General features: G+C 35.4%; 1 protein-coding gene and 1 long non-coding RNA gene across 10 annotated transcripts; one reads left to right on the plus strand and one right to left on the minus strand.

Moving 5' to 3' along the window:
• The first annotated feature begins 6517 nt into the window (after window positions 1-6517).
• On the plus strand, window positions 6518-42846 carry LOC135195606 (transformer-2 protein homolog alpha-like). 9 transcript variants are annotated; one of them, XR_010310191.1, is made up of 11 exons: window positions 6520-6736; window positions 22020-22114; window positions 22850-23011; window positions 23377-23494; window positions 23655-23717; window positions 24304-24479; window positions 26962-27155; window positions 34113-34563; window positions 35011-38544; window positions 39925-40024; window positions 42604-42846. XR_010310191.1 is itself a non-coding variant. In XM_064221932.1 (8 exons), exons 2-8 carry the CDS (start codon window positions 22026-22028, stop codon window positions 29425-29427), a joined length of 846 nt encoding a protein of 281 aa, XP_064078002.1. In that variant the 5' UTR covers window positions 6518-6736; window positions 22020-22025; the 3' UTR covers window positions 29428-29613. The 9 variants fall into 9 exon arrangements, 4 of the variants coding, with proteins under 4 accessions (XP_064078002.1, XP_064078004.1, XP_064078001.1 ...); XR_010310192.1 differs by having other exon boundaries at window positions 38364-38544; XR_010310193.1 differs by adding an exon at window positions 31338-31398 and having other exon boundaries at window positions 6521-6736; window positions 34113-38544.
• Window positions 42847-48368: 5522 nt separating this feature from the next.
• LOC135195608 (uncharacterized) lies at window positions 48369-53589 on the minus strand. The gene is made up of 4 exons (XR_010310195.1): window positions 53447-53589; window positions 51852-51905; window positions 49915-50080; window positions 48369-48957 (listed from the first exon to the last, which is right to left on the minus strand). It is a non-coding gene; the product is annotated as an uncharacterized LOC135195608 (long non-coding RNA).
• Between the last annotated feature and the right edge of the window lie 18500 nt (window positions 53590-72089).

The raw sequence follows: 72089 nt of genomic DNA on the forward strand, positions 1-72089 counted from the left end.
AATTATTCCACCACGTGACCTGTCTCCTCAAATTAATTCCCACCTGACCTTGTTCTTCAAAATTATTCCACCACGTGAACCTTGTTCCCTTCAAAATTATTCCACCAAGTGACCTTGTTGTTCTCAAAATTTATTTTCCACCACGTGGACCTTGTCCATTCGAAATTTATTCCACACCCCATGACCTTGTCCCATTCAAAATATTCCACCAAACGACCTTGTCCTCAAAATTATTCCCACACTGACCTTGTTCAACTCAAAAATTATTCCACAAGTGACCTTGTCCTCGAATTAAATTCCACACGTGACTTTTTGTCCTCTAAATTATTCCACACGTGACCTTGTTCTCAAAATTATTCCACACATGACCTTGTCCTCAAAATTATTCCACACGTGAACTTGTCCTCGAAATTATTCCACAAGCGACCTTGTCCTCGAAATTATTCCACACGTGACCTTGTTCTCAAAATTATTCCACACATGACCTTGTCCTCAAAATTATTCCACACATGACCTTGTCCTCAAAATTATTCCACGTGAACCTTGTCCTCGAAATTTATTCCACAACGTTACCTTGTCCCTCAAAAATTTATTCCACAAGGGACCTTTGTTCTCAAAATTATTCCACACGTGACCTTGTCCTCAAAATTATTCCACAAGTGACCTTGTCCTCGAAATTATTCCACACGTGACCTTGTCCTCAAAATTATTCCACAAGTTACCTTGTTCTCAAAATTATTCCACACATGACCTTTTACGTCCGTCAAAATATTCCCAAAACACGTGAACTTGTCCTCGAAAATTATTCCACACTGACCTTGTCCTTCAAAATGATTCCACACGTGACCTTTTGTCCTTCAAAATTATTCCAACCCCACGTGACCCTTGTTCTTTCAAAATTGTTCCTCAAAAATTATTCCACACGGGACCTTGTCTCAAAATTTAGTCCCACGTCACCTTGTTTTCCTCAAAATTATTCCACAAGCACCTTGTCCTCAAATTATTCCACAAGCGAACCTTGTCCTCAAAATTATTCCACAAGCGACCTTGTCCTCAAAATTATTCCACACGTGACCTTGTCCTCAAGATTATTCCACACGTGACCTTGTCCTCAAAATTATTACCTACATTACCTCCTTCGTAGGGTGGTCTCTACGATCAACGCCAGTATTATGTTTTAGTTGTTGGCTACAGAATCTTTTGCCGTGATTGATCCTATGTTGTCATTTCGGCAGTGCTATAGATCAGTGCCGAACCTTGGTTGTGGTGGCGATTGTTTTGTTTATGCTGCCTTGCTCTCTCCTTGCGCGATTTGCCACTGTGTCCAAAGTATTCCTTATCACAACAAGGCTATAGGAAACACCACAATAGGAAAAAGGGTCCAAGATAAAGATGTAAATAGCAAGAAAGATGATGTAGCTATTCTAAACAACATCGCCAGTGATGATTTAAACTCAAAACTAGAAATATAAGATTAGGGGAACTATAAAAATAACATAATACAAATGCGAGGAGAAGAGCGGCGGGGTTTTCTGAAGGAGGCTAGTTTTAAATCCAACCTCCTTTGAACTAGCAGGTTAATTCCAAAATCTGTATCAGCGCCTGCATTTCCTTAATAAATAAAGCATTATATATATATATATATCTATATATATATAATATATATATATTATATATATATATTATATTATACATATATATATTATATATATATATATATATATATGTGTGTGTGTGGTGTGTGTGTGTGTGTGTGTGTGTGTGTGTGTGTGTGTATAATCATCAATAACGTAATTTATTCATTTGAAATACCAATCCATTAAATCGCTAATTATTTACCTCAAATATTATATTAAATGCCAAACGCTACTGGAATTGCAACCATCTGATCAACTGGAAAAAGAGATCTCATATAAATTAACAAAACAAAATACCAAGGTAATAATGTTGAGGATAAGGTCACCTGGGAAGTAACAAGCAGGAGTTTTAAGAAAAAAAAAAATAAACAAGCGGATGGACAGTGGGGGAGATCGTTCCAAACAAAGAAGAAGGATTAAAAACAACCGTGGAGATCATGGAGAATGCAGGAAAACACATGAGCAGCAGTTGAAGTCTTGAAGATCAAAGAGCTTGTGTCACCCAAGGGATTAGGAGAAGGAAACATCAGACGTGCAGCGGTCATTTCCTTAGTGTATCGGTTTGAAGAATCTTTAGTCTATAAACATCCTGTCTTATAAAGCCTGACACGCGTAGTATGTGTGTGTTTTGTAACGCAAAATGTTTTATTTAATGTTTTTTTGTGAAAATTTATATTACATGCACGCTTTGCGTGCTTGGTCAGTTATCCTCTTTTTATTCAATGAATTACAGTCATACCACTCTTCTCCAGCGACCTCCTTTATACGAGAAGTTGATTACATTTTGTCATTGATGTATTCCAAGAAAAGGTTGAAGCCTCGAGCGATTACCTTCACATTGTTTCGTCTAACTTTGTAGATCAGATTCCTAACATTGGGTGAAAATATATTTTCCTTCGTTTTTGCACTCTCCATCTCGATTACAGTCCTCCTGTAATATGGTGGCCAGCTTTGTACCTTTGTACCGCATATTCAAAATGATGCCTCACTGATATGCTGTGTAAAGCATAATGCTCTTATTTGTTGTTTCATTTTGTTGTCGTACTATAGGTATTGATATATCATATAGATTTTCCGTGGTTTTATTTGACTTATTCCAATACAGAATCTAGTTATCCGGGAAGCCGTGCAGTATGAAACTGTTAATTGCTGGTTATACCTTAAGCCTTTAAGAGTTTTTAAGTTTACGTTCAAATATTAGTTGTCGTTTTCTATGAATGTGTAACGTTCTCTGTAGACTCTGTTATGTTTAAAAAGGCGATGATGTATCATGTTTACATCTATGCACTCCTGCAGGTTTTAGCCAGGGCAATGTTTTAGCCCAATTTTATGTTCTTGATTCAATATCAAGTTGCTCTTTCAAGGTCTTCACAAGAAATTGTCTCTACTCCTTTCCAGTGCCTTTGTCTTGCTTGAAATTAGTGCATTATTATTGTTAACGATTCTCCGATTCCAACTGACAGTGCATTATGATCGAGAATAGATATTATTGTTATTATATTGATATAAAAGATGTAGAATTTTCGCCTACATGGGTCTCAGTAAAATCAACAGATTCGGCAGAAAATAGTTTGCAGTAGAGGTTCTCCATGTTTCCAACAATTTTATTATATATTGTTATTTCTTGGAAAGAAGAGCCTCTCGAAGGCAAACTTCGCTAAAAAGACTGACGCCCCACTATGCCGTAAAGCTTATATTTCGCCTTAATGGCATACAGGTATGCAATTCTTTTCAACTATGGCTAAATATAAAGAGTTTTTGTTTTCGGTTGACTTATATTTTGATTTTGCCGTTTATTTTATTTTTTTGGCAGGTTGGAATCAAATATAGATTCAACTTACGAAATGGCATGTTTCTGATCATCCTACATAAAATCTAACATTACATAATCTCTCTTTTCACAAGTTTTTCTTTATAGTCAATTTCTTATTGAGGAAAAAGTATTTTTAGTATTTATAACAGTATATATGCACACACACACACCACACACACATACACACACACACACACACACACACACACACACACACACACATATATATATATATATATATATATATAATATATATATATATATATATATATATATATGCTCAGCAAACCACAAACAATTAAGAATATGAAAATACATGAAGCTTGAGTGACTCGTTAACATGGTGAAATGTACATTTAGTGTGTGCTTTTGTGCCCTTAATCAATACATTTTTTGAAACGACTAATGTTTTACAAGATTGAAATTTATTGAAAGATTCCACGTTTTCCCTAGTTAGCTTATTCCCAATAAAATCCATTGTGACTTGTAAATAAGTTTATTATTATTATTATATTAACCTCCAGAATGCTGACACAACTAACCCTGGTTTAACTGCTTACCATTTCTGAATTGATTTTAATAATTGCGGTATTTTTACTAGAATTAAATATTGGCCATATAATAGGCAATTGGTTTGCGATAATATTTTGAATCAGGAAAATGGCGTCAAGGGTTGTATATTTCAAACTCCAATAATCTGCAAATAACTGTACAGATGCTCTACAACCTCATGGTTTGTTCTCGACAACTAATATCAACAATGCTGGTGGTCCTGCCCCCGCTAAGACGATGCGAAATGAATTAGAAACAAGCTGTGCCGTTTTCAGTTACGTGGAGGCATTTATTTTTGCCCTTTGTGCGTTGTTCACGAGCTCTCATGCTAATCATATTCAACTCTGAATTATCCTTTTTGGTCGTAGCTTCTTTTTAATATATGTGTATATATATATATATATATATATATATATATTCTAATATATATATATATATATATAATATATATATATATATATATACTATATATATATATATATATATATATATTCATTTATCATATTCTGACAAAATATCTTATCATTGTTAACGTGAAGGGATATGAAGTAACTTGAAACCGCTCCTGAAATTATGACAATGAAAATTATGATAATGATTATTGAAAGTTTTTTTTCCTGTATTTCTTACTGACATACATTATCACGTGGACCAATGATTCATGGCCGATTGTCTCAATTAAAGGATTTCTGAGAGTTTTTGTTCTTGAAACATGCTTCTTTTCGTTTATTCATTTTGCATTTTTTCCCCTCTGAAATTTAACAGTAAACATCTACATAGAATGGTATTTTTCATGTAAAATACTTTAGGTTACTGGACCATGAAAAATTTCACAGGAAGAGTGAACTCGACTGTTTACTCGTTGCTTCACTGATTAGAACTACGAGTATAGCATTAGTACTATTTAGTAGTAGATACAATCAGGACCTGTCATTGTGGGTCCTGTGCTGGATACAATTTCGCCACATCTTGGTCATCATCGAATGTATTTGAAAGAGTATGTTGCCGGCGTGTTCCCCAATGGACCGGTTTTTACTTTTTAGAGTACGAGCTGTGGGTTGTCCCTTGAGCCTCGGCACCTATAACGTTATCGCCTTCAGTGACTTCACACTTCCACTATTTATACTTTGGCCTCGTTTCCACCTTCACACTTCCTCTGTTTACACTTTGGCCTCATCCAGTCAGCATGTATATTATTCCTTGTATGCGGTTGTAGAATAAAAGTGTGCATCTAATCACCCAGCATGTTCCAAAATCAGCTTGTGCATTCTAGTATCTCAATGACGGATTATAGTGATCGCTCATCGCTGACGACCAGCTCATTTTTATTTTCTATGTCTGATTCGTCATTTTTGCAACGTCTGACTGCTAGACATATATAAGCCGAGAAGAAATCCTTTTTATTATATTAGCCACTGAGTGAAAGTGGCCGGTTGTTCCTATTTGATGGGAGGGGGGTATTTCACGGTATTTCTGGTGTTACCAGGTGACGACCCATTGTTTGCCGAATGGCCCCACGTGATTCAATGTGTGACGTCATCGCCTCGCTTTATCTACAGTCGTGATTTAAATCTTATGTTGGTTGCGCAGATTCCAAAAGTTCACATCAGAGTTAATGCAAACCAACCACTACCAGCGGAGTATGCCTTGTAAATGCTGCATTTGAATTTTGAGATTTATTGTCCTCGCGTTCGTTGCCACTCCATCTGTGTGCGTTTATGCAATAAAGAAAATTGTGGTCTGCCAAGTATTTATTTTGAACTTCGTGGACCGCTGGTACCCACCCACAACGGCTTAGATACTTATCGGGCAACTATAATATGCATGCGTGTGTGCATGTATATATATACATAAAAAATATACTTATATTAAGAAGGAGAGAGAGTGCTATCTTAATATCGATACAAACAGCATATAGCAAGCAATGGAATCTCGTTTCCGCGGCATCATTCAAAACTAAAATACTATATCAATGTTCTAAGTAGCACAGCGCAGAAAGCATAGAATTGTTCGACGAATTTAAAATTCAGATCAAGCGTATACCCAAACCACACAGTAATTCCGTGCAAGAAAGATTTTTATTGATAATTATCGCGCATTGCTTACGTTTACTCGCATTATTTTCCTCGTGCGTTTTAGCGGGAAAATATGTCTGAAACTACCGACCTTGGGGAGAGGCTCATTTGATTACAATCGGTTTAGTTCTGTTGTCTTTTATTACTTAATATTTAAAGACATTTTCGTGTTACTGCGATATTTTTTAAGGAAAAATGAAAGGAAGCCCATTAAAGGAAGAGAACAACGGTTGCTATAGTTTATAATCAAATAAAAAATTTTATGTAGTCTCACTTAATTTTCTTTGTTGTCCCTCCACAATGCTGTCTAAGCGTAGCCAACGAGAGAATAAATTAATCTAGAGTTGCGTCTGGAATTATTTTCATTCGAAAAATTATAATCTGGCTCTTTTTAGCCGGTGTTTGGCCATTCATAATAATCGTTGGTAGTATTTCCCGCCTTCCAGAACGGACCAAACATGGAGTCTTAGCGCACGCGCACTTCCCTCCTAATACCTGGCCCGGTCTCCCACCATTACCCAAAGTGTAAACAAAGTAGTCGGGACGTTGTCCTTTTCTTCCACTTATATTTCAATCTTGTGTTGCTGAAACCCGATCATTTTGCCTCGTCGTCAAGCCCCAGGTTCTTGCGTTACTGTTGGTGTAGTAGTTGAAAGGAGGTAAGTGCGGGAATTGTGTTTATTCAGTGTTATCAGTTTTGGTTTAATTTATAGCTTGGTGTACCCCCGCCGAGGCTGCGTACCATCGCCACTAAACTTAACACGAGGTAGTATTCCTTCCAAGTTCCAAGCCACGCACTAGGTATTACCAACTTGTTCAATCTTTCAGGCATTAATTGTGTAATTTAACTGCATTCATTTGTGCACAAATTATCAGAACTTGGAGAGAAGTTCACTTCCCGTTGGGGATCAACCCCCCCCCCCCTTATTTCTTACGTAATCGGGTAGCATAGCCTAGACTAACCCAAGGCCAATTCCTTTTTAGGTTCCTTTTGAGGGGCATCAAGCTAAGGACAAGGAGCTAACATTTTAGCATAAGTCCTAGCCTACCGTACCGCGCTATTTATTGTCACCGATAATAGAATGGGTATTTTGCAACTAGCCTGTTTGTCATTGGCCACATCAAAAGCCTACGATTGTGTAGGATTTAGACTTCTTGGTTAATTAAAGTAAGGAAGTGGATTTAGTCCACCTGACTCGAGAATAAGGGGTAAAATTATAGTTTACAGGTCTGCATCTCTGGCTACACACAATATTTTTCTTGCTTGTTATGATGTTTTTTGCATGTTTCATACCATGATTGTTTTCGGAAATGCTTAGTTTTCTGCTTAGGGTAAACAACAGCATGGACTGGCCCAACTCACCGACGGTCACGGATGGCCATCCTCCGAAAAAGTACTAAGGGTAAAAAACGGTATGGTATAGGGGTGGATCATATACGATCAACATGTACAACCCCCCAAAAAAGTACATTATAACGCGTCCTGACATCGCAGATGGTCATCAGTCGCGACTTGTTGGTGAGAAACGGAGCTAAAGACCTGTACTCTTCCTTTCAAAATAAGTATTTTCTCCAAAGTTAGAAATTAAGGCCAAATTTGAAGATTTAAACAGAGGGTAGTGAAATGGTGGTACAAGGCAGTCCAAATCTCATCAAAACGCATTTAACATTTTTACTCAACTCTAAATATACACACTTTGGTCTCAGTTCACTCCACATTGCCATTGCACTTTAAACCCGTTGCTGTTTCTGGTTTCTAAGCAGACGACGACAGACGACAAAACTGCAAAGTTATATTCCCTAAACTGTTTACTTTACTCGTTATTTAGTTTAAATTTACTTTATTTTAAAATTTTGATTTAATTCATGTATATTATCCCTTTTTTGCAACCAAATTACCCCGAAAAATTACAGATATTTCTAAAGTAGATAAAATCAAATGTTTCTAACGTTTTCGTACATCTGGCTGCCGAAAACCATAGAGGAATGAATACGGAAAAGTGCATAGAGGAACGACTACAGAAAAGTGAATTATATACTTTTTTTTTTTTTTTTTTTTTTTTTCCCTAGCACTTTTCATTGATTTCAGTCTTTATTAGTAGGGTAGAATATCACGACAGGCCAACCCTCATCACGGTGGACGGGTCTTATTCACTCTATATTTAATTGGTGAAACATGAATACAATTGCAACTCTAAGCATACCATTTAAGACTGAAGTTTCGTCAACATATTGTGATATATGAAAGCCCCATACGAACTAAAATAAGCATGTGACGCTCTTCGTAAAATATGTTTTCAAGGCAGTTTTGAAATCCAATATGGCGGCTACGTTTTGCATGGACAGTTCTCATCAGTGACGGCCACCATCTTTCCCCAGCCTTCCCAGCACTCATTTGAACAATGTTAGCGTATGTATGTAACGTTTATTGATCTTACTCAAGATTGCAGTTGTAATCAGCACAATAAAACAACATTTTGTTGCCTATATTAGTGAAAGTATGAAACTTGTTATTCCCGGGGTTATGGTTGGAACTGAATTCATTCTTACCTTGTAATCAGTGGTTTTATCCTTACTGCCATCACAACTGAAACTCCACAGTGCTTATTTGATTGTAATTATACACATTTTGGTCTTAATTCACTCCACAGTGCACTCGAACCACATTGCTGTTCTTGTTTCCTAAGCACTCACTCCGTAAACAAAGTTACGAGCAGCAGACGACAACACTGATTATGAGATGCAAAGCTTTAGTTCCCATTAATTAGTTTACTTTACTCAATATTTAGTTTAACTCTTACTTCAAAATGTTTATTTAATTCATGTCCATTATCCCTTTTTGCAACCAAATTAACCCCAAAAATTACAAATGTTTCGTATGTATACTTACGAGCAGACGACGTGAGGAAAAATGGCTCATCGTTGCCAATCTAGTGGAGCGTCACACATACGCCGATGCATTTACAAACTGTTTCGATGAATTCTAGTTGTCATAGTAATGCAGTAATGATAAAATTGCTCTAATATGTATATATACTACAAATAGATACGCTAATTTCACTTATTTCCCCGGTTTTGTGTAAGTCTTATACCTAGTTTGGAGGGTAAACACATACCAATTGACAACACTGATAAACAATTGAAGATCGCAAAACGCCGCAAAGAATGCCGTAGTCCCCTTGAATAAGTACGAATAAGTGCTGGTAAGAGGTGGGTTTACGATTGTTGTGATGAAAGTGCCCCAGCGTCTATGGGTACAAGTGGTGTGCAGATTTAGCACAGGAAATGGGAAGTTTGTTGACACAAGCGACTCCGTAAACATCAAGATAGCGTCAATCTTCGAAACATTTTTAGTTGTAAGTAAAAATTTCTAAAGCGTTTTGGTGAGATTTCCATTGCCGTAGCCACCCATCTCACTACCCTCTGTTTAAATCTTAAAATTTGGCCTTAATTTCTAACTTTGGAGAAAATACTTACTTCGAAAGGAGAGTAGAGGTCTTTAGCTCCGTTTCTCACCAACAACAAGTCGCGACTGATGCCCATCTCCGGTGTCAGGACGCGTTATAATGTACTTTTTCGGAGGGTGGCAAGCGTTGATTGTAGGTGGCCTGTTTGGCCTGCTGTGATGTTTTACCCTATCTTCATTATTTACTTTTTGTATATATGAAATTGTTTTACTGCCGGATTATCGCCGTAGTGTGACGCAATCATTTTCGGTCGATGCGCCTCTGTTTTCGCACCATAAGAAATTATGGGGCCGAATTTGCAATGACCAGAAAGTCGTTAAAAGAGGAAAGTGAGCATTGAGGGGCATATGTTTTGATTGAGAAAAATACAAATTTATTCAATAGCTAGCTTGTAAAAAATACTTGATTACAAAAAACTTGATTGACAACTAAGCAGCATACCTACTATGGGTTTCAGAGACAGTGCAAGCACGTTTTTGGGCAATACCTATTTCTGTAACGAACACTCGTAGCAGAACGAGATTTTGCTATATGCATTACACCCAGTGCCGTAATTTATAAGGGTATCGTGAATCACTAATCGTAAAGAATAACGACACTTGTCCTTGTACCAAGAGACAAAAACAACATTATGCAGAAATGGATACGAACACGTATAAAGCTCCACCTACCCTCTTCCCCCCCTCCACCCGCCAATTTCCTTTGCCTTCCTTTATCTCTCTCTCTCTCTCTCTCTCTCTCTCTCTCTCTCTCATTCGGTATGTGTTGACCCTCCAAACTGGGTATAAGACTACACACAAAACGTTGAAATTGGTGAAATTAGGCTATGTATTGGAAGTATATATACATAAATATTAAAGCAATTTTATCATTATTGCATTACTATGACAACTAGAATTCATGAAAACTGTTTATAATAATGAAACAGCGTATGTGTGAAGCCTCCACTAATGTGGCAACGATGATTTTGCCATTCTTAGCATGCAAACATTAAAGGTTACATTTATTTCTGGCATATGGTTATTAAAGAAATTCAAAATACTAATATAGACTGAAATCTATGAAAAGTGCTAGCAAAAACAGAAAAGCAAAAAATATATATATATAATTCACTTCTCCCTAGTCGTTCCTCTATGCATTTATCCGTAGTCGTTCCTCTATGGTTTTCAGCAGCCAGATGTACGAAAACGTTAGAAACATTGATTGTATCTACCTTAGAAATATCTGTAATTTTTCGGGGTAATTTGGTTGCAAAAAAGGGATAATATACATGAATTAAATTAAAATTTTTAAATAAAGTAAATTTAAACTAAATAATGAGTAAAGTAAACAATTTAGGGAATAAAACTTTGCAGTTTCGTCGTCTGCTGTTTGTAACTGTGTTTGTGGCGCGCACGCTTAGGAACCAGCAACAGCACCGGGTTTAAAGTGCAATGTGGAGTGAATTGAGACCAAAATGTGTATAACAATCAAATAAGCACTGTGGAGTTTCAGTTGTGATGGCATTAAGGATAAAAACCACCGATTACAAGGTAGAATGAATTCTGTTCAAACCATGACCCCAGGAATAAAAAGTTTCATACTTTCAGTAATGTAGGCAACAAAATGTTGTTTTATTGTGCTGATTACAACTGCAAACTTGAGTAAGATCAATAAAAGTTACATACATACATACGCTAATATTGTTCAAATGATTGCTGGGAAAGATGATTTTCGTCACTGTTCAAAACAGGTACATCCCATGGTAGCCGCCATATTGGATTTCAAAACTGCCTTGAAAAAATATTTTACGAAGAGCATCACATGCTTATTTTAGTTCGTATGGGGCTTTCATATATCACATTATGTTGACGAAACTTCAATCTTTTGAATGGTATGCTTGGAGTTGTAATTATATTCTTGTTTCACCATTTAAATAGAGTGAATAAGACCTGTACACCATGATAAGGGTTGGTAGTCGCTGGTGTTTTATCCTATTACAAAAAAACTTGATTGACAACTAAGCAGCATACCTACTATGGGTTTCAGCGACAGTGCAAGCACGTTTTTGGGCAATACCTATTTCTGTAACGAACACTCGTATCGGAACAAGATTTTGCTTTAGTGCATTACACCCAATGCCGTAATTTATAAGGGGATCGTGAATCACTAATCGTAAAGAATAACGATACTTGCCCTTGTACCAAGAGACAAAACTCTCTCTCTCTCTCTCTCTCTCTCATATTAAAGCAATTTTATCATTGCATTACTATGACAACTAGTCCGTCGGGTCGGCGTCGTAACCCTAGAACATGTGTTGTAGACCTGGAAATATAATTTACTGGGGTGTTTTTGGAGGACTTGGAACGGATTAGCCATTTTACATGTAAAATGTGCTCCAAGAACGAAAACCTCATGATACGAAGGGCGCCTCGGAGCGGATTAATTTCGTATATCAAGGTACTACTGTACTAATATAGACTGAAATCAATGATAAGTGCTAGCAAAAACAAAAAAGCAAAAAAATATATATATAATCCACTTATCCGTAGTCGTTCCTCTATGGTTTTCGGCAGCCAGATGTACGAAAACGTTAAAAACATTGAATTGTATCTACTTTAGAAATATCTGTAATTTTTCTGGGTAATTTGGTTGCAAAAAAGGGATAATATACATGAATTAAAATAAAATTTTTAAATAACAAAGTAAAGTTGAACTTAATAACGAGTAAAGTAAACAATTTAGGGAATAAAACTGCAGTTTCGTCGTCTGCTGCTCGTATCTGTGTTTGTGGCGCGCACGCTTAAGAACCAGGAACAGCAACTTGTGTAAAGTGCAATGTGGAGTGAATTGAGACCAAAATGTGTATAATAACAATCAAATAAGCACTGTGTAGTTTCAGTTGTGATGGCAGTAAGGATAAAAACCACCGATTACAAGATAAAAATGAATTCAGTTCAAACCATGACCCCGGGAATAAAAAGTTTCATACTTTCAGTAATATAGGCAACAAAATGTTGTTTTATTGTGCTGATTACAACTGCAATCTTGAGTAAGATCAATAAACGTTATATATATACGCTAACATTGTTCAAATGAGTGCTGGGAAGGCTGGGAAAGATGGTGGTCATCACCGAGCAGAACCTGTACATCCACATGGTAGCCGCCATATTGGATTTCACAACTGCCTTGAAAACATATTTTACGAAGAGCGTCACATGCTTATTTTAGTTCGTATGGGGCTTTCGTATATCACATTATGTTGAGGAAACTTCAATCTTTTGAATGGTATGCTTAGAGTTGTAATTGTATTCTTGTTTCACCAATTAAATATATTATATAGAGTGAATAAGACCCGGGCAGCGTGATGATGGTGGATCGTCCGTGATTGCTTACCCTAGTCTGTCATTTTCCGGAAACTTCCAGTCAGCATAAATTTTTTTTTTTTTTTTTTTTTTTTTTTTTTTTTTTTTTTTTTTTTTTTTTTTTCTGTTGGTATTGTGGTAATTCTGACTGCAAGGAACGGTCTCAAATACGAAAGCCACCAGGGATTGGGGCGTCCAGTTAATTTTGTCGTGTTTAGTAATTACAGTCGATCCCCCAAAAATAACGGTAAATTTTTAATAAGCAACCCAAATAATATAGGAAACTGTAATTTCCAAAGTAATACCTGACTCTTGAGTTATTTCCTAGATCTACAGCTACTTTTTTAACGGTCATTTAAAAAAAATCCGCATTTCTGAAAACAATCATGGTATTAAACATGCAAAACCCATCATAACAAGCAAGAAAAATATCGTGTGTAGCATAATTTGTAATATGAAAAAGAGCTTTTAAAATACCTTCTTATTTGTGTGATGGGCCAGGTGTAGGTTCGCCAAGAGAAGTTTCGTCAGCGTCGGTGTCTTCTTCACTGTTGGTGACGACAGTAGTAGTACTTGTGCAGTCTTCAGACTGTGGCGGATACACAACGGCCGTAAAGCGCCTCGGCGGCGTGGTTAGTATGTTATTAGCGTCCCACCTCGGTGGTCGCGGGTTCTATTCTTGGCCATTCCATTGAGGAGTGAGAGATGTGTATTTCTGGTGATAGAAGTTCACTCTCGATGTGGTTCGGAAGTCACGTAAAGCCGTTGGTCCTGTTGCTGAATAACCACTGGTTCCGTGCAACGTATAAGCACCATACAAACAAAAAAACAAAACGGCAGCAGCTTTGAACAGCTCATGAAGCCTCTCCTCAACTTTTAATTTCCACAGGAACAGATGCAGGGAGAAATACTGGACAAGGTATTCTGTTCTGAGCCCCGGCCTCTTCGTCCACTCCTTTACGTCCTTCCAAAGCCTCTCAATGTTCTGCGTATACCCCTCGTCGCCTAAACTCTTGTAGGCCACCCAGCCACCGACCCGGGGTGGATGTATTTTTTTTTTATAATGGGTATAAGAGTCTTTGCGCTCCTATCCAGAATTTCCTTGTCCTCAATTAAGGGTATTGTTATGAATTGCCCGTTTTCATGCTCCACCTCACCGAACAGCCACACTTGCCTCAACACTCTTCCATGACCGTATTTGGCTCTCACAAAAAATGTCTCCTCAATTTTGACGATGACACCTGTACCCCCAATTGGTGGCTGATTTTCTAGCCATGCACTTGTCACCTCACTGCAGAAACTGCACCAATCCACAGATGTATTTTTGACCAGTGTAGGGAACTTGAAATAGAGGAATGTTCCCAAAACTTTTGACTCCAGTGATTGACAAAACTCAAAATTTACCAAGCAGGAAGGTGTGTACCTTCTAAAAAGGTACCCTTGTAGTCACTTACTACAAAATTGCAGTACTTCCTCTTCTTGCTCTTGCTATAGCTCACATAACGGTCGCACACCCATTGCCTCCTGTCTGCTCTACCTACAAGGTTTTTCACACTGCATAAAACCTGTATGGGCAGTACCCCGTGTCTTCTTAAAAAGTGCACTGCCTTCTCTTCAAAAAAAACTTTAGATGCACAAAAGTAGCTAAGATCACAAGAAACACAATTCAACTATTATTGAATTGAAATTGGAAATATATCTGAAGTACGTGTGGCCCTCGGGTTAGCGGCAAGGGTTCCGTTCCTGGCCTTTGACGCTAAGCGATTTTAAAGCCTACGGCTGCTGCACTCCTCCCTTCGAAACTAGACCAGTCAAAGGCGCCGTAATCCAACATTATAGCATTATAAATACTGTAAAGTGAAAAAAGCCTAGCTTTAATCCTCTGGGTGTCTAGAGTATGTAAAGATATAATAAGGTTTATACAGTGCTGTGTACAGGTAGCTGTAATGTTTAAGTTACGATAATTCGTCTTACAGCCATGAACAACTGAACGAGAAAAGACTTTTCTAAGTACAACCGAATTGGATAACATCCGTTTGGCTTCTATTTCAATCATCGTACTACAGCACACTATTACAGTAGTTGTTATAAATGGTGTTATGTATAGAATAGAACTGAGATATCTTAATGTAATAACTTTATTCGCTATAGATCAAAGATCAATCGGGAAATGTAGTTAAATATAAGCCTAGTTATAACTGAAGCTGAGAAAACTGTTCAAGCTGCTAATGACTTATACATCGGCAACAAGGATGAAACTCCAGTAAACGTATGCCATCAAACACAACCGTAGATTACATTGAGATAAAATCATTTAATCAAAACTACTGTGCTTGAAAGAACACATTTTACTGTTGGTTTCACACCGATATAAGATAGATAACGTAAAGTTTGTATTGCGATGATATAAAGGAGAATTGCGAATGGAATCACATAATTTTTTTTCGTAATAAACTTGCCGCCAACATAATCTGTTAACAAAAAAAAAAGTAGTTCACATTCATGACGAGGCATATTCAATTCATATTTCCACCTAAAAACACATTTTATGAGGAAAAATAACCTTGTCTCATATTAGTCAAGTACAGGCAGTCCCCGGGTTGCGATGGTCTCGACTTACTACGTTCCAAGGTTGACACTTCAATTATATTTATCAGACATTACTTCCAGGGTTACGACGCCTACAACGCTCATCTGGCAGATGAAATATAACACCAAAAATGCAAAATAATCAATATTTGAAGGTATTTTTTATGAAAAATGTCATAAGAATGCAGTTTACATAGTTTTTAATACACCCAAAGCATTAATAGTAGGGTTTTCTAAGGATTTTTGACGATGTTCCGGCTTACGATGCGTCTCAAGAACAGAACCCCTGTCGTAACCTGGGGACCGCCTGTATCTAGATGTTCGTGTATGCTAACTAGAAATAAGAGGATTCGCTCAGAATTGCATTATGGTGAAACAAACTCGTATTTGCCATCAGTTGATTTCAAACCACAACATTGGCCGCTCCGCAGAATACTAGCTTAGATTTGCCATAGTATTTTATAATACAATAATATGAGATTACATACAATATTATTGGATGCAGTGAAGCAATGTACAACTTTTTAAAGGATTTATGGAAAAGACGCATAATTAATAAAATAACCATGCATTTTTCGGAACAGTGGCGGACAAGAACGAACATGAAAAAAACAATGCCTGACAACATGGAGCGTAGTTACATAGGCTGCCTTAATTTGTATCATTTATGTACAAAAATAAAAATACCCTATACGTAATATATGTTCATACACATTTTAAACATGAAAGCATAAACATTTAAAAAATCGACACATCGATCGCTAAATTTGCACTCTTTTTAACTATATTTTCAGAAGAGCGGCAAACAGCGGCTCACAAGAACGAACATGAAAAAAAACATCGTATTTGATATAATGTGAAGGGCAGTTTCAAAAGCTGCCTTTTTACTATATTTCTGCACAGAAATAAAAATACCCTATACGTAATACATTTTCATACACATTTTAAACATAAAAGCATTAACATTTATAAAACAGATTTTTACTAGATTTTCGGAATAGCGGTAGGCGGCGGCTCACAAGAAAGAACATGAAAAAACATCAGATTTGATAACATGAAGGGCAGTTTCAAAAGCTACCTTCGTATCATATTTCATGCAGAAATAAAAATACCCCATATGTAATACATTTTCATACACCTTTTAAACATAAAAGCATGAACATTTATAAATCAACACATCCATAGCTAAATGTGCGCTTATGTAACTATATTTTCGGCATAGAACAGCGTCAGAGGCATGTATTTTACCCTAATACCTATGTAATAACTCTCCATTGCAATTTGTTAATATAATTTGCTTAACCTTTATGGTCTGAATGGCATTTCTACAAATGTATCCGCTAGGCAGCGGCGCTGTTAACTGAAAATTGTGCCGTAAAAATACATTAAAATGCCTTATTTTTTTAATAATTATTTTTGACGACACTTGTAAAACCGATTTGCCGCTGAGCGATTGCGCCGTTAACCGCTGGCCGCCTGTATACCTAAAAATATTTGAAAAGTGAACTTCCATTGGTTATAGAGACTGGGAGGGGCTTCAAAAAACGTGCCTACTGAAGAAATCGAAATAGTTGGATAAATCAAATGCACAGGTAGAGCTTTGATGCACACGCAAAGGGGTTTCTAAAAACGTGGCAACTGGAAGAAATCTAAATAATTGGATAAATCAAATGTGTGGGCGGAACTTCAACCAAATGGTCTTTAATGAACGCACACAAACGAACGAACAGGAGCAGTTTCAGGCAAGGTGAAGATCAACTTGAGACTTAGAAAATTTATTAGGAAATTATGTTTACTGAAGTGAAAAATCTAGTTTTTAGAATAAATAATTATCTAAGTAAATTTTGTTTGCGACTAATACAGAGGCTCATCATGTTTAGTTTTGAGATCTACACAGCTGTATAGGTTATATAGCTCTATCTTATATTGGTAACTTTTCAACATTAATTAATCATATCTCCAAAACGATTTTTCATTGTTGGGTTGCAGATCAGGTGTAAACTATAATAATACCGACAACCGCATTGAGTCCACCTGACTGGAGTATAAGGCCTTTTTCGCTGTATATTTAATTGGTGAAACAATTTTGTTACATCTTTAAGCATACCATTCAAAATATTGAAGTTTCGTCAACATAATGTGATATAGGGGAAACAACTGAGTGGACTACCTGGGCTAGTCTTCCCAGCTCATTGACCCACGTTCCATAAAAAGTACTTTAACACATCCTGACAGTGGAGTTGGACACTAGTCATGAGTCATCAGTTGTGGAAGCAACACCTCGAGACCTCTACTTTCCTCTCGAAATAAAAGTTTTCTCTCAAAGTACAAAATAGGGAAACAACCAAGTGGACCAGCTGATCCAGTCTAGTCCGCTTGTTGATCCACTCTTTGAAGAAGTACTTTTGCTCACTTTGAAACTAGAGTTGAGGTCTCGAGGTGTTGCTCCCACCACTGATGACTCATGACTGGTGCTCATCTCTGGTGTCAGGACATGTTAAAGTACTTTTTCGGAGGGTGGATCGGTAGATCCAAGCCCGTATACCGCGGCGAACTAGACTATGCGACATTTTTCCAGTTTCGCCTCTGAACAAGAATTTAAAGTAATATTTTTTGTCCGGCTGTAATTTACCTTTGAACCCTATCCTACAGTAAGGGGGACCGATGGGAATGGGGGGTTTTGGGTGGGGTAAAACACTTGGGACAATTATGCCTTACAACTCTCTCCTACGGTAAGGGGGACCAATGGGAATGTGGGGTAAAGCACTTGGGGGAAGGTTTTGCCGTGTTATTGTGTTATTTCCTCTTATTTATGACAGTTGAAACACGAAATACAAGCTGAAATAAAGCATTAATTAAACCAATAATGGAGCCTTTACATAGCCAAAATCCACCTATTACTACTGCTATTATGACGTTGAAACACGACATACAAGCTGAAATAAAGCGTTAAATAAACCAATAATGGAGCCGTTACATAGCCAAAATCCACCTATTACTACTGCTATCATGACACCGAATCCTACTACGCATGCGCCATGTTATAAGGGAGCTTTTGTTACAGACACTGACTTCCTAAGTGATATATTATGGGTTGTTTTTTTTTGGGGGGGGGGTACATGTATTTAACCAATCATGTTATTTACATCCCACCCCTTGTTCTGTCATGTAGTCTTCAATGGTAAATTCTGGTTTAATTACAGTCGGCCGAATGAATATTACTATAAATTCTTGTGCAGGAGGTAAAATAACAGGAAAATGTCAACTGCCATAGTCTACTGTACTGCGGAATACGGGCTTAGAATTACCGGTGGATTAACAAGCTGGCAAGACTGGATCAGCTAGTCCACTCAGTTGTTTCCCCTAATGCTATAATTTAAGATTGAACAGAGATTAATGACGGTCTAGCCGTGTGCAGTGCAAACTTGCCTCCATGACCCTTTTGAAAGTTTTACTTAAAACACCTTGCATGTAGAAGATTGACACCACCTCGATGTAGGGGAGTCACTTGTGTCAATAAACATTCCATTTCCTGTGCTAAATCCTTACACCACTCGTACCCATAGATGCTTGGACACTTCATAATCTTAAACGATGATGACGATCACCCTCAAGTCCCAGGAAACTTGTGATTTTTCGGGAGGAAGAAGAAGAGTGCGCTACATAATTTTGAATTAGTTAAAGATCAGTGTAAGGTTATGAATTACATAAATTTATAATGTATTCATGATATTTAATTTGAAAATATTTTGTTGTTGAAATTTTAAATAGATTCCTGACACAAATGTCAACGGTTTTGCTGTGAGCAGTAGCTATGATATTCGTGCTTTCCTATTTTTTATAAAGTGTTGCCAATTAGTATGTTTACTCTCCAAACTGGTAGTATAAGACTTACACAAATAAATGAAGTAAGAGTATCTATTTGTAGCATATATACATAAATATTAGAGCGGTTTTATCATAATTGCATTACTATGACAAATAGGATTCATGGAAACAGATTGTAAATGCATCAGCTTATGTGTGAAGCTCCACTAAATTGGCAATGATTGAATTTTGCCATTCCTAGCATGCAAACATTAAAGGTTAAATTTATTTTAGGCATAGGTACAGGTATTAAAAGAAATTTATTTTAGGCATAGGTACAGGTATTAAAAGTAAAAAAAGTCAAAGTAATAATATAGACTTGAATCAATTGAAAAGTGCTATGAAAAAATTAATTTTTGGCAAGCCAGATGTACATACAGGGTATTCATAAAGTCCCAATACCATTACTTTAAGTATGTATTGCTCAGAAACCATATAACAGTAATGCTTCTCCTTTTTTTCACATTCAGAGCACTTCATTTTTCAAAAAAATGTATTATTCTGTTTTATGGTTTCTGAGCAGTAAATACTTGTAATGGTATACAGGGCCTTTTTGGACACCCTGTACATTAAGACACAGGTTGTTCCCACTATGGCTTTGCTGTTAACAAACTCAACTTACTTTCAAGTACAATTTGGAGTGAATTATGAACAAATTGTGTATAATTACAATCAAATAAGCACTCTTGAGTTTCAGTTGTGATGGCAGTAAGGATAAAACCACTGATTACAAGGTAAAAATGCATTTCAGTTCAAACTATGACCCCGGGAATAAGACTTCTCATACTTTCACTAACATGGGCAACAAAATGTGTTCTATTGTGCTGATTACAACTGCAATCTTGAGTAATATCAATAAATGCTACATATATTATACGCTAATATTGTTCAAATGAACACTGGGAAGGACGTGGTCTCAATGCGGGAGATGAAAAGGACCGTATGCGAGTAGACACCATTTGTATTTAAAAACTGCCTTGAAAACATATTTATGAAGACCTCACATGCTTATTTTAGTTCATGTAGCACTTTAATTTGTGAAACAATACAAATACATCTTTAAGCTTACCATTCAAAAAATTGAAGTTTCATCAACATAATGATATGTGTATATGAAAGTGACACAAACTAAAATAAGCAAGTGAGATCTTAAGTAAAATGTTTTCTAGGCAGTTTTTAAATCCAATAAGGCGTCTCCTCACATCTGGTCCCTTTCATCAACACAATTGGGACCACATCCTTCCCAGTGTTCATTTGAACAATATTTGCGTATATACGTATGTAACGTTTATTGATATTACTCAAGATTGCAGTTGTAATCAGCACAAAAAAACATTTGGTGCATATATTAGTGAAAGTATTAGAAGTCATATTCTTTGGGTCTGTTTTGAACTGAAATTTATTTTTACCTTGTAATCAGTGGTTTTATCCTTACTGCCATCAACTGAAACTCCACAGTCCTTATTTGATTATAATTATACACATTTTGTTCTTAATGCACTCCAAATTACACTTGAAATACATTTGTTTACAGTGAAGCCATGGCAGGAACAATTTTTCCGTCTTGTTGTATAGGGTGTCCATAATGTCCCACTACCATTACAAGTATTTATTGCTCAGAAACCATAGACAGAGTAACTTTTTTTTTTAATGAAGTGCTCTGAATAAACTTGAGGAAATGTAGAACATTCTTCAAATAATTGTGTTGCTCATATGTTATAAGGCTTCTGAACAATACTTGTAATGGTACTGGGACTTTGACACCCTGTACGTACATCTGGCTGCTAAAAGCACTGGCAAGCAGAAGACAGATTAGTCAATTGTTCATGTCAAAGTTGTTGTTGGGTGTTTTTTTTTTTTTTTTAATGGCGCTCTTTTATTCAAGTCTGTCTTCACACACATGCTGATGTATTTACAAACAGTTTCCACGAATTCTAGTTGTCATAGTAATGGAATGAATATAAAATTGCTCTAATATTTATGTAATATATATTTCACTTATTTCCACGGTTTAGCACAAGTTTTATACCCAGTTTGGAGGGTAAACACACCAATTGGCAACAGTGATAAAAAAGATATACAATATATATATATATATATATTATATATATATATATGTGCAAAAAGTACTAGTTTTTGCAGAGTACTGTTGATGAGTAGGTATGTCTTCCTACAGGAATGCAGAAGTTTGCAACACTTAAATTTCTAAAGTTTAAAATGAAATGCAATGATATATGATCAAATGGAGTTGAACATAACATGCAGCCAAATGTTACCCTAAGTATATACAGTATTTTGCCTTTTTGAAGTCTTATTTCTTCCGTCGGATTGGCATCATAAACCTGGAAATAATTTCTGATGAATATAACTGAAAAGTGTCGCAATATTGGAACATTGTAAGCCAAAATTGTCAAAGCTGGGGACTGCGTTCTGTAAATTACCACAAGTATGAGACTTTGAGCAAGTGACGCTACAAAACAAGGTGCTGTATGTGTACAGTACATGAATCCTCTTCCCAATGTTAAAAGTTTTGGAATATAGTGTATACTCCACTAGTCTTTCACCATAAATGTCAATGTCTAGCTGTGTTCTCCCCTTCATAAAGCTTGAGTAGTTTAGTGATGATCATTAGAAATTACTATGGTGTTCAAGTATGTAAATTTCTCATTAAACAGGTAAAGATGAGTCAGTCCCCTCGACGAAGCCTCAATGGGGTTTCACCCTCCCGAGACAGATCTAGGGACAGGGATCCTTCATTTTCAAGGTCAAGGTAAGTTGAGGTTATCTCCCTTTTGTCATTTCTTAAAAAAAAAAATAATAATAATTTTGAACTGAATGAATCTAGTTGTAAGCAGAACATTCATGATTTACTGTGAAATTTAAAATTAATGTAATATCAGCTTAAAATAATGGTAGTGAGCTTAAAATAATGGTAGTGTTTGGATATAGACCAGACTGCCTTTCTTGGGAAGATTGTCTATCTGATATACAGTATACAGGGATTCAAATAAAAAATTATAAAAGCTCATAGTACGGAATTATTGAACTGGGGCAGCAAAATCAGTGAAGCCAAGAGTGAAAGTTAATGTTTTAGATTCCTTCTATACTCCATCCAGTGTATCATTTATTTATGATAACATTCATTTTTTTTCTCTCTAATTTTTGTGCCGTTCTGAAAGTCTCGGCTTTGTTGCCTATAAAGCTTTATTTTCCCTCAGCAAATTTTGCTTTAATGATTTAGATCTTTAGTGTCCCCTGGTTTTACCAATGTGCATATATAGTAATTAGAGGCAGCTGTATAAAAATTATAGAATAAGTTCCTGAGATGCCACTGCCATCCCAGTAGAGCAACACTTATTCCAACAAATGTAGAACAGATCTAAATCGCATTGTTATCACTGGCCTTACTCGAAATATCTTAACCTCCCTTTTTTTTTAACAATTGAAACTTTTTAAACGATTGATGGGTGTCCTTGTAGGGAAAAAATGTTTCTGTTATTTTTAGGTCACGTTCCTCAGACCGCCGTGATAGCTATAAATACTCTTCACGAAGATCTACCTCTCCAAGATACCGTGAAGAACGTTACAGAGATGATAAGTATTCTACATCATCACGACGACGTTACTCCCGGTCACCATCTTATTCCAGGAGCCGCCGTGGCAATAGGTTAGTGATTTTATATATGTATAATTATAATTATGAAGTACTAATTTTTTAAAATTAGGCACTGGTACAAGCATAGTATTTTTAGCTTATCAAGAAAAGTCAAATCTTCCTGGTCGGTTGCATTTATATAACTTTAACATGAAGTAGAAGCTGTCTGTGGTAGGGGAATGAATGTTTTATGGATTGAACTTCCCATTAGTATACAATTTTCTTTAAGAATTCTGGGAGCAAAATCAAGTTATAACATTTTTTATTATATTCTTAAGACTTTAGCACCAGTATTCAGTGGGGTCACCAGTAAGAAGTTAAATTCAGGTTGAATTATAGGGGATCAGGATTGTGTTATGTATTTTTTAAAATTTTAGATCTCGCACAAGATCCCCAATGTCTACTCGCCGCAGACATCATGGAAGCAGAGAGGACCCTAGCCCCAGTACGTGTTTAGGTGTGTTTGGCTTAAGCATCTATACCAGTGAGAGACAGGTATTGTATTTAGAATTGGAAGTTATTTTGATAATATTTTATACCTGAGATACATGTGGTTCACGTAATGAAAATAGAGGTATGCACCTGCTTGGATACATACACATTTTTTTTTTATATGTACTACTATGCATAAACTAATGTGACATTTCTGTTACAGCTTCACCACCTCTTTGGAAAATATGGACCTCTGGCAAAAGTTCAAGTTGTTCTTGATGCCAAAGTGAGTATTCTTTACTTTTAATTTTATATATATATATATATATATATATATATATATATATATATATTATATCTATATATATATATATATATATATATATATATATATATATATATATATAACTGATTCTTGCACTTATTTTCTTGAATAAAGTACTTGTATACCTTTGAAAAAGTTAAAGTTAGTTTTATTAATTTTTTTTTTAATTACACGCACTTTTTTTTTTTTTTTTTTTTTAAAGGAAATTTGTAGTTTTCTCAGTGATTGGAAATGTAGCAAACTTTTGACAGCCAGTGTGATATTTTACTTTTTATATATATATTTTACTTTTTATATATATTCCCTTATTTTTTATGGAAGGTCATGGAAGGTACTTGATTGTGTTAATTTAGTTTTAACATTTAATCCCAGATTATTTTTGAGTAAACCAACTTTTGTCATTTGAACTCTTTGGCGTTAACATTTTTTTAGACCTGGCAACAAGATATCCATTTGGCCATTTAGGATGAAAACAAGATGTAGTTGCTCAACTTTTGCCCATATTGTTTAAATCTCTTGAATTTTCTCATCTTGTGTTTTGTTTCAGACTGGACGGTCACGTGGCTTTGCTTTTATATATTTTGAGCATATGGATGATGCCACAGAAGCTAAAGAACAATGCACTGGTATGGAAATAGATGGCCGCAGGATTAGGGTAGATTATTCCATCACAGAGCGCGCGCACACACCTACCCCTGGTATCTACATGGGAAGACCTACAAAGTAAGGCTGTTGAAAATTACTTTTATTATAATATATAGTGGTACCTTGACGTACGAGTGAATTAAGTCGTCACTTGGTCGATTTTTTCCTAGTTAGCAAGCAAAAAATTGTGGTACGAACTCGAGATGGTGTAGCGACCAAAATTAAGATAAGCAAAGAGGAGAAAATAAATATGCATCTTTTCCATGGGTTTTAAAAAGTTACATTACTTCACTGTATCCAATAATACAGTATATATTCTCATAATATTGGGTTATAAAATACTAACATAGCTGTCAAAGTTTTGGTTTGGAAATCAGCTGATGGCAAATAAGAGTTTGTTTCGCCTTATTTAACTCTATTCTGAGTGAATTTTCCTGCTTCTAGTTGGCATAAACAAATATCTAGATACTTGACTCGTGTGAGACAAGGTAGTTTTTCATTATATGATGTGCTTTTAAGTCAAAATATATGTCTTGTTGTGGTTGTGAAGTAAATTAGTGTTATTGTTAACCCTTAAACGCCGAGCCGGTATTTCCGAAAGTGTCTCCCGTATGCTGGCGGTGTTCGCGAGTGAGCGCCTAAGCGGAAAAAAGGCTTTTCAAACAATCACAGCACGCTTAATTTTCAAGATTAAGAGTAAATTTTTGGCTCTTTTTTTTTTTCATTGCCTGAAGTTTAGTATGCAGCCATCAGAAATGGAAAAAAATATATCATATATAAATATTGGAATATGTGACAACGCGAAAAAAAATTCATATATAATTGTATACAAATCACGCTGTGAGCAAAACTGTTAAAGCTAATGAGTTTTATAGAGTAAAAGTTATCTAGCTGACGCCATGGCCAATGATTACAAGCCAAGAGTCTAAAAGCATTCATTACGTAAGCAACGTAAACACCTTTTGACGGAATGTTGCCCCGCCCATCCACCAGACAGAAATTCATTCACCTTGTTCCATCGGCTCTGAAACCCAAAGACTTTGTGATTGGTGGAACAATACATAGATGTGGGTGGGGTACCTGTGCTAGCATAGTAATACAACTGTAGCAGTAGTGCCGCAGCAGTATAGCAGTAATATACATGAATTAAACTTTTAGGCCAACTGCTAGGATCCTTGAGGATCATTTAGCACTTATTACAACTACTCGAGAAATGAGTTTTTATAGTAAGAAGTTAAATTTTCTAGTCCAACAATGTCCATGAGTGTCTTCAGTGTTATCCTGAATTATAACGAGGCCAAAGTGGGTGGAGCCTCACAAAGTCATCATTCTGACGATAATTATTGGTGAAGGTTTAAAGCCAAAATACGGTGCCAGCTATTGTTTTTTCAGTAAATAGGTAGATAGCCAATAGATAAAAATGTTGACATTGGATGTAGCAGTTATCAAATCAAGCTTGTCTACTATGTTTTTGAAAATTACCAACTATTCCCTACATCTTGTCAATCTGATTGTGACCTATAAAGTAGACTGTAATTTCTTACGAAACTTATTTTGGGAGTTAGACTAATAATCTAAGTGTTTTTGTATTTATTAACATATTTTGTTGGTTTGTTCATTATGACAAATTGTCAGTGGAGAGGTTTCAGAGGTCATAAAGGTGTACTGCTTTGCTTGTATTTAAATTTTTGTCATTGTTGCCTGAAGTCTAGCCTTCGTTACGCATAGCCAATCATCCATCGAGAAAGAGGGAAGAAATGCTGTGATAAGTTACGTAACGAGTGCGTTCGAAACCTTTTCTCTGAGTAAGTTGGCCCGTCTTAAAAAAAAAAAAAAATCACTTTCACATTATAAGTACCAAATTTATTCAACCTACGTAATGCAGAATACGGTCAAAATTTATGTGTAGATATAATGTGTATTCTGAATAAGCGTTATATTTATGAAATGCATAGATAAAATGTTATTGCAAAGAAAACTGTGTTACAGAGGCCCTGAATCTCATAGTAGTATACAATATTTGTTATTTAGAAATGCATTTTCCTTACGTAATAATATGAAACACCAAAATGGGGGTGGCATTTTGAGGGTTTAAACAGATTCAGGACATTTTAAGTATTTTCAGTTGGAAAATTTATTTGATGTGCGATCAAATTGAGCTACGAGCTTGGCCACAGAACTAATTAAACTTGTAAGTCAAGGTACCACTGTATCTCCAGTTTAAGACTGCTCATTGCAATCGTTGATTTCTTATGTGGGAAAAGTGATTCTCATATAACCAATAAGTTTCATTGCTTTCTTTTAAACTGAAAAGTTAGTGCTTTGCACAACCCTCTGATAAAGTATATTTTCTCAAGGTTAGAGGCAAGTTTATGAGATCTGTAAATCTCAACTTGTCAGTCTACTTCATTCTAAAGATATAAAGGCTTTCAAAAATATGTAAACCATTTACTTAGATTGGTAAGTAAATATCTAAACTATGAAATTAGGTTGTTTAAGTTTAATGTCATTGATGTTCTCATTTCTTTCAATTTTACATATGTAAAACATTAATTTCCAGTAGGTCCAGTGGATATGGAGGAAGAAGAACTGGTGGTGGTAGTGGTGGTGGCGGTGGTGGTGGAGGCCGTTATGGTGGTGGCTATGGTAGTGGTGGTGGTGGTGGAGGAAGTCGTCGACGATCCCCATCACCTTATCGTAGAGGCCGCTCAGGAAGAAATTCTTACAGATCAAGATCTCGTTCTTACTCGCCACGTAAGTACCATATGTTTTAGCCAAAACTGCAAAGAATGTCTTATAGATGGGTGGTTTGAATATTTATTAAAGCAACAACAGCATTTAAATTAATTGTGAATCTTGGTACAGTATTTAATTTTATATTATATATCATATATATATATATATATTATATATATATATATCTATATATATATATATGATATATATATATATATATATATATATATATATATATATATATATATATCACTTGTGCTTTCATTTCAGTTTGTACTTTATCCTCCTTTACTTTAAGGTAGTTATGTTGCTTTAATATATATGTGTATTTTCGTCTTAATAAAAAAAGAATTACTAGAGAAGCATTGAAGATTATGGAAATGAAGCCAGCCCTTGATATTATGTAATATAAAAGCAAAAAATTACAATTTAGGATAGATAGTGGTGGTTGAAAATATTTGTAAGAAGATGGGTTTGGAACATTGTTAGGCGACAGTACTTAATTTGAAAATTATTGTTCTAGAACTTCTAGGAGTTTTGGTGTTAGGCGTTACTGATTTGGATATGAAAATCATTCTGAATATATAGTTGTTAAGCTTCAAGTGCTTGATCAGCTGTCACCACATGACAATAATTGCTGGTTTATCCTTGTTTTAGTACCTTACAGTATACAGTAAATGTTATAGAAGTAATAACATTAAAATATTCTCTTATGATGCTTGTTGATAATTTGATATCTTACATCGCAAAAGGATTAACCATTGTTTTTAGCAAGCCCTAATTATAGATGTGGTTGGATAGGTGTCTTTTAGTTGGGGGTTCTCACAGATTGTACTGACCTGGTATATATGAGCCTTATGTGCAATCAGTTGTGTTAACAGGCCAATCGCTAGTAGTGAATTATTTTTTTATTTTATTTTTTTGGAAGGTGCTCTTCTCTCTTCAAATGGTAAATTTTTGGACTGCTTAAGTTATGATGCATTTGTTTTAAATTTGGCTTAGATAGCTACTAATAGTTATATATATGTACTGAAAGGGATACACTATTTACCTTTGATATCTGGTTGTATGCCAAACATTAAGAAAATAACCTAACATTGTGATTTAATACAGTGATTGTGATATTAATATATTCTCCATCATGCCCAGCTTTTTGTATTCTTATGATTCATGTTATGTTGGACGTTATGTGAAACTTTCATGCCATATTGTTTAGTAGCCAATTGTATCTGAATTCTGCAGTAAAGTGTTTAGTATCTGATGGATTCAAAATTTTTGGTGTGATAATATAAGGTTTGGTTATTCAGTCACAATATCAACTGGTTGGGGAAAAGTTACCTGGTACATGTACCAAACTACCAAGTACCAAAGTCTAGAATTTGCCAGAAAATTCTTTTGTAGTAGAAACTTAATTTTTAGTGTGCAGGACATAAAATTATCATGTATGGCTCAGTGTTCCTGTAAAGAATGGTCTGGATTTAGAAGCCTGATATTTTTCATAAGTCACATGCTTGATTAATGAATTTGGTAAAACTGATTATTAAGACCTCATTAATTCAGAGATTATTTCATTCTTCACTTTACACAGAAAATCCATTTGAAGTAATTGTCTTAACATTTAATAATCACCTTAGAGCCGAGTGTATTTGAAAATAGCCAAATCTGATTTAGTCCCTTTAATTAGTGAAAGAAAATCTGTATTATCTGTCAAGTTGCATAATGTTACTTGAGACTGTGAAATGCAGTTAACTTATTCAGACCATTTCAATTCCTTAAGCATATCCCCTTTTATAGTAATGATAGTTTGTATTAGGCTAGGGAGTTCACATGCACAAAGCATTTTGGCTATCCCTTGAGGTTGCGCCCCCCCCTAATATAGGGCGAAAAATGCAAAATCATGAAGAAATTCATGGAGCTTCATATGTCAATGGAGAATGCGTATACGAAATATTTTGTGAAAATTCTTACTTTCATAGTTACAGGGTAATTAGTAAAAGTAACTCAATAAGCCAAAAACATTGATCCATACAAGAAAATGCAGTATTTTGTCTGTTATCGTAAATTTTGATAATTATCAAACAAATTGTTATCAATGGCATCTGTAGAGATTCCATGAGTCACAAAGTGGGTAGACTGAGCTTTACACCCTTCAGTGCAAGCAGAAACATGAAGAGAGTACACGTTCGAGTTTCACCTCTGACATTCGCTTGCTTTTACGTCTTGTTTTTCTTTGTTTCTGCAAGGTTTTTATAATGCCAATGGGGAAAAGACAAGCAAAACATCTCGCTAACATACAGAAGAAGAAAATTGACTAATAAGAGTTCAGAAGATTATAATATCGGCGATAATAGTGGAGTTAGTGAAGGAGAGAGTGTTGCATAAGGAGGAGCTCCCCGTCTCGCCTTACGCAGTGCCCCATGCTACGATCTTTGAGGAAAGGGATCTTCATTTATGATTAAATTATGATAAAATAACATAGTTTTGGTTTATTAATACCCAAAAAGGAATATAAAATTCATAATCATGATTTATTAACATTTTCTTTGTAAGAATACAAAAGAAAAATTTTGAACGCCTGTATCTCAAAACTTTACTTATTGAACTTCAAATTCTATCTTCTCCCTTAATTGTAAAGCTATAGTATGGAAATTTTAGTATATAACTTAGACATTATAGAACAATCAAATGTAGCTTTTTTTCCTCAGTTTTTGTTTGTTTTTCTTAAATTTGTATCCCCTGATTTATAGGGTTTATTTTTTTACCACAAAGAAAAAAGTCATATCTAGCAGAAAAATTGCTTTTAGAAAAAAAAATTATTTTATTGGAGGTCTACATCAGGTCTATATATGGTAGTAATCCCAGGTCTTAATATTATCAAGGGAGGAGATAGAATTTGAAAAATGGTTAGTTTAGAGATAATTCGGACTGGTGTCACAAAACCAAAGATCAGAAGCGAAAATCAAATGTGGTTTGGAGATGTTCCAAGTTACTTTAAGTGGTATGAATGTCAGTCCTGTCCTTTTAGAAATGGCATTAGCCGGCTGGCGCCCTTAAAATAGTTTGGGTTTTTTGTCTCGTGATCTTGTTAACCTTTTATCGTTGGCATAAAGATTTCTCAACATCGCTATAAATGTTTTAAATGTACTTTTCCTTTCTTAAGGGTTTTTGTCTGTCTGCTTCCTCCATAATTTCCTGGGCCTTCTGACAGGTCTCCATTATACTTCCATATCTTCGGCTTATCTCACCAGTTGTTCATACCCTCTCATATTATGGTCAAACCATATCAGTTTCTGTAATGTTCTTTCTTCTTCTTTCTTCTTCCTTCTTCTTCATTTACCAAATTTACCTGGGGTATTTAGTAATGATGCCAACCATTGTATTGGTGCACATTGGAATTCACACTGGCAACAACCTTATGACTACCTTTCTGATTGTTCTTTTTCTGTTCCCTTTTCAGGTTGACGTAGGCTTTATTTTGCTTATTAATTTTCATTCCTCTTAATATGCTGTAAACATCTAGTAGTACATGGGTTGTCTGTGAAGCAGCATTAAGAGAATAATTTTTGAGCCACTTTTGTAGCTATTTAATTGTTTCTGTAATCTTTCAAATGCCTTTTCAAGATCCACAATTTCTGATTTAATCTGTGTGTGGTACTTGTGGTTACCTCATTATATGGACTGGTTTTGTTCTAGATTTCCAGCTTGAAGCCAGACTGAAATTGCCATCAGTGCACCTCATGCGTGTGCTATAGGCATTACTTGAGGTTCTTTTGTAGCATGTCTCGGCCCCTAGCTGCAACCCCTTTCTTCATTCCTCTTACTGTGCTTCCTTTCATATCCTCTTCCATCTTACTTTCCACCCTATTGTAACAGTTGATTCATAGTGCAACTGCGTAGTTTTCCTCTCGTTACACCTTCAGAACTTTGTATCAATTTCTGTTTCAGCACTGAATGACTTCCTAGGTCCCAGTGCTTGGCCCTTGGCCTAAAATTCCATATTCAATCTGATTGTTAAATTTTTCTTAGTCTTTCAATTAGCACATTTTCAAATATTTTATGGCATTCTCAAGTTGTCATTTCTCTAATTTCCACATTGAATTAAATTTGTTATACCTTTATATACCATTAGTGTAACGCGCCATCTCCGTTTTGTTCTTGTCGCTTCCTTTATCAGGTTCTTATATGTTTTAACCCTTACAGGCCGGGCATGATCATGTGAGGCGCAATAATAGCTCTAGATGTTCGATCCGGTTTGCCTCAGGTGAGAATCAATATTTCGCGCCATACAGTTTGAACGAATTTTGCGGGAACATTTTTTAAATCACTTGAATGGGCCGTAAATGACTTACGACAGCACTTGTACTTCAGTACATGTTAAAGGGAGAGATTAGTATGACTAAAGGTTTTTGAGGGGGAATGTACTGTGCCTCCCCATCCCAGGACATCTTGTATATATTTGCTTATAAATATACTCAGGGGTGGTTGTTGGTTTTAGCATTGTAATTTTGTAGACTTAAGTACAAGAAATTATTAGAAAAAGTTTATAAGTAAAATTTATACTGCACTCCCTCTCAATACATATTGTAAGTATTTTACCAAAATATTCTCAATTTTGTTACTGATTTTAGTTCTTATCTGTTGTGGTATTGTGTGAGCTGTAATTGATATTTCAAAAAATAAAATAACATTTTTATCAACATGTATATCTTGGAAAATTAGTATATTTTTATGATTGTCTTGGAAAGTAGGCCCTGCACGGTTTGGAAATATTCACTTTCAACACCTTGTGGAAGATATAGAAAATATGTTAAAAAACAACCTTCAAGTTTGCCCAGTCTAAGGGTGTTGTCAGTATGTGTACGTATTAGCCTGGCTTGTAAGGGTTACTAAAACTCATAGAAACAGACTTCTTGTTGCTTTTATCTAGTCACTTGGTGTTTTGGTTTGCTTCCATTTTTCATCTTCATCAGTTTATTTTTTATTTTTTTTGTCAGTTATTTAAAACATTTGTTTATTTAATCCACTTCCTTTTATTTACAAACATTTTATTCATTCACAGGATGGGCAAAATACTGCCTCTCATTTTCAAAATGTTTTAATCTTTATATATCTTTTCCATCTTTCTTCAGCTACGTTCCTTTCCCAAATTTCTTCTAGACTCTGCTTGTTTTGAAATGCTAATTTCTGATCCTTCCAACTCCTGTTTATTGTCCATGATGAACTTGTACTTATCTGCCTGTCTTCATGTCAGAGTTTTGAGGGCTCTTATCTGTTGCACTTTGTACATCCTCATTCCACTTCCACACACTAACCAAATTTATTGTCACATAATCGTACTGCTACTACTACCACTACATCTTTTCATGTCTTGATTCAGCAATTGTGACTGACAGCCCTTTCTCAATATTTTGTGGGTAATGGTTGTCCGTTTTGTCTAGCAAATAGTTTTAACTGGTCACGAGCATCTGGATAGCAATTAAGGCTCATATAGTCTAATGGTTTGTGCAGATTGAAAAGAACTAACATAGGAAAGAACTTAAGATAATTATTGTTAATAGGTATTCCATTAATAGTTTTATGGCTAAAATAATCAACAGTACACAGGTTTTGTTCAAAATGAATATTAAATCATTTACCAAATATTAAAGTTAGACTGAATTTTTTTGGGCCTTGATTTTGAAATTAGTTTTAAATTTATATTTTTGCTGTAGGGTTATCATTGGAATTTTTATTTTTATTGTAGGGAATTTGGGATTTACATTTAAAGTTGATATATCAATCCCAAAAGTATATCAAAAGGATGAATAGTATGCTGTGTTCCGTTAATTACAGTTTCTAAGCTTCCGTGATGAAAGAATTTTCCATTCTCTTATTTGTTCTTTGTTAATATCTTCAATTGAGATTTACTTTCATGTTGACTCTGTATATCTTTTATCCTTTTTCAGGTCGCTACAGCCGGTATTGAGGTGTTGGTGTCATTAATGCTCAGTTCTAATAGAAAACATCTTATATTGTAGATACAGTTGCCATTCTTTTGTTTTATGAAAAAAGAAAGTTCAAATGTCATGTACTTGCTGAATGATGCAAGAAAAGTACCTGTTATGTTACCTTTATAATCATGAATGAGTATAAGGTAATTTGCAAAAAAGAAAAAAAAAAGTATGTTTCTGTTAAGTAATATTTAACAATTAACAATTTATGTTCTTTGAATGGCCAGCTTAGTAATAGACCACGATGTTTTCTGTTGAATTAGAGCTTTAGGTATAAGGCATTCAGTTTGGAAAGTACAGTTCTTTATAGTCATTAGTTTGTGTTAAATATGCTCCCAAATTTTGTCAGTACGTAACTGCTTGTAAGGAGATCTTATATCAAGACTTGTTTTCTAAATGAGTACAGTGTGTGTGTAAAACTTTCCTTAATTATATCATGTATATAGAGCAATAATCATTGTATGTTGATTAATAGCTTCCAGAGTGAGGTTAATTGAATCAAAATAGTACCTCTTGTAAAAACATAATTTGTAATTTGATTTTTTCATTTTTTTTACCACAAACAATTAATGAGAGGATATGCAACTTTCGAGTTTGTTGTTATTAATGTTTATTTTTTGTTTTAATTTTTGTCAACATCATAGAATATTAGATACTGGAACAATATTAGCTTGAGTTGTAGATAGGTTATTTACGTTAAACACTGCTCATTGTTTTAATGTCTCATGGTATTTCGTTGTTTTGTGTATTGTATTATGTTAAAATTAGGGTTTACCACAACAAAAAGGTCTGTGCATGAGAGAGCAAAAGGTAGAGTAGAAGTTTGTGTGTGTGTGTGTGTGTGTGCGCGCGCATATTTGTGGCCTATGACTTGCCGCCTTGAAAGGTTTAATTATATCTACTTCTGATATATTGTACAAAGGAGTTTGTGGTTTTCTGTATAAATAAAACCGGTCTTAACACAATTTTTCTTTGTCATCCCAAGGCTTGAAGAGAGGATATATTGGAAGATAAGGAAATCTAATATAAGAAGCTCATTAGGGAGAAGATCATGGCGAAGATTGATTGGCTGGAATAATTCATCACTTAAGAAACCGAGCGTTTCAAGCTAGTCTAGAAAATTAAGGTCAAGCTTCTGAAGATCCGCTATTATTTACGAAGCTAATCGGGAAAGTTGACGAAGCATTTACGAAGGATGAAAACATTTGAAGAAGAGATATTTGTCCGGGGAGAGGGTTGATTCAAGAGAGAAAAGGGTAAGAAGGGAAGTACAGTAATTGATAGGTCAAGATACTGGCAAAGAAGAGAAAGAAAAAGAGGGAGAAAGAAAAGTTGGCAAAAGTGCGAATGGTCCACCTGTCACCTTGGCCAAGCACCAACTCATCATCTCAGAGCGCTTCTTCCTGTCAGGGAATGTCATAAAAACTTTTTCCCAGGTAATCCTTCATCTCATTTGACTCAAGCATTTTGTTCGTTACATACAGTCATTTTCAGTTCATAAATACTGGCAATAGATATGAAGTATATATACATTTTACACAGGTTGAGTGATATATTCACCAAACCTCAAAAAAATGCAGTGTATTATGTAAACACATGTATTATTATACATAAACATACACTAATCATAAATAACAAATACTTGGTTTATTATATCAGCAACCTATCCCCAGTAATTATCAATGAATGTGCGTTTATTAGATATACGTTTAGTAGTGCACACTTGTAATATATGTTTTTGCATCTTGTGTTGTGTATAATTGAGTAATGTACATGTGTTTATGTATATACATGCAGTGGTGTCATGGCTTACATAATTTTTGGGGGAAGCACAGGTTGCGGCAAAAAAATATTTTTTGCATATTAAGATTTCGCATTTTCAGGTCACCAAGTAACATACTGGATCTTCAAGATCATCATTGCCAGAAAATTAATTTCATGTACATCAGTATTGTTTGAATTAATGCAGTTTGTCTCGTAGGCGACGATTCTATTATTCATAGGTTTTTCATACTTCTAAAGCAAGAAATATCACAATAGCTGTAATGAAAGTATTTCAGTGAAATATAGGAAAAACCTTTTATAAATTTGATAAATGGGATAGGCAAGCCATGTTTTGACTGTCCAGCTTTTCTAGGTAGGGACATGTTTAACCATACTACTGTTTTCAGTGTTCCCTTTCCAGCTTGCCGTTAATGAGCACGAAATGCTTTTCTGTCAGAGATAGTTTGACCATCTCCAATTTTTTCCCTTCAAATTTTTTGTCAGTAACTGTTTTTACTACTGAATCAGTATGGACATTAATGTGTAAAAGAAAAGAAAAGAGACATGTTAAATGTGGGTGGGAGACAGACTAGATCCTTAAAATATGTGCTTTGGCTGTTGACGAAACCATTTGTTTAACCCGAGATAAACAAGCTAGGTAGGAATGTTCCACGTGAAGTTGATGAAATTTTGCTCAAAGGAAATGCCATGGTTTACTGAACTTCTGTAAGTTTTGAATACTAATTCGTCTAAAATTATCTGTGTCTGTAAGACGAGATATGGCTTTGATGTTATGCAATGTGTAGTAAAGGGGAAAAAAAAAAAAAGCAAGCACATCTGAACTGGATGATATATTGCGAGTGAAGAGTCCACAGCATTTATTACTTAACACTGTTATTCAGTCAAGTCAAGGTGTTTACAGACAGCTTGATGTTAATGGTGGTTGCGGTGTAGTCTTGTGGTTAGAAAATTTATTTAAACAGGCATAACTAATGAATAGTTTTTTTATCCCCACCCCCTGTAGATACAGAGGAGTTGGGGAAATTAACATGAACTTTGCAGTAAAAATTCCTGCTGCATTGTTATGAAGTACTTTACTATACCACTTTTCATTTTAATGAACATTAAAAGGCAGTCAATATGTAGTTTAATTAAATGGATGCTGTATTACCATCAAATCATATAAAGGCTGTGCATTCTTTCCATATTGACAATACTACCGGAAAAAATATTCCCATAGACTTTCTAATTGATACAGCACATAGGAACATTATGAAAAAGTCAAAAAGTTTCCCCTGAACCTTCAGCATTTTCAGTTTAGTAAGCATTAAAGTCAAGTTTGTGATTTAGCAAACCCTTTGATCATAAACTTACCTGTTGAAATGATCATAAACTTACCTGTTGAAAAGTTTTGTTGACTCAACAGAGAAAAAAGCTACAGATTTTCTGCCTAATGCGAGACTGATAAAAATTTAGCACTTAATATTTGGACATAATGTAAAGGATTGCTGATTGTTCAAGTATTTTTGCCACAGCAGTTATTCAACATAGAAAAACAGTAGCTGAAGACCAGCTACAGCAGGAGGACAATTTCTTTACTAATTGAATGTATTTTCATTTTAAAAATAGGTGTTAAAAACCACTTTATTAAAAGCGCAACATTCTTTTGCAAATCACACAAATTTTTTTTTTAGAATCTTGTGCATTCTGATCACTTTATTTTTTTTTTTTTTTATTTTTTTTTTTCTTCATTAGATGCATGAATTGCTACTTTGCAAGTGCAGTCTCTAGGCCAGCCATATTAAGCATCAAGACTCAAATGTCCCAAGTTCACATGTCAAGGCATTAAACAGCAGATTGTGGATGATTTAAATTTTTTGTTAGTGGCAGTCCCAGGAATATCTGATTAAACTGTGCTGGAGGTAAATCTTGAGGGTATGGAAGGCTTACTGTAATATGAACAAAAAGTAACAAAAACAGCCACAAACAACTGTACCTTCTCCAGCCCATATAGTTGGACATTAGATTACTAACGAAAGTGGAAATTAAGGAAATCCTAACCTCTACCTGGTCATTCAATGATCATTATCTGCTCCCTCTCCAGCCCATGTGCGCTCAAGCACTGACAGGTGTTGGAGTAGTCATAAAGGCCTTGCTATCATATTCAACATCATTATCCGCTTTTTATCCAGTATGTTGAAACGTTTCTTTGGAAGTTGAAGCTTTTCTTTTAAGAACCAGTAGATCAAACCCAAGTGACCCCTCCACCTGCCAATCTCTGTCATTGACAATCCTGTTTAGCTTTGGAATGCACAATACACAGGGCAGGTTCAATACTCCTAACTTCTCTTCTGCTATAGGGGAAATTCTTTTGTTAATTTTTGAAGCTCTTGAACTTAGTTGTGTTGAACCAGTAAATTTATTTTGGAAAGCCACTTTATAATTTGGATGTAATGATTCTCTGGTCTGGACAAAATTGTGACTAAAATACAGTGGAAACTGGTGAATTTTAATAATTTTTGTTTCAGGTAGTCTCTTGACTGCATCCTCTGGATGGCATTCTTACATATAAGGATTGTGGTTATTTTTTGTAGAATTTGTAAAGGCAAAACAGCATAGCATCAGGTTTTGTGTCCTACATTGTTTTTTTTTTGTGAAGGACAGAGGCAAGTAGTTTCAAGTTTTAATACCAATGTTTTCTTTGCATTCGGATTCATACACATTACAAAAAAAGAAAAAAACCATGTCAGAAATTTACATCGACCACACATGAGATTCTTGAGATAAAACATGTAATTTAGTACCCTACTCGGGTGAGAGTCAAGAAAGGCCTTTTTGTGTATCAGCTACATTTATCCTTTGATTGTATTTTATAATTTAGATTCCATTCATTGGGCAGAGAGAACCTATGTATATGCTGAGTGACCTTACTTGCTTAACTGGTGTGTGTATGCTTATACAGGCAGCCCATAGACAAGGCTGCAGATATTTTCTGCAACTAATTTATAACATTATTAACTTGAAACTACATATTCAATATTCATAAAATACTGTTGAAACTATGCAAATACAGATAGTAAAATATTAACTTGAAACTACATATTCAGTATTCATAAAATACTGTTGAAACTATGCAGATACAGATAGTAAAATAATTTAAGCAAGAAAATTTAGTTTGAGGAAATTTGATTATGCTGCGGAATAAAAGTCATTTTTTCATTCAGATATCTAGTATTTTAGTATCCGCAGTCATTCCTCTAGAGGGTATTCTTATCTAGTCAGCAGGGATTTTATATTGACTTGCTGCACACATTTTGTAGCAACAGGTAAAGGGGGTTCAGATACAGTTTTGTAGTGTAATGCAGTTTTTTTTATTTATTTTTTTATTTGCTTCTATGCCTTCTGCATACTATAAACACCTAGGATATGTTTGTCAGTACCTTTACTCTTAATGGAATTTTGAATTATAAAGAGAAACTCCTTGAAGATCTTCAGTCCACGTAAGCTTAAGAACAAATGTGGTTGTACAGCCCCCTGTGCAAGGTAAACCAACACAGCAAATTTGGATGAGTGAAGCACAACATTTAGAAGAAACTTCAAGAAACCAAGACCTGATTTGCCTGCTGATTTCTCCTATAAGAAAGCCTATAGAGGTAGGTAGTGTGATGAAGTTTGGAGTCTTGCTATTTGGCCACTTTGTACTTTGAAATTATACAGTACTTGGAACCAGAAACCTTATGTATATATGCAGCTCTTTCTGGTCTAGCTGAATTCATTTTGCTGTCTTTGAAAATTGCTCTCTATTGAATAACACTTATGGAGGAAATAGTCTGCTGGTAATAAATGGAAACTAATCAAGCCCATGCTTGGATTGTTGCATTTTACATTCAAAAAAGAAAGTCAATTTGAAGAAATTCTACCTTATTTTGAATTGCACACTTTTGACCCTAGGGTATTGAGGAATGTTTTTGCATCCCTTGCTACATCGTCCCTGACAATTTTTTGCACCACACTCCAGTCCTGAAGCTTCAGTATTTTGTAGCCTCCACCCTCTCGTTGTCTTAGTTTTATAAGACCCACGTTTAAGGGGTATAGAAGCAAAGATATGGAGCATGTTTAAAGATTTGACCCAGTTTAATAATTGTAATGGATGATAATTGTAGTCACAGCACACAGGATAAAGGGAAAAAGACTGAAAGCTACCACAGGGACAACCAGACAGTAAGCAGACCTCATATTCACAAACATCACATGGCATCATCATTTTACTTGCCATGGTTATAAACTTACAAGTAGCATCTACTGTTGTCTCGTACATTTATGTCTTTTATGTAGTATGTTTGGTAAATTCTCAAGTATGTGTAACAGCAGGGACTTATCTTGAGATATTTTTTAATATGTTTGTATCAGGTGATCTTTTAGTGGTTGGTGATTGTATGAGAACCGCATTATTTTCTTTTAAAGTAATGTAACCAAACTAATTGATTCTCTTCCAAAAGTTATCTATAGTATCAGTATTCAGTTGCTTTTATAGTACTTGCCCAATAGTCAGTCTTATCTTCTTCCACAGAAGAGGTACATAGAATGGAATTTATATTAATTAGCAACCAGGTGTTGCAGTATAAGTTAGGAATGTGTGAATGAATGCATTTCTTGATAGGTGATCATAGATGCAGCATGTGTATCGTTAATTATAATGGCCCAAGTTTTATGCCTTTATGCTTAGCTTTATACAAGTTAAAGTACCTCAGAGTTAGTATTTACAAGGAAGATACTGTATTCCTATAATATGAAATTGCTTTTCTCAATTATGTTCTGCCTTGTCTTAATACTCAAATGTGGCTAGTTTCTACTTATGACCTTTTTCATGACCTGTGTCTTTCTACTACTAACTTCATCATCCCTTGTTTATGAAGTATATGTAGAAGATTGAAGTTACAAGCCGTGTGAATTATTGCTAAATATATGTTACTGGTATATTACCCGTCATCAGAACGGTCTCCTATTAATTCCATACGTTCTTAACATTCCAGTTTAACCTAATGTACTTGCACATGATGACTGGGACAGGAAATGCGAAATGTCTCAAACTTCTACGATAGAAGTTTTCATCAGATTGATTAGGGGTGTAAGGTATGTGACATAGGGTAAATGACTTAGTGGCGATGTATCAGCCACTTTTAACAACGCAGACACCTTCCCGAAAAAGTAGTTCTATTAATTCGCTGCTGTGAGCATCGGTCAGAGTTGTGGCCCATCCAGGCAGCATACTGAGACATGTATGCTCCTCTCAGTGTTTTCTCCTAAATGATGAAATAATGACATAATTCAAGTGCTTTTTCGGGAAGTGGGCGCATTCCGAGAGAGGTGGCTACTATATCACCACTTGGTCATTTACCCTACGCATAATTTGTATCTAATATGCACCAAAAACTGCAATGAGCTAATGATTGTACAAAATGTTATATTTAAAAAAATTGTACCGAGGTGTTTTTAACAATTTTGGTACCTATTAGTGATTTTACTTATAATAATTTCCCACCAACTCACAGATGTGATGGGAGTTCACAGAAATACATATTCAAAGCTGTATAAAGGAGGATAAGATGGATTAGGAATCTTGATAAACAATAGTAGGCTGAGGGGAGGGAGTATTTGATGAAAAACAAGCAGTTTTATTGCATTGTTCACTTTGAGGGAAGGCTACTATGAGATTCAGGGCCTCTGTACCATGGTTTTTTCGCAATAACTTTTTATATATGCATTTCATAAATATAACGCTTATTCAGAATACACATTATATCTACACAAAGTTTGACTGTATTCTGCATTACGTAGGTTGAATAAATTTGGTACTTATAATGTAAAAGTGACTTTTTTTTGAAGACGGGCCAACTTACTCAGAGAAAAGGTTTTGAACACACTCGTTACGTAACTTATGACAGCATTTCTTCCCTCTTTCTCGATGGATGATTGGCTATACGTAACGAAGGCTAGACCTCTGGCAATAATGACATAAAAATGTAAATACAAGCAAAGCAGTACGCCTTTATTTAGTCTAACTCCAAAATAAGTTTCCTAAGAAATTACAGTCTACTTTATAGGTCACAATCAGATTGACAATGTAGGGAATAGTTGATAATTTTCAAAAACATAGTAGACAAGCTTGATTTGATAACTGCTATATCCAATGCCAAGCAATTTTTATTTATTGGCTATCTACCTATTTACTAAAAAAAAAAAAAAAAAAAAATAGCCGTTACCGCATTTGGCTTTGAACCTTCACCAATAATTATTGTCAGAATGATGACTTCATGAGGCTCCACCCACTTTGGCCTCGTTATAATTCAGGATAACACTGAAGGCTATCATGGGCATTGTTGGATTAGAAAATTTAACTCTAGAAGTTGCAAGAAGTGCTAAATAATCCTCAAGGATCCCAGCAGTTGGCCTAAACGTTTAATTCATGTATATTACTGCTATTACTACAGTAGTATTACTACGCTAGCACAGATACCCCACCCACATATATGTATCGTTCCGCCATTCATAAAGTCTTTGTCATGGCCACGGGCTTTCTCTTGACTAAAAAGTTGCAAGTCGTAAGACATGCAGTTTTGCAACCACTGGGAAAATTCAAAATCCTGTTAGCCATTATTGACTGCTATGGGTTTCAGAGCTGATGGAATAAGGTGAATGACTTTCTGTCTTGTGGATGGGCGGGGCAACATTTCGTCAAATGTTGTTTACTTTGCTTACGTAATGAATGTTTTTCGACTCTTGGCTCGTAATCATTGGCCATGGCATCGGCTGGATAATTTTTACTCTATAAAAATTAAAACTATCAGGTTTAGGTCATTTATAATGCTGCCAAAATTTGTGTGTGGTTGTAAAATATACATTCGTCAACTTTCAGCTACATCCGATGCTTTGATAAGGAGCAAAGTCCAAAAAACCGTGTTACAGAGGCCCTGAATCTCATAGTAGTTGGGTGTGATATATAGGCTATACTAGTTAAACTTTTTAAAATTTACTAATTTTCTAAGGTAAATCATATGTCATGGAATGTTAAGAAAGGGAATTTTACCTGATGTTGCAGTCCCAATGATTTTAGGTTCAACAGGCTTTCATTTAAAGTGACTTGAGAATAGTGGGAAAAAATATATTTGAAAAATGAACTGAGAGATTTATTGTTGAGGAGGTGGTAACAATTTATTATAAAAATTCATGATAATAAAGAAATTATTCAAATCTTTAGAACCAGAAGTGTTTTAGGAGTTGAAGTTTAATAATGTACAGTGTAACCTTTTCTTGACCAAATGAATATAATTGTGGTTAAAAAGTGAATGATTGGGAATTCATTATGAAAGGATGGGGGAGAAAGGGTAGGTACAAAAATTGTTTTTAGTTGGAGTGAGTTTGTCTTGAGTATTTAAAATAAAATATGGAAAATACCAACTACACATACAAACACTTAAAATTTGCAAGTTACTCTGACATGGCCGGTTAAGTTCTCTCATTTCAGTTTTAGATCTTGCTGTACTTTATTGCTTAATGCAAGCTAGAGTGGAGCTTTGGAATTAAAAAAATATTTACATGAATATAACTAGCCAACAATCAAGGAAATAGATATTAAAATTAATATATGCAAAGGTGTTCAATTTACCCATGTATTGTGAGTGTTTTTACAAGTCCCCTTTTAATTTTTCCAGATTAAAAAGGAAGTATTGGAGGCATACTTGGTGACCAAAGATATTAATATATCAGCAGTCGGCCTGAAAGATGAAAGATCTAAACAGTATGAAGCAGTCACTTCCTGGAATGCTATAGGTGTAAATTGCATGTATGGATATAAATACACTGAAATGTAATGAAATACTAAAACTACTTTTTGTAATGGCTATATTTCAAACCCAGGAGGATATCTTTTGACAATAAAAAATGAGAAATTTCAATGGTGTCTCATCTTATTCTCAGGCAACTTTGCTAATTTCTAGGGAATCTACTAGGATGAGAATTCAACACGCTTTCCAGAAATCACTGAGTCATGGACGTTTTAAAAAGCGTTTGCTGTAAATAAATGATTTGTCAGAGTACGGTCTTACCTGACAGTTTCATTTCTTCTATAAAGATAATTGTATTTACCCTTTAAATACTTGGAGAAATTTATACATACTTCGTTTTACATGTAGGGTCGTGAAATTTTGAAATAAACTCATATATATATATATATACACATATATATACACACACACACACACACAGTTGTGGTGTGCATTATATTAGATTTATGTACCATTGTAAGAATAACTCATACATAATACTTACTGTTATTAAAAGAGAAAAGGCCTATATAAGAAAGTCAGGAGCTACTGAAACCATGCAGAGAAAGTCATAGTGATTAAGGCTAAGTAAATTTTGGCTAATTTATTAAATGGATGATGTTCATCAAGTATTCTGCTAAATAGTCATATTCAGGCAGTATTCTGTCCATCAAATCCTCAGTAACAATGGCAAGGCGTTGGTAAGTAGAATCATTGTTTATTCTTTGAGGATGCAGTTGCATGTAACCCATTCAGTAGTTATCAGATTATTTTGTTAGTGGTGTGCCATTCAGAATTAACCACTGCAGAATGTAGTTACATTAGTGCACATGTTGACAATCTGAATTATTGGTGAAAGTAGGTGACAAAAGAATACAATGAGTAGAAGATTAGGAAAATCAATGTTTATGAAATAATGTAGATAGCCAGCCTCGAAGAATAGATGACAGCAGTTACTTGAAAGTAAACTGCCTATGATAATGAAATAGAATTTAGTTGAAATTAGTGAGTGGCACAAATTACTTAGGTCGGGGATATTTATTCCCCCACCCAGATTGTTTCATTGGCTTACTTTGATTACTTGCAACTCATTTCAAATTCAAATTACTGCAAATTTTCTTTTAAGCAGTTAGGCCTATATCTATACTGAGGTCTGAAAAGTTGAGATTTTCCTGTCTAATTGTTTTTAACATTGTACTCAGGTGCTCTTCACCAGCAGAATTGTATCTGAAATTGTTGGAAAAATGTTAATATACCTGTCTGTAATGTTAACTTTAGGCACCGACATTCAATTAGCTCGTTTAGAATGGGCCAACAGCCATACCACGTTAAAGCACGGCTTCTCTCTCGCATTGAGAATGGTTTTCAGTAGTACTTCATAATTCTGGTCATCATTACCTTCAGGTCTTCCTAGTCTTCCCAGAATATGCCCTCTGTGTAGTATTTGATGTGCTGTGAACTTTAGTCTATTACTTTTGAAACTCGCTACCATAGTTGTTTTATTTATGTAACCAAATTGTTTAATGATCTTCCTAATGCTGTAATCGAATGGATGGAACTTGGAGGTTCAAACGGTGAAATTGCTCGTGTGCAGAGCTGGTTGACTTACTCTTATTTCATGGTTTGGTATGGGCCTTGTAACTTATTACCTCATGTCAAAAATTCTTGATTTTCATGAAGGAATAGCTCAGAAAATATGCCATGTCATGGTGACCGAAAGGTTACATTTTTTATGGGCCTGTCCTTGTCCTATAGAAAGTTATCTTTGCAAGAAAGTAATCAGGAGACTGCTTTATGACCTTGAAGTAAAATACAAAAGTTATATTTAGTTAAAGCAAATCAACATAGCATTAAAAATTCATGTATATTCACAAATAGTTCCTGTATCAGTAAACGAGTACGAACTACCAAGTGATGGCAAAAATAATATGATTAGTGGTGCACTTGAAAAGTAACCAATTTTTCTCTCAGAAGTTGGTTCCCTGATGCACTTCACCAGTGTAATCCAGCAGGGTTTTTATTAAACATTGTCAAACCACTCGGTCTTTAATCTTAAAGGACGTTGTTCTACTCCGTATTTTTGGTAATAACAACTAACTCCACAAAACTTATACCATAGAAGATGAAATGTATGAACTCATTCTTATCGGAGATATATATTGAAATGACTTGGATGTAGTGCATCTACAGGAAAGGGGAATCCCATGTGCAATGTATGTTATCTCACTTGTTTTATTTTAGCTATTAACAATCTCATAGATGCCTCATCTTTACCATTTAAGGCTTTCTATTCACTTATGACTTGGTAGGGCACTGGACTGTATGACCATACGTTGTCAAAATGTTGAATGTATCTACAAAAAGGTTGATGCAAATGGATTGAAGTGAAAATATTAACCTGACATTTGACAAAGGGGTTAGTGGTCAAGTACTATAGACTGGCTAAAAAGACTTCTAAAAAAAAACTAAGTATTGTATTTGTGTTGTGATGAATGAATGAAAAAATTTAAAAGAAACAAAAAGGCATATATTTTTATGTTTTAATACATGCACACATTAAATATATTTGTTCTTTTCATACCCAAAAGAATTCATAAGCTAAGCAATGTTTGATTTTTTTTATTATTATTATTAAGTGACCCCAGGGGTATTAGTATTTTAATTACTTCTATATTATATATTTATTATATTTTGAATGTAGTTTTGGTGTCCAATTTTAACTGGGAGCTGTTGGTCCTAATGTGATATGCATTTGTCCACAACATGGTCTTTGGGTAAACTCAGAATTATCCTGAACAACTCTTATGTTGGCTGTAGTGAAGTATCAAAGAGAAACTTTGGGTTGCACTATACTGCGAGACTAAAAACCCATCCAGATCCAACTTGAATTATTACATATTGGGCAATGTAACTGAAAGGTTAACTGCAAGATCTTCAAAACCTTTCCAAATAACACGCTTGGTGACTGAGTAATCCACTTCCAAAGAAATTATGTAAGACCACAATATATTCCTCTGTGGATTGTACCAGAACTCGTGTTGCTGAAAGGATTTCGGTTAAAAGCAACAGTCAGAAGAGGAAGTTTCCTTATGGGTTACTGTTGTCCGTTCACCTTATACATTGCACTGTAGGCATTACTGAAGGTTCTTTGCAGCATCCCTTTGACCCCTAGCTGCAATCCCTTGCATTCTATTTACAGTACCACCAATCTTATTCTCTTCCATCTTTCCACCCTCTCCTAACAATTGTATCAGTGCAACTGCGAGGTTTTCTTGCAACACCTCAAACTTTTTTACGTCGGGTTTTGTTTCGGTACTGAATGACCTCTTAAGACTGGTCTATTCAGAAGATTTTTAGACACGTGAAACTTGAAGATCTATACAATATAGAAGATGCATGGCTGACCTCTTGGTGTTTGAAGGTGAAGTCTTTTAAGGCTAAACTACCACTGTATAGAGCAGAGATGACAGCTGTACTCTTCCAAGCTCTGGATCTAGCATGCCACTCAAGACCCTTAAGAATTTTATAAAATATATTTATAGTAGGAGCACAGTAGACTCCAAAAATAAATGTAACTCGGTCAAACTTTTTGTAAAGTTTAGAAGTTTTTCTACTCATTTTGTTTGAAGTGATTCATGTGATTTTGTTGGCTCACAATCCATGTGGTGATTTGGAAAATGATTGGTTGACAAACTAAGAAGTGCTACTTACTTGGTTCCATGTAAAGAAATTCAAAAGCCTTTAAAGCATCTTAAGGTATTTGATTGTACTCTACCAGATTGGTGGGCATGAAATAATTATAAGCTGGCTGATGATTTCATATATTTGCCCAACTCTACATGTTCAGCTTTTATCAGCTGAGCATACTTGAGTGCATTGCTTTAAGTATAGTGCCAGCATGGATATTCCATCATGATGGAAAGTCTTGCCTGATGTTATGGGCAATGATGACATTAGTTTTTATAAAAATAATTTATAGAAAGAAATAAGATTACTGTCATAGTATTCTCTCCTCATATTGTTTATGATTAAACTTGTGTTTTACTTTTCCTACCTTTTTTCTGGATAATTATTATTTTCAACAAAACCGTAAGAGTAATAAATATAATGAAAGGAGAAAGAGTAACAATTTACCTTTTAGAAAATGAGTAAAAAGAAGGTTTTTAGTGTTTTATCTTTGTCATCTTGCCATTTTTTCACAAATGCAAAGTACTGAATGAACATAAACTGTTTTTGTTCATCTTATGGCAGCAGAAATATGACTCGAAGATCCAGGTCAACCTCTGTTTTATGATGGTGACGATAATCCCATTTTTGTCTTAGTTCTCGAGACAAAAATGGTGGCAACATATTACATACTTATAGTACTGAAATATGACTGGGAGCCTGAGTTGTATCCCATGTTCTATGGAAGGTCACTTTCTAAATTGGTTTATCCATGTTTATTCCTTGGCTGTCTACTGTAGTATAGACATGTTCTGTTCTCTGGAACCGTTCTTCAACAAAACTTGTAAATACATAGATTTAAATTCTGGTTTATTTAATGCCAGAAGTTATCTTTTCACAAGGACAGACATAGCTATTTTATTTTTGTTTACATTCCAAACTTTTTCATACAGACGTTTATGGATGCAGAATGCTTAAACCTTTCGCCAAGTTCATTTTTAATCTGCAGAGCTATTGAAGTTTTTAGATATGTTAAGTTTATGGTCTCTGTGACATCCATCCTTGTTTTATCATGGAATAGGGAGCCAAGCGCGCGCTCTTTTTTGTCAAATCAATCTTATCTTTCGACTGCATTTACTTTAACCTGGTTGTGGATTATTTAACTAACATTCTTTCGGGGATTTAATCATTACAAGAATGTTTTCTAATTCTTTTGTTCCTTTAGTAACTATTAGACTAAGCATAGTATATGAATGAAAGAGCATAGGGAAATTACAAGGTAGGAGAATAATTTTATTCACACACAGTACTTGGGAAAAAATATTGCCTCACCAGCTCATTTTCTGGTTTCTTAAGTCTCATGATGCCTAAATTAATAGGTAGTCAGTATTGGTGGAAAATTCGTATTTGCATGTACAGGCGGTCCCTGGGTTATGAAGGGGGTTCCGTCGTAAGCCGGAACGTCGTCAAAAATCCTTAGATAACCTTACTTTTAATGCTTTGGGTGCCTTGAAAACTATGTAAACTGCATTCTTATGGCATTTTTCATAAAAAAAAACCTTCAAATATTGATTATTTTGCATTTTTGGTGTCATATTTCATCTGCCAGATGAGCGTTGTAGACGTCGTAACCCTGGAAATAATGTCTATTGACAAGCGTCTTAACCTTGGAACGTCATCAGCCAAGACCGTCCTAACCCGGGGACCGCCTATATTAGCACTTTTGATCATGTATTTAGATAATCATAACTCTTAGGTTATGCCACTTGTGTAAACTGTTTTGTGCACTTTGGTATTGAAGTAAGATACCAGAAAACGCTCATATTAAGCTGCTAGTATTGCATGTAGAACCAGGTGAAAATCGACTGGCACTTATTAATTGTACCCAGTCACTGTTTTTAATTAATAGCCATTAAAATTACCACATTATGGCTGAACATGAATGAACAGTAGGAATGATAACTGAAGGGTAACTGATGAAAACAACATTATTTTTAGTTTGAATGTTACTTAACCAAGTCTTAAACTACATAACTGAAACAACTTAACATAGCAGTGAAAAAATATAACAGGTACACTTCCATCAAAGGAATAGTCTCATCTATAGTAACAGTTCCTCCATCCATTTAGTGTTTACAAGGTTCTTTTCCAGCAGAATGGAATCTTGGCTCTTGCTTTTGGTTGTAAAATCCCTTGGACCTTCCAAAACTATGCTTCTTGAAGTCCTATATGAAGATGTCATTTGATGTTCTTGGATTGCTGTGACAAAGTTGTAGTCTGTGAACCCGATTTTAATTTTATCCGTGTTGTACACTAAGTTTTCTCTTGTATGGATCTTCAGTTCTGTGGAAGCTGCCAGAAAACCCATCTGTGGTAATACATATGAATGTGAGCACATTTTCAATTATGACTGACTTGCTAACATCATCATAACTTCATTGGATTCCATGGTCCACACAAGTGATCTGGTAACGGTGAACTTTGGAAGGACTCTGAGCTTGGGAAACTATTTTGTACTTTCAGAAAGCCTGAGATGTCGATGCTAGACCAGTTATCCAGTTGTCTTGGCCCTGTTTGCTAAAGAGGAAAAATGATAGAAACTATGTTATCCTATGATTTACTTGCTCATGACACTACTAAATGCTGTATCTAAACATTCAAGTTAGTATTATGACTCTACGGATAAAGTATTTTATTGGAGGGGGAAATTATGCTTATGCATAAAAGTATACATATTCAGATTTTTGAATGAATTATTTATGTAAATGACAAAACCATACTATAAGTGATTTATGTTAAAGAATACTCATATGAATTTACGATTATTTAAAGGAAAACTTTAGAACAAATAACAGAAAATCAAAATGGGAGCAGTCTCAAATAATAGAAAATAATGTAATTGAAATGGAGACGAATGGATGTCTGTTGCAAAACTTAATGTGTGCTTTTCGGCCGCAAAGATAAAGAAAATAAGAAGAAAGATGAAATCGGGTGCTTAGATTGCAAACAGTTATGTACTTGAACAACAGTGTTGTCACCTTCAGTCAATATCTAAAAAAAGAGACTACATATTTACATACACGAAGAGAATATGGAAGGAGAAAGTTAATGTAAAAGATAAAAGAATCTTGAAACCTACTATATAGAAGAAAACTAAGTAAATATTTCACCAAAGAGGAACTCTAAAAAGAAAGGAAATTTTGTTGAGAACGGTTGTCTAGATGGATCCAGAATTTTGAGATAAAGCAACATTTTGGTGACAATATACTAATCATCTTCATTGACAATGAACACCTGTTATCGGCACTGAATAATCCTGATGGGTTCCGGCGCTTGGTCCTCAAGACCTAAATTTCTTAATTAATCAATCAACGCCAGTTAACAAGGGATAAGCAACACAGGTTAGCAGGTTTCCACGGATACAGCCTCCTAGTTAGGAAGGAAAACTAAACGTACGGAAAAAGAGAGAGAGAAAGAGAAACAGTCCAAGAAAAATAAGGAAAGCTCAAATATGTATGAATAAAAAAGACTTACGTCTAGGTCGTAAGTTTGCGTATCCTTTCTTGCCAAATTTGTGTGCCCCATAGTGTGTCGCGCCGTAGCGCCTCTCGCCGGGCTTTTTCCGTCTCTGGAGGTTGATGAAACTTTGTGCGTCGACAGATACCAGGGCAAGCACGCACAACAAGAATACCAGCAGTAGCTGAAAAGGGAATTGATAGGTCATTGAAATCATCTCTTGTGTCCCACCCAAACACACTATGACTTCATCTAACAAGGCAATTTTAACTTTTAAGCCAGCAGTCAATCATAAATCGGACCAGCCTTCTTTAATCGACCTCTGATTTCAAAAGAGTTATAGCTTTTCAGTGAATGATTCTTTGGTTTTATGGAAATTGTTTTTGACAACTATTTAAAAGTGTAAAAAGCAAGATTTTTACTTTGATCCTTATTGAGCAAGAGTTAATTACACGACATTCGTGAAAGTAAAAAATCGTGCTATTTGTCATACTTTTGAATCGTTTGGTAGATTTATTTTTATAATTTGGGAAAAAATTTCTATCGCGAGAGTATATATAATGTTCTAAGAGGTCCACAATAATAAACAAAATGTTGCGAGTTCGTGTATAATTGAAAGTATAATTGAAAACCCTTTACAAAAAGGCAAGGGTTCGAAAGCTTTGTAAAGGGTTTTGAATTATACACGAATGAATGAATGATTGGAAGTTTTCTGGCATCCTGACATCGAAGGTCATTGACGCAGAGATTATACACGAACTCGCAACATTTCTTATTGTGGACCTATTAGAACTATTATTATTATTATATTATTATTATTATTATTATTTTGGATATGTCCCTCTATAGACTAGAGACTTGTAAGAAATGCTGGGCAGCTACTTTCGTAATTGCAATGTTGTTTCTCTTTCAAATCTGATTTTTTTTCTATAATCCTTGAACTCATCCATTTTGTTATTAGGAATATTCCCCACTATGTTGATGTGCACACACACAAATATATATATATATAATTATATATATATAGATATATATATATATATATATATATATATATATATATATAATTTACATTTGTGTGTGTGTTCTTTACCTGGACAGTTCGCTGTTCAGTAATTGATTGTTTAAAGGATCATTTAGTATGCTAGTTCCAGTCAGGCGACATTTCCTGTTTGGTTCGGCATTAAATGCATATTAAGTTATTTTGCAATCAGCATTATTGAAAATTTGCCAAGGTATTTATGTAATTTAATTGTTAGAATTTAGGAATAGTAGTGAAAGTTGTTGGCGATACGAAACCCACCCATCCCTCGTTTTTTTACTTTGGGTGAATGAATGCAAATCCAGAGAGAGATTTCAGTGGAAACTTAAAATGTAGACCTGTACAAGGGACTTTTATTGGTGCAGTTTAGGACTTGAGGCCTGTGGTCTCCCGGGTTTTTCTTGTTCACTTCATCTTGGGAACAAGTTCTCAGGCAGGGAGTGGAATCGCCAAATATCAGGTTTGTCGTATTTTCTCTTTTATGACAACTCATACCCGCCTTTATTTTTACTCGTGCTCATTTACTGTCGTTTCTGTCATTCTAATGATTAATTGACATTGCTATTATTTTACGCGTCTTTTTTATTTTATTTTACAGTACTGCATTATTACTTTCAGCTTTGCGTGTTTCATTATTGTGTACACTTCTTTTGTTTTCCTTCTTCTGTAACTCCCAATCATGGTTCAGTATCGCCAACCGTCTTTATTTATGTATTTATTTATTTTTAAGAAACGGAGACTTTTGCACAAAAACTTATTAAGGTGACGATGACCGTCGATTATATGACACCATCTCAGACAGACAGACAGACAGACAGACAGACACTAGAAAGAAAGTATGCGGTCTGACTACAGTAAGGAAAGAGGGAGTGACGGAGAGGGCAGCAGGGTCTTGTGGCACCCAAGTACTTACCACTTTCATGTCCATTACGATGAGTCTGGGAAGCGAAGACCAGTTTTACACACGCTGAAAGAAAAAGGTCAGGATGAGCCGACGAGCGCGAATTATGACGTGAAATGGAACTGGCTGTGTGTGTGTGTGTGTGTGTGTGTGTATGATTGTGGTTGCTGTCCAATGCAGTCGGATAGGTAGATGTTTTTATTTTTCTGCATTAAGATACTAATGAGGACAGTAGAGGCACCAGTCCTATTAAGCCGCACAGATTACACCTCGCGATAATAATAATGTGCTGGCAAAGTAAGCTACATATATAGCGTTTATACATAATGAGGTTACATTATTTACAAACTCAGCATAGAAACCAGAGGAATAATAGATTTTACGAGAATACGTAATTATATGCAACCTATTTAGACATGAGCAACTGAATTTTCTAAGTTAGTAAATTAGAAAAAAAACATTAACAAAACATACAGTATGTTAATTCTTGTACTGTAATGTAGGGGGCGGAGGATTTCTGTATATATCGCGTCCAAGAGGATTGTGGTTATGTATATATGTATTTATACCCTCATATATAATCTGAGTGTAGTGTTTATTGCGGGGAAAGACAAGGCGGACTAAGAAGTTTTTATGTGGATGAATACATTAACTTTGAGAAATGTGGGGTAGGTCAATAAACGGTGTCGCTAAACTGACCGACATAGGGAGATTTATAGACTTTGCCTTGGAAGAAAGTATTACATTTTATAACAAAAACAGCTGATAAAAACTAGGGAAAGACACCTTGAGTTTACAGAGTACTATATATATTTATATTATATATGTAATATCTAGGAATTATGCATCATTAATGAATAAGCTCTTCGTTATTTCTACCACAAATCTCTTCCTTGACAGGCTATGCAATTTTACGTTGATTGTCAATAAAAAATGGTTGGTTTCTATAATCCACGAGTTAGCCAGTGTGTGGATAACTTTACTTTGCCGGTCCGAGGAAGCTTTCTATATATATGTATCTGTATCATAAATCCACTCACACATTACCATATTACTTCTCGCAGACATCGTATTACGTCAATTTGATGTTTCTTCATTTAGAGAGCTCTATTCGAGTACATAACCCCAGAAACAAGGACAATCTTTACTTACTGGAAATAATTTATCATTTGAAATGTAACCCCCTTCCCCATTGACTCTTTTTCTGATAATTTTGCTACAGCGGCCGGTGGACTTGTTTGCTCTTGTCATTTTGCAAAGGCTTTGTAGCTTTATTTCAGCTTTAGTAGATAAATGTAGTTAATTATATAATTCAGTAAATAACACACAATTACGAGTGAATCGTCGTCATCTGTGTATTGGTTTGAGACAACGGATGTCAACACCATTTTACTCAAGCTACCGGCCACGATCCTGTTTGTCAAATGACCGCAATGCAGTGTGTTTTCACGGTCTGGGTATACCTAGACCGTGTGTTTTTTATGCTAAACATTAATCATTTATACTAGCGGGCCAAGTTTCATCCAGGTCTAATTGAAAGGAGTAGGGAGCCGATGGTGCTAATATTTATAAAGAGAATAACATAAACTCCTGTCCATATTACGTACCTCTCACGTCTTTTCGTTAAGAAACCTTCCAACCGCCCCCACTGTCGAATACTGTACCTCCTGAGAGCACGACAGAAGAGTGAGTTCGGGCGGGCAATGGACCGGTTTATATCTTGGGTCACCGACTTGTGCCTCTCTCTCTCTCTCTCTCTCTCTCTCTCTCTCTCTCTCTCTCTCTCTCTCTCTCTCTCTCTCTCTCTCTCTCTCTCTCTCTAGTCGTTAACATCATCATCATCTACGCTGCAAAGAGGTTGCGATCGTCAACCTGTGTGATGTGATGGGATGTTTATGGTCTCGTAAAATTGTGATAATTATTTTTATTATTATGAAAACAGTCACACTGCAATGCATCAGAAAAGTACGAGATAAGGATTTTTTTGTTTGTCGATTAAAGCAACTCTCAATATTTGGATAATGTTCAACCAAACCTTTCAAAATAGCTAATATTTTAACGTTTTTTCCACCAGTTTCGTATAATTTAAGGACGATTATGTGCTTGAAACCAAAACTGTATTGAAAGACTTTGGGTGGGGGAAAAAAAGTGTAGATTCTGGGCTTGCATTGCAAGCTCTGCCTACTCACTGTCAAATTTAATAGCATTCGTGTACTTTCGAGGAAGTAGCTTACAAATGTTGGTAGTAGATGGAAGTTAATGAATGTGGATACTATTTGCCATCGCTGGCATGTGTCCATTATATATATATAATATATATATATAATAATATATCATATATATATATATAGATAATATATATATATATATATATATATATATATATATACCATATACATATAAACATACATATAAAAGACTTCATTCCAAATGTAGAAACTTGAATCTGTCGCTCTTTCAGTTTTTCGGTAATATGACACTCGAACCTCCATTCCGTTACAGATTTAGCCGCAATTATTGAAGTTCTTGTTATCAGCTATCATACTGAACGAAAAAGGCAACAAGTGAAAGCTGTTCTCATTTTGATAAAAATAGGGGATAATGTCACTGGAAAGTTAATTATATTGAGACTACTCACGCGGTTGTTTAGTGTTTGACATATTACGCACACCCAGAAGATAAATAGATGTGCAGCGCAACAGGGAAGCCCACAATCTAGTTTCAAATTCTGAGAAAATTCATTATCAGAATGTTAACTTGTGTCACTCATGCACTAGTTAAAAAAAAAAAAAAAAAAAAGCGCTTCAGTGGCGTGGTTGGTATGGTGTTGGCGTTCCACCTCGGTGGTGCGGGTTCGATTCTCGGCCATTCCATTGAGGAGTGAGAGATGTGTATTTCTGGTGATAGAAGTTCACTCTCGACGTGGTTCTGAAGTCACGTAAAGCCGTTGGTCCCGTTGCTGAATAACCACTGGTTCCATGCAACGTAAGAGTACCATACAAAAAAAAAAAAAAAAAAAAAAAAAAAAAAAAAAAAAAAAAAAAAAATCAAGACAAGCTATCTGTGGCATGCCTTTAACAAATTGTCTCTGGGTAAATTAAGTTTTACCTGTGTTTGTGCATTATGTTAGAAGTTCGAGGTTCTTTACAGATGAAAGCTCAGTATATTTTAGGGCAGTGAGTAGAGGATAATTTTCCTACGGAACGTAAATTTAAACTTCTAGATATTAAATTTAAAAATAATTAAAAAATTACTATAGAATCTAGAGATTGGTAAGGATTAGTCCACAAAACTTTCTTTTACCTTGCTGCCAGACCACTCATTGTCGTAGGCGCGGAACGGTTAAAAGTGCCCCGGTGCTTGGCTTTGTGGCCGAATTTTCATTAATCAATGAAATCTACGTTGTGATAAAGCCTTATCCTTCACGTGAAATTGCAACGAGCCTCGTACTAAAATGTTGTTAACTACCCGTATGGTCTTACGTGCCACCTCGATGGCCGCGAGTTCAATTCTCGGCCATTCCATTGAGGTTTTAAGCCCCGTCCACACGGTCGAACTTTGCCCGACAGAAGAGCGACGTATTCATTTCTAAACTATATTTCTAGACATTTAGTGATCATCTGCTGATTGGGGGATCAATGAATGGTACTTGGGATGGTTACCTATGAACATTTCTCACATATTCCCGTGGATGGCGTGCCCTTTTGGAAGAGGTTTTGCTTGGCCCATGCCTTGTTCCAAACTGACACCTGTACACTAGAATTAACTTACAACCAAGTATTGTATTCGCTGAGTAGGTTAACAAAGGGGTAATGTATTTCCCTTGTTGAAACTGAACCCTTGGTTCCTCTTGTGAGAGTGTTGGAACCACTAAAGCTCCGTCCACACGGTCGAACTTGCCTGACAGACTTTGTTCGATGTGACGTCAGAAACCGCGGATAAGCTTCTGACTTTTCCCGCTCCTGACGTCACATCGAACAAAGTCTGTCAGGCAAGGTTCGACCGTGTGGACGGAGCTTTAGAGATGTGTATTTCTGGTGATAGAAGTTCACTCTCGACGTGGTTCGGAAGTCACGTAAAGCCGTTGGTCCCGATGCTGAATAACCACTGGTTCCATGCAACACAAAAACACCATACAAACAAACAATATTATCCGTTATTATCAGTTATCACCAACTGTATTATACCCTAAGGTATGTGACAGTGGATATTATTTTATTTATTGTTGGGTTTTCTTGCTGTGGCCGAGAATCATAGCATTTATATTCCATAATTTTCTTTTAACCATGACTAAGGATTGTAAGTACTACTTATTGTTGAATCTTTGTGTACAGAAAAGAAATAATGCAGTATCTTTGCTACCGTGTTTGTATCGTAAAATCAGGATTCTTGGACGTAGTGAAATGGTGGAAGGTTCATTTCTGTATACCACCAGTGAAAGCCGTTTTGAGTAAAATGTAGTATTTACCAGTATTTGGTGGTTAGCGCATAGAAAGGAGGTCGTATATCTACGTAGTTAATTGAAACGAAAGGCTCTCTCTCTCTCTCTCTCTCTCTCTCTCTCTCTCTCTCTCTCTCTCTCTCTCTCTCTCTCTAAGTGACAGGCATCTGCATATTTACAGTACACTTGTATTAACACTTATCAGCGTTTGTGAACATAGGATATGATGTACTTATGAAAAACTTTAAAGAATTTTTTTTATTGCCTGGGCATTTTTCTTGAATTATTCCCATTGATTCTAATTATGTTAATGGGAAGGAATTCAGATGCCATTCACATCAGGTGGCTGAGGTTTTCCACAATGTTGCTTAACATCTTGTGAAAAATCAGATTAAAAATGTCTATATAATAATGCTTTTATATTTGTTTAGATACCATAGAAATCCAAACCGTTTGACAAAGACCCGGGCAGAAATTTGCACACGACCTCTGTGTCACCCCAGAAAAGTTAATAGCATAAAATCAAACCCCTAACCCATGGCAGACATGCAAACAGACAAAACAAATGAAATTTTAATTTTTAATCCACCTTTTCTTCAAGCATGTTATGGGAGTCACCAGTAGCTTGGGTGGAAAGCTCCAACTTTTCTGTTGGTGACGTCATCAAACTCCTCCCGCTGCAAACCCTTTGGTGTAATGTAGCCGGACAAGTGTGAATTTCTTCATTAATTCGTTAGCTGCTTCTTCGTTTTTGCCTTAGGAATTCGCCATAGTAACTGCTTCGTGACGTTACGGTGACGTATTTCGTTATAAAGGCGGTTTAAATGTGGAATAATGGAAATATCATGCTTGGATACTCCAGTGGTTGAGTTAGAATTAATTAATATGCGAATTGGCAAAATACTTCAGTGCATTCGGGAGAGTTTCTTCTCATGTTGCTTGGTACTAATTACTGGATGATGATGTTGAAAATTCTAGATTAAAACTTTACAGGAATGAGATCACACAGGAATGTAGATCATTACATTTTCGGAAATATTTTCCGAAAGGCAATTGCAGAATCTACATTTATGAAGGGTAAATGTGTACGAAGCAAATAGGGACTGATTAAAAAATGGCAATTACTACTGCACAACACAACACGACAATTCGTACCTTTTGCTGACGTAAAATCATACACAGTAAGGAATAGTATTCCCGTCATTTACGAAAATAAGATTATTGGTTATGGTTATCTATTAGAATGATATATATTTATTTCTATCTTTTATCAAAGCGTATCTATTCAAAACAATAAATAACCAGTTGCCTAACTCAAAGAAGGGAATTTTGTGTGATTCAGGATAACATTACCAAGGGCACGAATTGACCGAGTTTATAGATAGCATAGCGTATTTTTTTTAACGATCCGTGTAACATTATACTTAATTATACCTTAGAGAATTTGATGTCTTTATAAAGATAATGAGTTGTAATTTTTGGGTACTTTAAAAACGACCCAAAAACCAATATAAAGAGTACGTACCACGAGTTGAAGTGAGCCGTAAAAGAAAGTGTTTTGCAGCAATTTGCTTAATAATAGGTAATAATTTAAACAAAACAAGCGTGACAGAGTGTAAAGTATATATTTCGTATTAAAAATATTTATTTTCATACAATATTATTGAATAAGTTTAAATTGAACCCGAGGGTCGATTCAAGTTTTTTATGAATAGGAAGTAAAGTTTATTTGTATGATAGTAACACATCATAAAAAGACATAATTGGCCTAGGCCTATACCAAATTGTATCACGTGGAAATATTGTTTTAAATTGTTATTTAATTATTTAGACTTATAATGGCCTACAAATAGCGTTGAAGGGTCTAACAGTGAAATGAATAATGTCTGTGCGTAATTTATTTATATTCTGATTAGAGTGTTTAAGATACTTCCCAGATGAAATACGGTGGCAAACTGTCATTAAATTGATGCTGCTGAGAGAGAGAGAGAGAGAGAGAGAGAGAGAGAGAGAGAGAAGAGAGGCTAGTCCAGTGGTTACCAAACTGGGTGACCTTTCCCCCTGGGGGAAAATTTGAAGCTACCAGGGTGGAAATAATTACACACTACCCACTAACTAAAAAAATCTCAGATGGATTTTCTCATGTCTTTATTTGTCACTAACCGCTCTTTATGGCTATACGGTTGGTTGTTACTAACCGCTCTCTATCCACTTTACTCTGTAACTATATGTTTATCAGTACTATATTTGTACATTTGAAAAATAAATTAGTAAATAGTCACAGTGTGTTTTAACTACTCTTTCCCTCATATAATGAAGGGGGAAATCTGGATGGTTGAACTAGGTGCAGGGGGAAATGACAGAAAAAAGTTTGGGAACCACTGGACTAGTGAAAGGGAACATAGGTTTAAGATTTTATTTGAGAGAGAGAGAGAGAGAGAGAGAGAGAGAGAGAGAGAGAGAGAGAGAGAGAGACTAATCAAAGGGAACATAGGTTTAAGATTTTATTTGTTTTCGGTAGTACTTCTCAAGGGTAGGTAACAAAAGTGAAAAATTATTGTCATATGTATGGAACCCCCTCTTCCCATTTTGCTTGTTTGCTTCATTACGTAGACGATTTACATTGATTTTGAAATGAAAGCAATATGAGAGTTATTGTATTTTACAAGACGTGCGTTGAAAATATATGAATATAGATAGAGTAAGGGAAACAGTCCTCTTTTAGGAGTAGAGCCCTTTACTAAGGTCAATAACCTTTAATTTGGTGGCTGTCTCAACTCGTAGTAGCCCTTTTCACATCTGACTTCACAATCTCGCAGCCACTTTAGATTAAACTTCTTTCACACCATTAATTTTGAGAATGCTGAGTTTAATGTCTTCGTATGTGTTTTTTAAATAATCCAATCAGTATGTTTTTGAAAAATGGAGTTTGTTATTATTTCGTAAGATACGGAATTAGATTTAACATTTTTTTAAATGAATTCAGAGTACACTTACGAACGAATATATTGAGTCACGAGTCTTTAGTGTCATTCAGAATTACAGGGCAACAGGTGTATAAATACGCATTTTTTACACACAAACACTTACGAACGAACACGCCCCTCTTGCCGCGTAGCTCTCCTTACGTAAGAAACCAGAAGAACGTCAGCTCAGTCGTTTAAGTGGGTCGTTGCTATGCCTTGGCTAGGGGTGAAATAAGAAAAAAAAAACGTCTGCCCACCTGCAGAGGATTCTTTCGCTCAGAGATCCAGATCTCTACGCACAAAATCTGTATTCACTTTATAATTGTTATTATCTTTTGGAAAAGACTGTTAGCCTCAGCTAAGATAAACTGTAGCAGATGAGGCTTGGGAAGGTTCAAATTACGTTAGAAAACTATACACGAGTACATGGGGTTGTTAATTATAGGAGGTAAACTTAGCTATAAGGTTCAAGTATCGAACGAATTGCTAAAGGTATTTTGCATTTTAATTAATGACAGCAGCATCTTCGGGGGAACTTATAAGCACGGTCATTAAAAGTGAAAATGAAAGCATCTGATTTCTTATGAGGAAGTATATTGTGATTCATGTATGTTTATGAGGCTTATCTATGTGGCTTATCTATGTACGAGTGCGTACTATTGTAATTATTGTCACTGAGATGTATAAGAAATATCTATGGGATGCCTCAGAAGTGTTAAGAACAGGTTTTCATGTAGCGTTAATTTGTCTAGTCATGTAATCTTTATGTAGATACATTTTCCCAGAGTAGTGGTTTTTCTCTGTCGTTCGTTCTGAGATTCAGAGTCTTCATTATATTTGGTTGTTGATTCTACGTTGCCATCTAAAAACAGGGCAGGATTAAGTATCAATTAAATCAATACTTAAGATATACCTAACAAATGATCTGATAGTTGGCCCGCATAACCACGGTCACGTACATACACACACTATACATATACTATGTGTATATATATTTGTTTACCTTGAATCTGTTACCCTCCATAGCTCTCGAGATTATGATCAATTTCTCGCACAGGCGATACTGGTCCCGTCAGTGGAATTAATATAACCTGTTTAGGAGCTTAAGATTTAATGACTGGTTCAATGCATCAAACCACGTCGACAGACTTGTGATTCCGGTCATAGTTGATGAGTACATCCTTTGTTGTATATTGTCTCTATTGCAGTATAAAATCATCGCTCTTAATTACTGTTCTTATTTATGATTGTTTGTATTTGGCTTTTTGTTGCTATCTTGTATTGGATCATTTTTCTCGTGTATTTTATGACTATGTTAACATTGCTGTGATCGCTGTCAGGTAGTATACAAACGCAGTAACAGTATATCTAAGGTATTGCGTTGGGTAATGTAGATGGATATACCACTGCTAATTTTAACTGCTGTTATCTGGTCTTTTCCGGTTTGCGAATACCTCCGTTTTTATATTTCAATTGCGTGTATTTTTATTATCCATTAATAATTATTCTTTCATGCTTCTTGCTAAACTGCTTTTCCTCTCGAAATTATCCTTTTATTTTATCTCATGATTAAACTCATCATATTTTTTTCATTTAGGGATATGTTCACATTTACCCGATGCTCAGACAAAAGCAAATGCGGTAATTAACTCATCGTTGAGAAGATTCTTGCAGGTACATAAATAGGTATAATAAGCGTTGCACTGCATGGCAGATGTGTGAACTGTCAAGTTTTGACTGCAAAAGCCAATAAAGGAATGAAAGTGTGGGCCATAAACTGAAGATGAAGAAGTAAAAGTGGTCCATTGCTTTCCATAAAAGGTAGCGACCAAGCGAAGCCAAGCGCGCTTTCAACATGCATATTTGGAATTCGATCGTCTGTTTTCTTCCTCGGCCGTCTAATACGTAGCTCATCTGCCAAAAGACCAAATAGATTACAGCTAATATTACCGGTTTGTTGCAAGTATAATCGATGATTAGTGAAGTGCATTGGGTAGTCTGTACTGCTTTTAAGTAAAAGAATTAGTACGTTTTGGGGCATCTTTCAACTGGTCTCGGGCATGTTCTTGTTTATGTAAGGCCGTGCAGAATACATGCGAATTTTGCGTCAACACTGAAGTGACGGCTCAAGTCACTGCCATTATAAGTTCAAAAAAACTACACCGGAAGATAAAGGTCTGAGCTTCAAGCAACTCTTCATAAATGCGCATGCCTCTTGTTTGTGTGAGTGTATGTGTGTGCTATCTGAAAGCTAAATTTTTTTTATTAATATTTAAAATGATTTGAGTGGAATTTATTGCTAGCAGCACTGAATTCCTTAGAATAGTCCGGTGGCAGTGATCGTGGTAGCTGTGAGGCCAGTTACCTCTACGATCATGGAATGTCTGCTTCGAGATTCGGTAACTGAACGGTTGTGAGTCACGGCTATCTACGCATAGACCCTTGTGTCTTTATTGGGGGTAGGTGGGGGTGGGGGTGGGGGGCGGGTCGGCATATGCATGATAAATACCAATGATAACGCTATCCATATGCAAGACGTTTATGAATTCTGTGGAGATTTCTCTTTTAGTAATAGTTTTTTTATCGAACAATGTATTATATCGGAAGCTGTGACGTTAGATTGTGTAACACTCTTTAGCTTATTATATCTGTAAACTAATCCGCTGCCTCTTCATTTATCCCCGTCGCAGCGTTGCTTACTCTTTTTCCCATGAGGTTCAATATATTGATTTTCGTCATTTTGACATATATATTATAAAACTTGAGCTCAAAACTAGTGTAAAGACGTCGTTGTTGTTCACGATTTTTTATATATTGACATTAGTTATTAATGATATATTAATTTGCTTATTATTATGTTCACTAGTACTGTACTGTATTTGTGCTCTCATTGCGGCAATTTCAGCGACAGTTAAAATAGTAATCAATTTTATTTGACGGAATATTTAATAACAGCTTAAACACAGCACATTTAGGAAATACAAAAAACAGTTTTCAGGGGCTAGTTTTTCCAGTAAATATTTTTCCTTTTTTTTTTAAAGAACTTTAATCATATTTTTTAAAATTTTATTTTAGCACAAATGCTAATATATGATATAATTTACACTCATATTATATGCGTACTGACGACGGTCCTTTAAATCTTGGAGTCATTTTATTAATGTACATACATGAGAGACGATTTCCATATTACGATAGGAATGCAGTATGTGTAGAGATCCTTTACTGAAAGGATAAAGTTCCCAGTCTATTGATTGAAAGCGCAAAGCTCTGGATTTTAGTTCATATATTAAATTAAGAGACAATGCCCTCAGCGTAACTTAGTGAAACACGGGCTAGTTTAGCTGCGGCAAATATTGACTGAAATTTTAAAGATAAGTGTGGCAGATAAGTAGATTATGTTAACTCGAGTTTGATAAGTGATTTTTTTAGGTAAATAAGATGCAGTAAACTGAATTTATACCATAAGTGATTGCTTAGGTGAATTCTGTGTACAGGCGATTCGTGTGGTTCCAAATTTTTTTTTTGGCGCGGGGGACCCCGGATATCAAGATACATTGTAATTGCTTTAAATTGGCTGGGTTATTACTATTTCACTCACTTATGTTTATGAAGTAAACCCAAAACACTTGATAGGGCACATCGCTTACGACGCCATTGTACCTAATTTGGTGAAGGTATCACATTCTCTCTCTCCTCTCTCTCTCTCTCTCTCTCTCTCTCTCTCTCTGTATGCGTGTGTGACACAAATTAAACCAATGCCCATCGTCCTGTATTAAATACAAGTCTTTTTTTCTTCACAAGGTATTCAGATTTTTATATCATTGCTCAGCAACCCATAGCTTTTGAGACGTAATATGGTCTGCCCCCGCCTCTCGATTTTATAGCAAATATGGAAAGGAAGTGAAGAATCGTCTGTACCTGACCTGTAACCTTCTTCCAGGTGGTCACTCGATCATAGTATGCCCCCGAGCTTTCCACTCTCACAGAAAATTCCAGGCTTGAACTGAAAGCTTCCGAGATGATTTGCAACTCCTGTAGGAATGTCGAACGTCAAAGGCTTCCCGCGAATGTTGAGTCTTATTTCGTTGACGTTTTTTAACAGTTGCTTAGTCTAGACGCTGCTTTTATCTGTGAGGAATCACAGAGCTTTTGTGAACAACCTGATATTCTCTGAGGTTTTGAAGTCCTAAGGACCTTTTGTCGGTGAGGCGTGAACTCGGTCCTAAACATTCTGAAATATTATTGGTCCTTCTCTGTACCACTTTCACCTCTAACGGTGTCGACTATGATTGCTGTGGTTGGGCCATTTATTTTTTATTAGATTTTTTGTCGCCTACTATGTTTTGGTTTTGGATAGATGGTCTCGCTAGCTCACCGGAATGCAGCACATGTTTTGTAATCGATCGCCTTTTATTCTGTTCAATGGGATCTTTACTCTCTCGTTGTTGAATCATATGATTTCTTAGAAGACTCAATCAATTTCCTCGGCTTGTGTCTCTTAATGCTGTATATTTTAAGTATTTCTTTCCTTTTCATTAAAATTTTGTCTTACATCTTTACCTCACATAGTGGTTATACATCCGCCAATAAATGAGGAACATACTTTCATAAGTCAGAAAAGGTTTATTGCAGGGTTTAGAGGGGATGATAATGTCAGTTTTTATGTGCAAAAGCAATTATTGATTTAGGTTAACAAATCTACTGAGGTGCCGTGTAGGACTCTGATCATTAGAGCCTGGAGGAACCTACCCCAAAAATGTTCCTCCAGCTGGTCTGCTGGTATGGTCGCTAGTGTCGTGACATGCCACTCAAATGTTGCGACTTCGCGCCTCGTCGGCTCTGTGTCTCATGATCAGTTACTGCCCCAATGTAGGGTCTGCGGTGGGAGGTCGAACCCATCATCCTTTGGAAGCTCGAATTTCAAAGTCAGTGGCCCCAGTGTGCTTGTTCCATGTGAATGGGTTTCATCTACCAAAATAAATAATAATAATAATAATGAACCAAACAAAAACTTCTTTCAGTTTTCTTCTGAAGAATGAAAAAGAAACCCACAAAATCACTGTGTATAACGTGTTTACTTCTAAGTATTTACATTTAATTTTACTCCAAACTCGAGTACTTTCAGGCCCTATCTGTGGCCCATTTTTAAGAGATGTGTGGGTTGTCAGCCTGGGTACTCGAGTTTGGAGTTAAATTAAATGTAAATACTTAAAAGTAAATAATAATAATAATAATTCTCCACAAAAGTCAGCTTTTTGTTTAAAAATAAAAATCGTAAAAAAATCCTGTCTTACAAGGACAAACATAAAATCCTAACCAGAAAATATGATCTCGATGCTGGAGGCAGAAATATAATACTAATAATCTCCTTTGTTTTTAGCTTGGTTATATTTCGTATTTTGTGGCTCCATTGAGTTGGGACAGGCGGCTAATAATTATCATATCTTCCTCAGGCTTAATGATAATAACAAAAAGAAAAGATAAAGAACTGTGGGGGACTGCTTCAGAAGGAAACGCTTCACGTGAATCCTTAAAGACAGAGGACTACATGGAATCAAATATGTAAATTATGAAAGAATTTCAAAGTTATATAAGTTGGGAGAAACAGTCACTGAGTAAAGTAGTTCGGGGAATTGCTTATCACGAAATAGCGGGTTGGTGGATGTTACTATAGTAGATTCACATCAACCGTGCATTTGGTGTCTAGGCCAGTCCTTTACGACGCTCCTGATTGGCTGTTGATAAGCCAGTCACAGGGCTGGAAACTCTCAGTCTCTCTCTCGAGAGAGAGTTCACATGGGTAGGATCTACGTTCCACCTCTCCTGAGGGATACGTCTTTCAAAAGTATCCCTCAGGAGAGGTGGAACATACATCCTGCCTATGTGAACTCTCTCGAGAGAGACTGAGAGTTTTCAGCCCTATGATTGGCTTATCAAACGCCAATCAGGAGCGTCGTAAGGGACTGGCCTAGACATCACATGCACGTTTGATGTGAATCTACTATAAAACTTTACAGGGACAGGAGGCTTTGTTCTTAAGCGCGACGAACCATTAGCCCTCAATGATATCTTAGAAAGTACACGACGATGACATCTTTCGGCTGAGTATGAAATAATCTAAATAAAAAAAAAAGTTTGGGGTTAAGTTACTGGTTATATGAACGATGTCTTTAGTTCTCTTCTGTCGAGTTGTAACTAGCACAGGAGGAAGGAAAACAGTACCTTTTATTTCATCACTAATATGTAGAATTATTTTACCATCGTATCACAGTGCACAGTGAATCTCATTCTATTGTCATAATGAGAGGAATAGAGAGAGAGAGAGAGAGAGAGAGAGGTGCTGACCAGGTCACACAAAAGTATGTTGAGCCGCCGAGCCCAGTGTGTGTGTGTGTTTTTTTTTTTTTTTTTTTTTTTTTTTTTAATGCACGGTTTCGCCGCTGACACCCAAATTTTTTTTTTCGCATTTCTACGTGTAGGTGCGTGTTGATGAATATGAGCAGTTGAAACTCCCCTCTCTCCTCTTCCCCCGCCACCTCTCTCTGTTCCCTTGAAGGGGGTCAGTGCACCTCATGTGCTGAACTGTAGGCATTACTAAAGGTTATTTGTAGCATCCTTTCTGCCCATAGTTACACCCACATTTTACCCTTTTACTTTACGTAACTCCACTTCCATTCCTGTCATCAACTTGAGTGTTTATTTTTATTTTAGTGTCTCCATTCCCTTTTAATATCACATTAAAGGTTCTTATAAGTTAACGTCATTCTAAAATAAGAAATGAAAGAATGCCTATGAAAGTATAATCATATAGTATACTGTACTTTCAGTTTGTACGTACTTCAGGTACGGCGATAAAAATTAAAACATTTCTCTTTATTTATTTGGAAAGTTTCATAAACATCGCCTCAAGTCACTTTTAGGCACTTCAGAATTCTAAAACGGAATTTAACGTGTAGGAGATTGATGTAACTGAACGTAACTGATGGCAGGTCGCTTCAGACATACGAGTATACTGTTGTCTAGCTTGTGTGGTAACTGTGGTTCCCTCGAACTGTTTTCTCCTATGCAGCCGGTCAAAAAAAAAAAAAATGCTGTTTTAAGTGTTGAACTGCATAGTTTCACGTCTGATATTTTCCCTTGTCTACCATTACTAAAATAGAATCCCCTTGCGAAAGAAAATATATAACTATCTGTAAGGCTTAAAACGAGGAAGAAGAAGAAGAAGAAGAAGAAAAGAAGAAGAAGAAGAAGAAGAAGAAGAAGAAGAAGAAGAAAAAGAAGAAAGCTTTAAAGAGATAATTCAAAACCAAGTTGCTAATTGCCAGATGTTATGAAACAAATTTTCCAGTATTTGTCATTGTGAGAGGAAAGATCGCCGTGCAGTCATGCATGTATCAATTCCTCAAATCTTGCTGCTTATGTAACGCGGAGAGAGAAAGTCTTGTAGCGACCAAATGTATCCGTCGAAAGTCAGGATCTGTTTACGTAACATTTTCTATTTGTATGGTCCAAGCAGGTGAGATGGCGCTTACCAATATTCAATTCTGAGAAAGTGTGTTAAGTCATTCAGTTTCATTTTTGGCTTGTTCTAATTGCTGTTGTGCATAGCATAGGTAATTTTGGTGGCCTGGAAGAAGCAGAAAGATTCCAGTTGTTCGTTGACAACTTTGTGCGTTCTCTTTTTCATTCATTGTCGTATGGAGCTTAGATGGGACGGAATTAAGCCGAGTTAACGATTAACAGGGGTCATTTCATAAGTACATGTTGCAAATTCTGCAGAGAGAGTAATTAACTGTTAGCTTAGTAGGGAGAACAGAAATAAAATTATGTAGGGGGAGGGAAAGGGTGGTATCTAATAGTCTCCATCTCTTTAGGTTCTTCTCGAAAACTTGGCTATCTTATCCTTCTGTATTACGTATCAGCAACTTTATTTCTTGTGTTTCTAGAATTGCAGTACTTGACCCCTTATGCATTGTTGCTCTTAAGTGATAATTAGTTTCCCGTCAACTTCTTTCGCACAGGAATCTTTCTTTAGTGTTATGTGGTTTTATTGTTGTAAATATCTCCATCTTACGTGAAAGTAAGTTGCAAATAAAATTGTTTATCGTCGTTTTTTAAATTAATGATTATGTAAAACTTGATCTTTCATAGTAGGCGAAGGACCCAAAATACATAACTGCAGTTTATTAAAGAATAAATCTCAATATGTGACCAGAATAATTTTCATTACAAAACTAAAATAAGCATATTTTAAGGAAGTGTGATTTTATATAGTCCAGTTAGGAACACCATCCACGAAAGAACTGCATTTCAGTGGTTAATCATTCGAAACAAATTACTGAAAGCAAATCCATCAGTATTACATTACGAATTTATTTACTACATTTAGACCTTATCAGGTTTTTATAACGTATGAGGTCTACTCTTCTTTTCCTTAGTCTTTCACCTCAGCATAGAGCCATTCAAGTCAACAGGAGAAAAAAAAATCTTGGAAGAAACGTTTTCTCTTTAATCACTACTTGGACTAGCCGAAAGGAGAGAGGAGAGAGAGAGAGAGAGAGAGAGAGAGAGAGAGAGAGTCTTGGGTGTGGTCCTCCTTTGTTGAACAGAACCAGACTAGAAACCTAAGATTTTGTCAAATGTATTTAATCCATTAATATCTGTATCCAAATTTTTCAGATATCTCAAAAGTAGATTCATAGTGTAGTGAAATTACCTAGTGTTTCTGAATATGGAGTATATATACTCCTATATATATATATATATATATATATATATATATATATATATATATATATTATATATATGTGTGTGTGTGTGTGTGTGTGTGTGTGTGTGTGTGTGTGTGTGTGCGTGTGTGCTTATACAAGTATTTAGTGTTGATTACCAGTTGTTGCGTAGTCTGTTCACAAAAATCAATGAGTATAAGCACGTACTTATGTTACCGCAATACTTTTAGCCACATTTTCCTTAAAACTAATAAAAAAATTGAAATTACCATAAGTGATTTCTATTTTTATCTGAAATAATTTTAGTGTTCACATCATGCGAAAAACTACCAAAAACTAAGATAGTTTCCAGAATTTGATTGTATATTTAGCTCTCGTGCTTGACTTTGCTCCTTTGTCTCAGGATTTGAATTTGAAAATAAGACATTGTGGACTGGTCGAGTAGGTGATAATGGAACCAGTCAGACTCTGGAAGGCAGCTTCAAATGCCAGTGATTGAGGTTCTGCGAAAAGTATTCTATTTTACCCAGAGTTGGCAATGATTAAATCAAACTGATTTAATCAAGTCATTGATTTCTTCATTTAAAAAAATCATGATTTTTTTTTAATTATTTTTTTTTTAATTTGAAAGCATAACTGTGCTGCTTCTATTTATTTTGATATAAAAAAAAATGCAAGTACATACTTTAGGCCACAACTGGAAACCTAAAAGATAAATCAATAGTAATTCTGTCATAAAATACATTTTGAGGAAAAAGGGATTGAAAAATTATCTAACAAATAAAAATCCAAATAATTTTAAAAAATCAAATAATAAAAAAATCAAATAAGTCACTGATTTTTAATTTTTTTTATTTAAAAATTTTTAAAAAATCACCAACCCTGATTTTAACCTCGACAGGGACACGATAGATCTTCAATACCATTTGCTAATAGAGAGAAGAATTTTTGTTGTTGCTGTACATTTCTTGAGTCGTTTAACCCGCTTAGTTTTGAGAGCCTGGACATGTGTCTTTACTACAGGACACAACTCGAACCAACAGATTTTCCCTGCATAGTCGTGTCATTTTTTTTTCGGGAGATGGTGAGAGGTAGTCATGGCAGTTTAGGTCTTCCATTTACTGAACGTAAGTTTAGTAACTTATTCACTGCGTTTCATTTTTGAGAGAGAAAAAAAAAATCTCAGATTTTACTTTAATATCGTAGCAACGCCGTTTAATTAGACCCAATTGAATCGAAGCCGTAACCATTGAGATTGTGACACATTTTAGTACTAAATTGATAAACCCGTCAGATGTGTGGATCTAGAGCCCTTAGGCTGATCATTCTCGCCATGCTAGACTAATTAGCCACTGTGAATTGTAACTTCTTATATAGAGTTAGGGGCGAGTAAAGAGTTATTTAGCACAGACAGTATTTTGTCTAGAATGAAAAGGAATTTTGTCTCATTTGGTTGGTGTTGCAAAACTGTCATTATTCCTTAAATATTTAAAGTTATTGGGCATATTAATTTTGACGATACTGCTGTGAGGTGATAAAGCCTGTTTTGTTCGTTTGGTAATCCGATAGAAGGAACAGAATGTTCTTCATGAAAGCGGACGTTGGCTATAGAGCCGGTGACCTACCCATGAAATTTTAATACATTTCATACACTGGTTCTCAAGTTAATTTGCCAGAGTAAATGGCGTTCTTGTCTGTTAAAGGAAGTAAAACCTTAAGCATTCCGACCTTGAATTAATATGTAGTACATTCACTTACTATTTATGTACGTTTCACATTGGTCATGGTATTTCCAATTTACTGGAATGCAATCTTGTTTATGATTTCAAGTGGCTGTGCCCATTTCATTTATTGTCATTTTTCTCTGGTGTGAATGTGGCTTTCTTTACGTCTGGTTCCATTATGCCTATTTTCTTTAATTTTTTCATCTAGGCCTGTCTAGTCGGACTTCAGATCAAGTTCTCTCGTTCTCACTCTTATTCATATAATTCACGTGCAGAAAATGTATGTGTGACTAGTATTCCCCATTTTTATGAGCTAATCCGACATGAAAGAATCCTCTGACTTTCTTTTGCCTTACGGAAATTTTTTTCGTCCACCAAAACGGTAAACTTTCTTTTTTTCCTTCTTTCTCCAAAGTTTTTTTTCTTTATTTCTTACATGCGTTTCTAAAGGTTGCATTTTCATTTTTTCCCTTTCGAAATCTATCAGAAAAGTTGTTTTGAATAATTGATTTACTATAACTATATACTATATATATATATATATATATCTATATATATATATATATATATATATATATAGTATATATATATATTTTTTTTTTTTTTTACATAACCGTAAATTTTAATTTCAATAGCTGCAATTCCGTTTCTGGTTATTTTCTCGGTTTCATTACTTGTCGAGAACATTACTTGTCAAGAACATTACTTGTCGACAAGAACTTATCCTCTCAACATACGTACACATGATATAAGTGAAAGTGTCAGTAAATACATCGTATGTTTTCATTCTGTTATTCCTCTGAATCGGAATCAGAACTACAAATATTTAGCCAGACGATCAATGGACGTAGATTAACGGAGATGCTTTTTCAGTGTCTCGTTTCTGATCTCTGCCACGCACTGCTGGGCCTACATTAAATTTTAAACTTTTGAAGGTTACAACGTGATGAGGAAAACTGATTCCCTTTGTGATTCTTCACGTTTTTTCTCCTTCAGATTCGATCCATTGTGCAGACACTGATGATTGTTGCTTGTTAATATTGTATAAGTAAAAAATATGGAGAGAGAGAGAGAGCATCGTATGCGGGTGTTCTTTGTGATTCTGATCGTCATATTATTTGGAATAAACCGTATTCGCTATGTAAAAGTATATCTCAGTTCGTTGGTGAAAATGCTGGATTCGTTCATCATAAATGGAAAAAAATGCAAACGTCAGGTGGAAAATAAAAGGTGTGGTTGCTCGATAAATTTAGAAGTTGTAGTATTTATTTATGTTGGCGTATTGGTGATAGCGTAATGCTGGGTTACTGCGTAATTTTCGTGCATAAGGATCTGTGTGGTATAAAAGTTTATACAAGTAGTGTTTGTACCAAGAGTATAAAAACTAAAATTTTTTTTTGGAAAAATCAAGACATTTCCCATTGTAAACAAACGAGTAAAAGATGGTCGCGTCCCATAAGGATAACTAGTAGGTTTATTCATGCTCAGACCTGGTAACACTGCTAAAGATAAACTTAAAAAAAACTAAAAGAAAAATAAGTTGGTAAAAAATATCAAACCAGCTCCAGAAATGATGCTTAGTAAGTCAGTCAGTCAGTCGTGGAAACGCACTGAACAGGTTTAGGGATCTAATTCAGAGATAACAAAGTATTAGAAATTCAACAGCTTCACAGCAAACGCTGCGCTGGGCCTAACACAGGCACGTTATCTTTACTGCATTAAAAAAAAATCTCTTCATGAACATCAATCTCAATAGAACCAGTGGCCGGCAATAATCAGTCGAGCGGAACTACGGCTGTTTTTAGTTATCAGTTTTTCGTTTGTTAGGATAAGTCGCTTATTTTTCATCAACTTCTTGATAGAAACCTTACTTTTTTTCAGGCCTCATACGTATATTTTACAATATATGCGAAAGGGATTATTTGTTTAATTAGTACTAATTTTTGTGTGTTATGTAAGGAGTTGCAATAGCGTAGTACAGGTTTTATGTTTAGAATAATATAAGCAACTTCTCTCAAGATCGAAGTTAAACGAAGGCAGATTCAATTACTCGGCAAACTGATATTTTATGATTCCATGGCGTTTGTTTAAAATAAATTCCAAAAACAGGAAGCTTCAAGATATATATATATATATATATATATATATATATATATATATATGTGTGTGTGTGTGTATTATATATAATATATATATAAAATATATATATATATAATATATAGTTCATTTTCTGGTTTTACTGTGAGGCGTCCATTTTGTCAATCTACGTCGAAAGGCCTACCCATGGGCCTACGATTCAGAGCTGACCGTTCTACGATCCTCGCTTCCCGTGCCTCAAAATAACCGGTTTTGGGAATAGGGTTCACATCTTGAATTCCTCGAAGTGG

This window comes from Macrobrachium nipponense, chromosome 16 (assembly GCF_015104395.2).
Source record: "Macrobrachium nipponense isolate FS-2020 chromosome 16, ASM1510439v2, whole genome shotgun sequence".
Classification (NCBI taxonomy): domain Eukaryota; kingdom Metazoa; phylum Arthropoda; class Malacostraca; order Decapoda; family Palaemonidae; genus Macrobrachium; species Macrobrachium nipponense.

Bases quoted from the DNA above. Each gene is read 5' to 3' on its own strand.
- LOC135195606 (XM_064221931.1), top strand. From the start codon at position 22,026: ATGAGTCAGTCCCCTCGACGAAGCCTCAATGGGGTTTCACCCTCCCGA. The intron at 23,012-23,376 runs GTTAGTGATTTT...TTAAAATTTTAG, and splicing joins AGGAGCCGCCGTGGCAATAG to ATCTCGCACAAGATCCCCAA. The intron at 27,156-29,380 runs GTAAGTACCATA...TGTTTCTGCAAG, and splicing joins ATCTCGTTCTTACTCGCCAC to GTTTTTATAATGCCAATGGG.